This window comes from Pipra filicauda, unplaced genomic scaffold, assembly GCF_003945595.2.
Source record: "Pipra filicauda isolate LSUMZ 115617 unplaced genomic scaffold, ASM394559v2 scaffold23_size5868930_pilon, whole genome shotgun sequence".
In the NCBI taxonomy this organism is placed as follows: Eukaryota; Metazoa; Chordata; class Aves; order Passeriformes; family Pipridae; genus Pipra; species Pipra filicauda.
Window position 1 is genome coordinate 4,697,029 of NW_024104354.1, and position 54,408 is coordinate 4,751,436.

The 54,408-nt window shown below is 40.3% G+C and overlaps 2 protein-coding genes across 12 annotated transcripts; one reads left to right on the plus strand and one right to left on the minus strand.

The window, feature by feature from the left end:
• The first annotated feature begins 218 nt into the window (after positions 1–218).
• Positions 219–41,331, plus strand: ECHDC1 (ethylmalonyl-CoA decarboxylase 1). 6 transcript variants are annotated; one of them, XM_027751355.2, is made up of 7 exons: positions 314–705; positions 5,817–5,918; positions 7,410–7,631; positions 13,202–13,344; positions 17,737–17,789; positions 19,722–19,802; positions 37,648–41,331. In XM_027751355.2, the coding sequence occupies exons 3-7, from the start codon at positions 7,412–7,414 to the stop codon at positions 38,051–38,053; spliced, it is 903 nt and encodes a 300-aa protein (XP_027607156.2). In that variant the 5' UTR covers positions 314–705; positions 5,817–5,918; positions 7,410–7,411; the 3' UTR covers positions 38,054–41,331. The 6 variants fall into 6 exon arrangements, with proteins under 6 accessions (XP_027607147.2, XP_027607156.2, XP_027607176.2 ...); XM_027751346.2 differs by lacking the exons at positions 314–705; positions 5,817–5,918 and adding an exon at positions 219–300; XM_027751375.2 differs by lacking the exon at positions 5,817–5,918.
• A 1,638-nt stretch (positions 41,332–42,969) lies between these two features.
• Positions 42,970–54,071, minus strand: RNF146 (ring finger protein 146). 6 transcript variants are annotated; one of them, XM_039381781.1, is made up of 4 exons: positions 53,937–54,071; positions 48,372–48,528; positions 45,402–45,597; positions 42,970–44,737 (listed from the first exon to the last, which is right to left on the minus strand). In XM_039381781.1, exon 4 carries the CDS (start codon positions 44,734–44,736, stop codon positions 43,678–43,680), a length of 1,059 nt encoding a protein of 352 aa, XP_039237715.1. In that variant the 5' UTR covers position 44,737; positions 45,402–45,597; positions 48,372–48,528; positions 53,937–54,071; the 3' UTR covers positions 42,970–43,677. The 6 variants fall into 6 exon arrangements, with proteins under 6 accessions (XP_039237715.1, XP_027607069.1, XP_027607096.1 ...); XM_027751268.2 differs by lacking the exon at positions 45,402–45,597 and having other exon boundaries at positions 53,937–54,070; XM_027751295.2 differs by lacking the exons at positions 45,402–45,597; positions 53,937–54,071 and adding an exon at positions 53,755–53,825.
• Between the last annotated feature and the right edge of the window lie 337 nt (positions 54,072–54,408).

Sequence of the window (54,408 nt, forward strand, 5' to 3'; positions counted from 1 at the left end):
TTCTCGGCTTTCTGTAGACACAGTCTACAAACGTGGCATGGAAGAACGCAGACCCTGCCAACCCCAAACCTGCCTCCAACTCCCTGGGGCTCCATCGGTTCTTTAATCCCCTTTGCTGGCCCCGGGGGCAGCCCCGGCACTCGCCCCGCGGCATAGACGGGCGGCGGCGGGCCCGGCACAGAGGCCGCGGCGGCGGTGGTTCCCGGCCGGGCCGCTTTCCCGGCAGCACCGCCCGCCGTGCTCTGCTCCAGTGGCGCCGGGAGGGAGCGGCGGGGCCCGGTCAGTGCCTGGCCGAGCCAGGTCAGTGCCCGCCCGCGGGCTCCACTCTCCAGGCGGAAACAGAGGCTCCTGCGGGACGCCGGGGCAGCTCAGGGCCCCGGGCAGGGTCCGGCGGCGGGGCAGGCGCGGTGTGTCCCGGTCCCCGCGGGCCGCTGGGTGCCCGTGCTGGAGGGGGAGGCCGATGGTGCTTCTGCCTGGGAATGTCCTGTGCTGCGAGCCCCCACGGCCTCCGCCCAGACACCTCGGGTGGCACTTCGGCCCTGCTCAGCACTGAGCTCTTCCTTGACGGTTGATTTAAAATAACTGATTTTGTTTAAAAAAAAAAAAAAAAAGAAGAAGAAGAAAAAAGTAGGCCGCGTCTAGAAAGCTTTCCTCTGTCAGGACAAGTGCTACAGCGCACTGGTCAGGATTTTGGCATTGCACAAGGTCAGCAGCAAGAAACCTCTGCTGGGGAAGGAATTTCTACCCCTTGACCCCTCAAGCCTTCACATTCTTCCCGGGATGATACTATGCAGGGAAGGTGCCTTTGCTTTCCAAAATTTAGCACGTAGAGTCAAAGAAGCCAGTGACAGGCAGTCCTGGTGTGCTTCTGGTTCCCAGTGTTGCTACAGGAGGAGCATGAGAATCGTGCTGCATGGCCAGTTCACATGTCAGGATGTGGTTTTGGTGTTGCTGTTGGCAGGAGCATTTATGGATGGTGGTGGTAAGGAGAGCAAGAGTAAAGAACAGTGTACTTAGTGGAATTCTGAGCACTTCTTGACTGCAAAATTTCTTTACAGTTTTCAGGGCAAATTAATCATTGGGAAAGCATCAGTGTTTGTGATTACAGCTAAAATTGAGTTCATACTTTTATAGGTTAGGATTTGGTGACTGAAAGGCAAATGGTGAGTTGGTTGTGAATGTTTCCATTCCTGTGAAGATGTGCATCTGCTTGTCTTAAAGGGCTCTAAAACACACCTAGTGGGCAGTGAACTTTAAAGTGCTTTCTGTCACTGTTATAGAGGGCCCTGTCTTGACAGGGGTGAAGAGAACCTCTTCAGAGGTTCAAAACATTAAAAATTAAGATTTTTTAATTAAAAATATTAACAAAACATTAAAAAATAAATGGAAAGGCTCCCTTTTTCAGCTGTTTTGCATCCTTGAATGCCATAATTTTTCTGTGGGCTTTGGTATGTTTCTGTGTGATTTGTTGACTACTCTTAAAAATAATTAAAATGTGATTAAAAGAGAATGTAATTGTTTCAGACAGAGAGACAATTCACATCTAAACCCTACCCTGCAGGGATCATTAAAAAATACAAAACTAAGCAAAGAACAAATAATTTGGAAAACCAAATAGCTTGCTATCCCCAGAATTGAGCTGCTCAGAAATAATGAAAATAACAAGGGAAAAAAGAGACAAAAGCAGAAAAGAGTAAGCCAGCTTAAAACTGAAACCACAGACGAGGGGTTTTTACTTACAGTGTTAAAAGGTTTTTGTTCCTACTGTTTATTTCACATGTGCATTATTTGATGCCATTTCAGTTAGTTAATTTGGGCATCTTCTCACTTCTTGTTCTTTCAGCTTCTGGTTGGATAAACTTTGTTTCTAATGCTGTCATCTAGAAACTAGGAGGCCCAAACCTTTTGTTCTCTCAGCAGTAACACAGAGGATAAAAAGTCATCCTGTATAATACCAGCTATTTCTAAAGCCTGTTTTAAGTAACTTCTCACTGAACTGTAGGGACTGTTGATCCTATCCAGTTTGTCTACAGTGTGGGTACCAGAGACAATGTACTGAAAATTTGAACAAGGTTTAGCAAGTTTGAGACCCATGATCACTCCAGAAAGGCATGAGGGATCAGTCCCCTTCCCAGGGAGGAAGAATTTCCTCAGTTCCCCAGCTTTGCTTAGTTTCTGTATTTGTAAGTTATGTTTTGTCAGTAGGATTTCTGCTGATGATCCCTTGGCATACTTAAGATCTAGTCACTGCTTGCTTTCAGCAGTAGGAAAGCCAGCTGGAGAGGCGATTGCCCTCATCTTGCTTCATCTGGTAGTTATGAGAGTGGGGGAACCTGTTGGGTGAGTTGTTTAAGTTAACCTAACCTGTACATCATGGAAGGAAAGCAGTGAGATGCAGAAGTGGATGAGGCAGATGAAGGGCTTTGTGACCTTCAGGTGAGGGGTGGTGACAAGCAACTGGCAACAGAGGAACCCTGCATGAGACCTCCTTCCTACACCTTTTTTGTGTCTGAAGGCAGGGTACAGAGATTCCTCTTCATTATGAGACCTATGTTCTTGTCTTAATTTGCATCCAAGCTGACCCCCTTTGATCTTGCTGGTTTTGAATCTCTTTGTCCAACATTTGAATTTATTTTCTTTTTTTTTTTGTGCCATTATCATTCACTGTCCCAGGTTCCACTCATTCTTAATGACTTTCACTTATTTTTAACCTACTTTTTTTTTTTTTTTTTTTTGTACAAATGCCCTGTTTTCATGCTTTGGTTCTTCATCACTCTGTTTTTTCATCTGCTGTCATGTTGTAGGGTCAGTTGTGCCAGTCCTCAGCACTGGGTCACCACTTGCTTTCCATTCATTTGTCAGTCACTGCAGTGATGTGGTAAAGCATCTGACAGTCATGGTCACTATTACAGATTAATGCCTTCTAAAGTGACTGATAAGACGTGCACACTGGATTGAGTTGTAAATCATCATCATCTTCAGCTCACTTCTTCTGACCTTTCTTCCCTGTCTTCACACTTCTGTGCAGTGAAAATGCAGCTGCCTGAGGACTTCATCAAGTCAATTTGTCCTGTTCTTGACCTGTCAGCTGCCCTTGACACCTTTGGCAGTGTCACAAAAGTGCCTTTCTAGTTGTTTTTGTTATGCTTTTTGAATATTTTCTCCTCCCTGAGATGTCTTTTGTGGATTTTGTCTGTTGAATCCCTTTATTTCTGTTACACTTCATCCACACCCAGAAATTCAGTTGATATCTTATTTATTTCAGTAACTATATCTGCACATCACACCTGTCACGTCCTGCCTCACGTACAAGGGTGCACTTATTTCCCTGATGTATTGAAAACACATCCCTGCATATTTTCTCCCTCTTTTCTTTTTCCCTGACTTGTGTCAGTAATTCAGGCACCATTTTTGAGCTGGGATTTTCCCTGTTCATGTATCTTAACGTGCTGATTTGATTTGCTCTGTAGTGCAGTGTTTCGCGTTTGAGCAGGCAGCTCGAATGCTCGTTTGGTCTCCTGACATTCAGGTCTCTAGTTTGTCTTAGTTCTTCTACCCATCCAGGAAGTTGCTGCCTCCAGCAACTTACCCATTGCTCTGGCCAGCTATCTTTTTGCTCAGTGGCAGTTGCAACTGGCAACACTGCTGGAGGTGACTGTTTGATACAGCATGTTTTAAGAGAATAATTGGGGTTGCAAAAGAGTATTGGTAAATGGCAAGGGCAAATATGCTTGTTCAAGAGTTGGGGCTTACTAATTTCCCAAAGAATCTGCTCAGGTAATATTGATGTTGGTGTTATCCCTGTTAGTACTATTTTTTATTAACATTGTGAGGTCTGACTTTTAAGTAGGCAGTTACAAGACACTTTCGGAAGCACTCTGATACATATGCTTACACAAAAGTACATAGATTGTCTGTACATAGATACATGTATCACTCTTGCATAATGTGTGTCATTCCTTTGTATTGAAGTGCTGACATTCAATAGGTGCTCATATTAACCCACAGTCTGCTAGCCCACAGGCAAGGGTGTTATAAAATCATTTGAGTGCCAAATGGGGTTTAAACTGTTGTTTTATGTAAGAGGTACAGTAACTGTGGAATGAACAACTATTGATGTCAATACTATTGGCTTATATCTTAGTTGTCACCAGTGATACGTAAAGCTGTAGCACTCAAAACATTTGAAAGATGCTAACTAACCACTGTTATTGTCAGATTTTTTTTTTCACTGTAGAAACTGTGCATAAACTGTCTGTGCTAGAGATGTTAATGGGTATAGCGTGTCTGACTTTTTGAAATTAGACTAAGACTCCATTTCTAGAAGTGTATCTAAATGGATGGGATTATGTTAAACTGAAAATCTGAAAATTTTAGTGTTAATAAATGTCTCTTGGCTGGTCCTACAACACTGTAAGTGTTACTGTAACATCTGTCTCTCTCACTTCCTTTCACTTACAATACAAAAAAATTAATCTCAGTCATGCTGTGGATTGCAAGTGCTCTATACTGATTGAAAGCTTGGGTGTTGTTTGTCAGAGATTCAGCAGAGATCTTTTTAATCTGAGAGAGCTCTAGTTTAAATATCATGCTTTTCCTGAATGGTTAGCTCTCTCAACAGCTCTCTCTGAGCTGTTAAAATAATCTTATTTTTATTTAAAAAGGTATTGGGTACTGACCAGTACTGTAAGAGATGGTTTTAAAGAAAATAATTCAATGATAATACCTTGCATGAGTCATTAACCATGAGTCATGATCAGCTGGCAGTGGTGTCCAATTTGTTTTCTAATCCCGTACTTGCTGATGCTCTTTATTACCATAGTGATAATATTAAAGAGCTGTTAATGCATATAACCACGCAGCTGAAAATGACAGGCTCTTTTTTCACTGGAATAAAAGTTCCGTATCTTAAGTCTGTTTTGCTCTGTATATTTCTTGTCATGAGAAATCTAGTAATGTATAAAAGTCATCAAAAAAGTTTGTTGGCAAGAAGTTAGGTTAACAGAACAGCCTTCTCCCCCCCCTTCTTTGCTTTCAAGCCAATCATTGGGGCTTCCTAGAGAATTCCAGTTAGTCTGTTTCTTATGAGGATTGGGGATACTTTGTAGTCATTAAAAGTTGAGAGCAGATTGTTCAAGCTATGCTTTGCAAGGAAAGCCTGCACTATCCATGTATTTAATGTTTGCTCTCTCCTGAGCAAAAACCAGAAGCTGGATGGAAAGTTTTATTGCATCAATGTATGCTGAGGAATGACTACTGAGGTTTTAGAGAAAAGGGAAGGCTGTCTCCCTTCCCAGAGCCTGAATATAAAAAGAATCAATTAGTTGAGAAATGAGCTTTGGAAACCCATTTTCAATCTTTAAATAAAATTTTACTAAGAGAAGTGATTTTAAAAGCTCTGAAAGGTAGTGGCTGAACAGTTGCAGACTATATTAGAATATGCATAGATGGAGAGCGTTTGGGTGTCCAGCAGTTGGGGAACATTATTTATGAAGTAATGAATCTTGTATTCAATTAGATTTCAACTTGATTCAATTTTTGTTAGTTTTATTAGTTTTCACTTTAGAAAAGTTGATTGTTACAGATTAAAACCTTGTGTCTCAACAGATGCTAAAAAAACCATCCCTTAACCTATTCCAGTGTAGATGACCTTATAATGCATATATTTGTGTGGGCCTTTCTTGTTTCTTTGTGGTGAGCTTGTGAGATAGTGTTCTGTTAGTGGGTGCAATGTGGCAGGACAGGCATGAATCTACTGGCATAGATGACTCTTCAAAATTGCTTGGTATTCCTGCATATTCCTTCATATCCCACAGTGTGGTTGCTCTGCAAGCTCCTCCTCCATTTCAATGAGGACTATACCTGCACCAACGAAAGCTTTTTCGAGTTTAGTTTAGAATGGTACAGCCAACGACAAGGTAAGTGTTTACCTGACAGGACTGTTCACTTTTTTCATTAAAAAACACATGCAATTGGCTTATAATGTGCATCTGCTTGTTCATGATTATATAATAAATGTTTTCAAAAATTTGAGTCTGTAAGCTGTAAGATGCCCTGAACAGAGCATAAAATATAGCTGTCACCAAATTCTGTCTCAGTGAATGTGTTTGTGCTGTGGATTCACCTTAAAAAACTTCCCAAGAGCTGCATGCCAATTTTGAAAAAATCTCGTTTCTGCCAAATATAATTAAGAAACAAAGAAGGTCTCTTCCCAGTTATCAAAAAAGTGAGCATCTACCATGTCTTCTGAATGGCTGTGTATATTAAAAAGGGGAAAAGGTAGGACTACTCTAGCAAATTGCAAGATTTAAATACAACAAACCTTTTTCCATGTCCTGTGAGGGTTCTTTTGATTCCCACTCTGAGTGGCTTCTAAGGTGACTTTATTTTCAGAGCAGCTGTTTCCAGTTCAGGCTTTACCCTGTTTCTTTCAAATCACTTATAAACCACTTTGTCCAGTAGACCCTTTTCCAAAGTAAATAAAATAAGGCAGAGATGCTGATCAAGAATAATATAGCTCCTTTCTTATTATTGTCTGATATACAGTCATGCACTGTAGAGTGGAAACAGCAGAGGAATAAGCCATGGGTGTACTGGTACATAGAAATAGTTTACCAATATTATGTACCTGTGTAAAAGGCAAGTGTAATGCTCAATGCATAATACAGTTGTACACTTCTCATCCTTTGGAGTACTGCACAGGATCTGGTGCTCAAGTGAGATCAACTCAAAGTGCTACTGGAATGACTGGGAAAAGCACATAGCTATCAGAGGCTAGCAGACTAAGTAGTTTCAAGATGAAGTGTGATAACTCTGTTAATGGAATTAAGTGACAGGAAACAGACTTCAATATAGGAATGGTCTTCAGTTCTTAATTTTTATGTTCCTCAAGTATTTCTTTTGGGAAGGTCTTGCTGTAATAGTTGCTTACAGAAAAGCAGGAGATCCAGATCCTGAAAACTAGGGGATTTCATAGTATTTTTCCTCCATCGTAGGTGTGGTGTTTGGGGGTTTTGGTATTTCTGGGGGGGAAGGGTGAGGGAGGGATTGGAAGATTAATACAGAGTGAATTGGTCTAGTGGAATACATAAAAGTCTTACTATAGTTCTTGAGCCTCTTTCATGTTCTGTGCACAAATACTTTTTCAGTAATTTTTACAAGAAAACATTTAAAAAGATGCTAATTTCTGGCTTAACTACTAAAATCCATAAAACTCCTTCTGTTAACTTTGTGGGAGTAGATTCAAACTAAGAATTTTGCAAATACAGTCTGCAGTGATTTCTATAGACTTTTAGGATTTCATCACCTTTATATCAGTTTCTACTGTCCTACTTCCCTCTTTGTCAGAGGACTGAAGTGTATTTCAAAGGAAATTTCCTGATTTTTTCCCCCACCCCATGTATTTCCAGAGATGGCCCTTCCTCTGTGGAAGAACTTACTTCAGACTACAAAGGAAAGAATACTACAGCAGAGAAGGTTGTCACTGTATAATGGTGCTCATGGCTATGAGGAAGAATTGATAAAGAAGAAACTTCAACAGTTTGCTGGTGGATCCATCAACCTTTCCAAAGAAGACAATGGCATTGGAATACTTACCTTGAACAACCCGAAGTTAATGAATGCTTTTACAGGTATTAATTAGTTGATGGGATTGCTAGTTGGTTTTGGCTTTTCCCTTGTTCAGTTACCCATTTTAGCATTTTGCCTAAAGAAAGTGAAACACTATGTCTTACCATTTCTTAATTAAAAGAATAAGTGTTTAAGTTTTATTCAGATGTGCAGCAAATGTCCACTGTTCTGTGTAGTAACTTTGCTATAAATGTCATAAGAATCTTAAGAAATTCTTAATGACATTGGGGACTGTTTCACAGAATATGCCTCTCCCCCTTTTTTTAAATGTTAGCACAATTCTGCCACTGTGCTCTTTCTTGTATCTCCTTTCATTTTGTCATCACTGCTCTGGAAACATTGAGGGCATTTTTGTGGGGAGGAGAAGACACCATCTTTGTTATGTAGGTGGTGTGGAAAGACTGAGTTTACTTCTTTATTCTTTACTTATATATATATATATATATATATATATATATATATATATACACATACTTTATTTCCCTGTAACTTAAACTTCTGTAGTTTGGTCTTTTTCACTCACTCAAACTGGCTTCCATTTCTTCTTCGTTTGCCTTATGTCATAAATATTAATGACTGGTTAATTAAAGATCAGATGAGCTGGGTATTCTCAGCTGTTATGGGTCAGTGATCTATTTAATATACTTATCTATTAAAACCAATTGCCCTATTTTATTAATCTTGTATTGTGAGAGAGGTTTTTGTTCTCCAAGATAAATATATTTGCTGTCTCTCCTTAACTGTCTAGAATATTCCAATTTATGTCGTTCTCTTCAGACATGAGTGGCACAGGTTCAGGGTCTGAATCTGCTTTAGCTGGAGCTGTGCAGAAACCTCTTAATATTTTGAAATGGATAAATTTGTGTCATCTTGTTAATTTCTTTTTTGCTGTTCTGTTTTCCTTCCCAAGTCTCACAACTCCTTTGCTGCGAGCAAGTACATTTGCAACACTAACAAAGTGTAGAGCCGCTTGCCTTTCAACTAATGATTGTTAGCTGAAAGGAACCTAACAGAGCAACAGAATTGGTGGTTATGCCCCTAGATGTGTCTGCATTCTTTTGTTTCCCTTCGAAAGCTCATGTATAAAATCATTACCTAACTTGAGAACTTGTAGCTTAAAGATGTTAGCATAGGGATTGTCCTTCTGAATGCCTCCCTGTCAGCATTCATGCTGTTATACAATCATAATTACATTGTAGTTTCCTCTTTTACTGCAGATTGGTTTCTGGTTTTGACTCAAAACAGAACTGTGTAATCTGCACTTTGTAGACTGTGTTCTCTTAGCTTATTTGTTGTGGAAGTTGAAGGGGGCATGAGAAATGAGATGTAATAGCAAAAGGAGAAAAACAGATAAAGCCCAGTCTGCTATGGAGATCAGGTGTAATGAAAGTCAAATTGCTTAAACTAAACTTTAATAGAAACTTGCAACTGTTTTCTGTGTGCTTGGCAGAAGGGGCTCAGAATTGATATGTTGAAGTGCTGAGCAGGTGCAGCTGCCATTTAGGCAACTGATAGCTGTTCTTTGCCTACACAATGTTCTATATAATGTTAATGCACTGAAATCATATCACACATCTTGAGCACCCAAATTAGCAGATATTTTCTCTCTGGCTCAGTTAGTGGTCTGTAAAATAATCTCTTCTCTCCTTATAGACTGCTGTGAAAATAACGTATTAGTGTATGTGAATTAGATGCTGTAGTAGCAAAGAGGACCTACAAAAACTGCTGAGAAAATGAATAGTTTTGTCTTTGTCGCAGACCCTAATTAGCATATGACAAATGAGCCATGGGATCAGGCAGTTCTGGTTTACAGCAGTGTGTAGAGCCCCGTAGAGAGCAGTACTCCATTCTGCTAGATAGTAGCCACAAAGTTGCTCTGGAAAATCTTACTATGGCAGTTCAAGAGATACTGCTTCTTTCTGCTGTACACCTCTGCTAGAGACTTTCGTTGTAACAGGAGGGACAGCAGAAGCAAAATCAGGCTGGCCCCTTGGCCGCTGCAGTTAATGGTATGGCATCTTAATTTATCTTGCTCTTCATTTCGCTTTAACATTACTGTCTGTAAACTGTAGTTGCTGACGGACAACCAAGAACCTGATCCTGTTCCTTCTGTTGTCTATCAAATAATACTCTTCAAGGAGCAGAATGGGATGCTCAGCCCCTAAATTGCCCCAGCAGGACATGGTTGATTTCATCAGCCAGAACCTGTAGATCTGCTGACCCACCCTGCTCCGCACCGCAAATAAATTCTGTTGATTCTGTGTCTCCGAGCTTCTGAATAATGGTAGATGTGAATTTATGTATACATGTATGCTTCCTTTAGAAAGCCGCAAAATATTATTAAACTGTTGAGGGAGATTCTTTTTTCCAGGCATTTACTTTACACAGCAGTTTTTTATCTCGAAGGAATTATGTTTATTCTAAGCTTGAGCAACTCATGAAATCAAAACCAGAACAAAATTGTTGGCAAATTGCTAATGGGCAATATGGAGGTTGTTATGCCTTTTTTCTCTTCTTAATTGGAATCTGATAGCCACGTGTTTGAAATGGTCTCTTTGGAAACAAATGGTAATGTCAGTCTAAGCCTGGTGGAACCAATTTCAGCAGCCCAACCAATCACTGAACTAAACTTGAATGTAATTTAAAAGAGAAGAAAGCCAGCCTGTAGGAATTAGATAATAATGATGATAATGTTATTTTCTAGAATTTACTTTAAAACACTTATTCTCAGATTATAGTTAAGATGCAAACAAATTATTATTCCAAATAGATTTAGTTCTCTGAAGAGTATGAGCTTAGTGGTATCAAATACTGAAAGACAAGACTGGCTGAATGAGGATTTGCTTTAGTGTTGTGTCCTCATCATTATATCAAACATCATGGACTATATCTGTTGGTAAAATAATAGTTCAGTGTTGTCAGGAATGGAAGGAATTCTGTGCCAGGAGAATGGGACAGGCTCTGGCCAGTGTCTCTTGTTCTGAGCTATTGCACGTAAAGGGCTCATACAGTTCCTTCATTTTTTCAGTTAACTAAATTTTTGGCTTGGAATACTGTGTGGAAAGACTCTTCAATACCTCACTGCTTTGTCTATTAAAAGAACCACAAACAGTGTTTGTGCTGTATTTGACACTAGCAAAGCTTGGATGCCAGCCCAAATACCTTTCTAGTAAGAAGGCTTGTCAAATAAGCAATGAGTGAAAGCCACAGGGTTAATGCACGCATATTTGAACAGCATTTGCAGAAAAGTTGCTGAGTGCACCGTCAGTCTGGAAAAGCATTTCAAATGAAGACCCACAAAAATCTCATCTAGGCCTAATTCTGCTCAGTATTTTCATTCATGGCTCAGATGATAAAATAGAAGGTGAAGTCCTGAAATTTTCAGATGACCCCAAATTGGGAGAGCTTGCTGCTAAGATCTGTTATTAAAATTATTAGAGAGAGGCCTCTGCCCGAATTAAGGTGCAGATGACACCATATGCTGAAATCAATAGTCCAGGTTTATTTAACAGTAAATGTGAGATAGAGAGAAAGAGATAGAAAGAAATAGAAAAGAGAAAGACGGGGGGGGGAGAGAAAGAGACTGACAGAAAGACAGATTAAGTAGAAAATACCACCTGTCTGTGGGGGAGGTTTACAACTGAGCCAGTTTGTGCAAGGGAGGATGGGTTTTTACTCCCTCTGTCTTAAGCGGAGAGGTTTCGCCATCACAGATCCAAAAACTCTCCTCCCCCCCCCCGAGCTGATTTTCAACACAGCTGCTGAGTTTGGATTTACATTCTTCTCCCCACCCTTGTTTACTTCTTCTCAGACCTGGGATGATTTGGACCACCTTTATCTTACCTCAAGTTCCTATCAGGGGGAACAGTCCAATTCCCTGAAATCCAGGAGGCATATTCTGGCAGGAAGTGGGCTTCAATGGTCATCTTTGCAATTTGCTACAGTGGGCAAAAGTCCTTCTTAACAATGTTTAAGTCATTAGTCATAACGTTTTGGTCTCTCACACTTGCAAGATTATTCTTTGGAGCAGAGGTGTGGCATTCAAAGTGATCTTGCTACAAAGAGCTCAAGATAAACAAGGTTAAATTCATTGAAAGCAAATGTAATGTGCTGCACACAAAAAGCATTGCCAAATTATAAATACAGAAGGGAAAGGAACTGGCAAAACTGTAGGGATTTGTTAGAGGATCATAGTCTGGATTTGATGGTAGGTAAAAAACCCAGTGTCATTCTGGTATATAATATGTAATGTCCACTTAATTATTGACCTCCTCAGATACATTGTCAAAATGTACTATTTCAGTGGCTGAGACCAAGCCTAAGGGGGAAGTGCTTGACTAAGTGTTCACTCTTGATCTGGTGCTGGGAAGCTTACTTCATGAGGAAGTGCAAGAAAAACAAACAGGGAGGAAAATTAAATCTCCCATGGGTTGGCTGCTAACAGGCATTTTCAGAACAGAACGAGTCCTGTGCATGCAGGTGTAGAGTTAAAAAAGCAACACTGTTGGCAGAGGAGAGCTCTTGATAGTATTAATCAAAAGCACGTTTTTGTCTGAAGAAGGTAGGCCTGTCCATCTAAATTCTTGTCAAAGGAGTGTAAAGCTGAGTGTAATCAGCCTGTATGTAGCTTGCTTTCTGGAATTAGTTTCTGTAAATGTTTTCTCTTAAGAATATAATTGGACAGAGTCATAGGCATTTAGAGAGGAAGAGCTTTAAGTGAATGTAGGGTAAGCTCCATTGGTGTGGAAAATGCCACAGTCTAGGATGAGCTTTAGGAACAGGAGTTTGTAGAGTTCCCTGTCAGGAAGGGTACTTAAGTGAATATATGAGAATATGGTGTTTAAGCTAGAAATAAAAAGCTAGTACAATGACATACTTTGTAAAGGGAGGCTTTCTATAAAGGTTCCAGCTAGGGAATGAAAAACATTTTAGAAAGTTGGGGGTTTTTTAAATCTAAAAGGCACTTTGCTCCTATTTTCAAATATATCTTTATTTTCTTTTGGATGGATACTTCTAAATGTCTTTGGCCTCCAACACAGTTTGGCCTTTTTTAGGAATCTTTGTTAACATTAACTGGTTATACCTTGAGCCCACCTTGCACATGGTTCTTTTCTGTTCTCTGCCAATTCTTTGAGCAGGGTGAAATGGCAGTAACTTCAAAATAACTGATCTGTCCAGTGGGACAGATCTGGATGGAAAGAAATAAGTTCATGTGTCCGGAATGTATACAATTGCAAACAGGAATAAATCAATTAGAGAGGGGGTTTTTGTTTGCTTGTTTGTTTTGTTTTTGCTTTATTTTTTTGTTGGTTATTTTGTTTTGGGGTTTTTTTTGAGTGGAACACAAATATTGTTCATGCAGAACATCCTTCAGAATTTCAGGAAGTGCACCCTTGAAGAAAAAGTGTATGTTGGTGCTTGTGTGCAGGACTTAGGATGGTACTTTCCCATGTGGTTTTAAGCCTATCACTTATTAATTCTGATTTGGTTTTATTGGTGGAAAATGTAACACAAAAAATGATTGTGATAATAATTTCCTGTTAAAAATTTTGCTTCTCCCCACTTTTGACAGGTACCATGATGGTAGAACTCCAGGAGAGGATAACTGAACTGGAAAACTGGAAGGATGGCAAAGGCCTTATCGTCTATGGTGCAGGAAACACATTTTGCTCAGGATCAGATTTGAATGCTGTCAAAGAAATATCCAACTCCCAGGCAAGTATTAATACACATTACGGTTTTGGAGAAAAATGAGCTTTCTGAGATTCTTTTTAAACAGAGGAGTTGCACTACAATTCTGCTGCAATTTTACATGCCACAGAATGGAGCTTTTAATGCTTGAAAAAACGCTAGCAGCCCCTTTAAGGTGTGACTTAAATGTTATTGTAATTGATTCATAACTGTAAATTCCTACATATTCTTTTTAATCTTTTCTTTTAAAAATGTCATTTCAGTTTCTCAGAGCAGTATATCGTGAATTTACACATCAGATAAGCAGTGCTTCTGTAGTTTGATATTTCAAGTAATAATTTTTCATATACTCTAAAGTAAAAAAGCAAATTTAAGTGGCATGGCTGCTATTACAGAAAGGTTTCTGTTTTGTCAAAACTGTGCTTGGAACTGCATAAAATGGAAGGACAGATGCAATTCTTGTGCTGTACTAGAGTCAGGTAAGTTTTGTGTGTAACTATGGGGTTGAAGAGGTTAGGGGTTTGATGGCAATTTTTTGCTCATGTCACTTGTTTGGCAACTTTCACATGGCTTTAATAAAATATGGAACAGCATTTGCTGTCCTTTAGTCTTACAGAACTCTTCTGTCTAGATTGCTGCAGGTGAGAGAGTTTTTTGTGGTTTCAGGTTAAGTTTTCTGTCCACAGGCATCTCTAAGGAAAAAAAATAGTTAATAGCTTCATGCCTTGAACTGGTATATTTTTCTTTTTTTTTCTTTTTTTTTTTTTCTTTTTTTGCAAGGCTGCTTTAGCCTATAGCTTTTACTAATTGCAGAAAACACTTTTGTTCAACCAGTTGGTTGAGGGAAGATTGTATTTTTCATGATTTTAAATCCAGTTTGCTTTTCCTTGTGGTGCAGGATAGGCAGAATGATGGCCTAGAATGCTGAAGGATTTTCATGCCCCCTAGTGGCTCTTCATCCTCCTCTTCCTCTTTATTCTGTTCCTCTCTTTGTCCACCTTCTCGCATGTTCAGTTGTTTCTAACTGTGAAACAATACCTCAGGTCCCCTGCCTGTTCTTCTTTGCAGACTTGCTAACATTATGTAACCAAATCACAGAAGGCAAATGAGCAGTGGAATTAAAAGAAAAAAATATTTTTCTTTCTGTTTTCGTAAGCCTGGTTCCCAAGAGTGAGAACCTCATTCTGGAGTGAGACTTGAAAAGCTGGCTACCCGAAAAGCAGGAGTGGCTCTTGAAAGGACAGATGAGAGGAAGAAGGCACAAAGGAGAATTTTGCTTTCCTTGGTCCTAGTCTAGAAGCCCTAGGACAGAGGTTCCCAAGAAGTAAGCCGTGGAGGGAGGACTTTGGAGCAGTTGGAGATAATCTGGAAATACTGTTCCGTCTGTCACAAAAGTGGACTGTAAGCTCCTGCAGCAATAAGAGCCAGTGTTACAGTTTTCTACTTTATGAAGGTGACTTTCTTCTTCCCTGTCTCCCCTAGCCCCACCGCAAGCTATTAATCCTTTTCTTCCATATGTAGTGCATACTGTATTTTACCTCCCTTTCTGCGTATTAGATTTCTTCTTACTTCAAGGACAGTATTAGAACTGAAAATGTAATTATTCCGGTAGACTGCAACAAATATCTCTTTAAGTATTTTATCTGAATAGTAGCCTTATTTTTCTTATCAGTGTATTGGGTTGACCCTGGCCAGATACCAGGTACCCACTAAAGCCGCTCTCTCACTCTCCCTCTGCAACTGGACAGAGGAGAGAGAAAAAAAACAGCTAAGATTTCATGAGTAGAGATAAGAGCTGGGAGAGCTCACTTACTGATTACCTTCACGGGCAAAACGAGACTCAAAGTGGGGATAGTACTTATATTTATTACTAACAGGATAAGAGCCAAAGAGTGAGAAATAAAACAATCTTAAAAAACACCTTCCCCTCACCCCTTCTTCCTTCCATGTTCTCCCTCCTCCACCCAGTGGTGCCAGGGGACAGGGAATGGGGATTATGGTCAGTTGTTGTTTCTGCTGCTGCTGCTGAGAGAGAGGAGTCCTTCCCCTGCTCCCCTGAGGTCCCTCCCATGGGAGACAGTCCTTGATGGACTTCTTTAGCCTGAGTCCATCCCTCGGGCAGCAGTTCTTCCCAAACTGCTGTCCTGTGGGTCACTCCTCCATGGGGTGCAGTGCTTCATGAAATAACTGTACTGACGCGGGTTCCCCACAGGGGCCACAAGTCCTACCCAGAAAAAACCTGCTGCAGCGTGGGCTTCCCTCTCCACGGGCCGCAGGTCTCTGGCAGGACCCGACTCTATCCTGGGCCTCCCACGGGGTCACAGCCTCCTTCATGCATCCACTTACTCCATGGGCTGCAGGTGGGTCTCTGCACCCCGATGGTTTTCCATGGGCTGCAGGGGGACAACCTGCTTCAGCATGGTCTGCACCACGGGCTGCAGGGACCACAGCTCCAGTGCCTGGAGCACCACCTCCTTCTCCTTTTGCACTGACCTTGATGTCTACATTGTTATTCCAATGTTCTCACTCCGCTCTTCCCTGGCTGGAATTTCTTCTGCGCAACAATCTTTTGTTCCTAAATGCGTTATCACAGAGGTGTTACTGTTACTTCTAATTGGCTCGGCCTTGGCCAGCGGCAGGAAGTCTGCCCTGGAGCTGGCTGGCATTGGCTCCACGGGACAGGGGAAGCTTCTAGCAACTTCTAACAGAAGCCACCCCTGTAGCCCCCCTGCTACCAAAACCCAGCCACAGAAACCCAGTCAGGAAGTCTTGAAGGGTTTATTGGCCAGGACTCAAGCAATTGATTTATTTTTTTTCAGAGTGTTTTCTGTGTGGGCGTTTTTTCTATGGGTTACACAGTAATCTCTACCACCTGAGAGTATGAAGACCTTTTGTCTGCTCAGTCATAATTGCATTTATTAAGCTGGTCTGTTCTGGAATTAATCTTTAATCACCATTTTGGATTTCAACATGAGTTGAGAGGGCCAGTTTCAATGCAAGGACTCTACTGTGATGAAGTGAGTTATAGTATGGGACAGTTATAGTATGGGAATGGTGCAAGTCTGTGTCTGAGAACTGATACCTTGTATGTTTGTGTGGGTTTTGAACTTAGCTATTAAAATAGCTGTCATGAAGGATTTGAATGTTCTTTAATTTAGAATGGAGATATTGCTACTGTTCTTAATGGGTGTAGGAGATGACTAGAGTCATAACTAAAAGCCTCTTTGTAGATCAACATGTACTGAAATTTTCAAGCAGACCTTTAGTGTAATAAAACTGAATTCACTAGTTCTTGTATAGCGATTGTTGTGGCAGCTTATATCTGCCAGACATCTGTGCCTAAACACCATAATGCTGGTTGGCGTTGGGCAGAATAGCACCTGAAATTGGCCTACTATTATTTCAAGGTCCTCTTCTAAAGATGTACTGGAGACTTACTGGGTATCTTTTGTTTTCCTGGAGCATGAGTCAGAAGCTTTTAATTCTTTAACTTGCCAAACCCTGTTGTTTTAGAAATTATTAAATTCCAATAAAGAAATGTTTATTGGTTTTGGTTTGTTTGGATTTTTTTATTTTTAATTATGATTTAAAAGACATGCTGAAATTGTTACCTACTGGGTTTTTTATTTCTACAGTGTCCAAACGTAATTTTTTTTTTTTAATTTGTGGTAAATGGTATGTGTAGTTCAATTCAGTATGTATATGAACACGGTGATACTGAGTCATTTAACCTAGTTATTTGTCAAGTTCCTGGTTAATAATAGATGTCTGAGAAAGAGTGTAATAACAGGGAGGGCAGATAGATAATGATTTAGCTTTAAAAAATTCTTTTAGTCCCCAGCAACTTGTGACTAAGACTTCTAGAGCTAGAGGTGTTACCTTCTATGTAATAACCTTTTGCCGCTTTTTCTGTCGTGAGTTTATCTAGTTGTTCTCAAATTCATGTAGAGGATGTAATGCCCTGCTGCCAAGTTTTCCACATTTTAATTACATGTTGTAGGAAGAAATATTTGATTTGAACGTAGCAGCAACTTACTTTATTTGGAGCCCTTTAGTTCTTGTGTGGATTAGATGGGAACAATTGTACCTTATTGACTATTGGTTACAAGGTGAACTAAAACATAAAGGATGAAATAAGAAGAGTCTTTCTTTTGCAATTACTTTAATGGTGGCTTAATTATAACTGAAGTTTATATAAGTTGATTGAGGTCTGATTTTATTTTTTTGACCTGATTTATACTGAGTTTTTTATTTGCGCGTAGAAGGGTTAGACTGGAATTTGAGCAAGATGAACCAAAGAGAAAAAACCCAGCTAAAGTAAATATAAAGAATACTTACTCCTGTCTTCTCCATCTGTGTGTTTAATTGCTTCATATTAAGATCACTTAATGTTTTTTAATTTCCTGTTCTTTGTAGGATGGGATGGATATGTGCATGTTTATGCAAAACACCTTAACCAGACTTATGAGGTAATATATTTTATTTACCCTTCTTTATGAAGTAATTATAAGTATTGGAATGTATTTTAGCTAACTCTTTAATGAGATGTTTAAAGTTTAATACATAGTTTTAAGTATGTAATTTTGAATCCCAGACCTTGCATTGACACATGTTAATCAGGTAGGTATTTATGGATTAAAATTAGACCTTGAAATTTTGCAACTATTAGACTTTCCAAAGATCAGAACAGGAAAAACCGACCTAGGCTTACATGTGTAGAGCTAGGAGATACCTAGAGTTAAGGAAATCTAGGCCTTCAAATTTTCAGAAACTGACTTCTATAACTCTGTGAAAGTTGGTAGCTCTTAAATAACAAGCAGAGACAGCTTATGCAGCCTACACAGGTAACGTTTGTTTGATATATCTGTTTAATCTTCCCACTTCATAAGAGGAATGTATTCAGTTCTACCATCTGGCACTTCTGAAAACCACTTTTTCCGTTCCTTCAAATTTAGATTCCCTTAATCTATTAAATCCATTAGTGCTAAAGTCTGTGTTTTTTCTGCTCAGCACTCTTTGAAGATAAATACTCTTTGTTTTGAAATATTCTTTCTTTTCAAATAATCTATATGAGAAAGTGTTGTGAATTAACGTTTTTTTCTGTAAAATTGCCCAGGAGACTTATAGTAGTAGTACTGTAAGGAATCCTCAGAATTGGAATCCATTTGAGTCTCCATATAATCAAAATGGATGGGGCAAAGCAGAGGAGGAAGATGTGTGAAGATTAACCCCCCCACACCTCAGGTGTGTTGACTTAGCAGACATTGAAGCAGTGTTTCAGGGGGAGCAGTGAGCTGCTGTCTGGGGACATCTGTTGTAGATGGGGTTAGTCTCCCTCAGAAAGAGCTGATGCTGACTGTGATCCTGAAAGAGGTGCCTTGAATGGATCAAAGTGTGGATGTAGGGGTCTTGGACCCATGTCTTCTGGTTTCTCATAAACCACAGGAAAAATGAGGCTGCCCTCTTCCAGTGGGTTCACGTGCCATGTATTGTATGAAGTGTGCTGCAGCTTGTAAGTGAACTTGGGCCAAAAGAAAGTGTTGGTGCTTCTGTTAAAGTAGAACTAAAACCAAACATGTGGTCATGATTGGGAAGCTGACTTTTGAATGTGGTTTGAAAACTACTCAATAAGTTAAATGTTTCTTCGTAATAAAAGATGAAACAGCTGTATCAGCATGCAAATTCTGTGACTAACCAGCTGTCTTCATTTCTTAGGGAAGGTGGCTTATCCAATGTCACTGTTCATTAGTATTCATTTCACAATGGCAGTAGGGAAACATACTCTTCCTTCCCTCTGTTCTTTGAATTACCTTGAACATGATTAAATACCTTGAGCATGATTAAATACAACACCAACAAAGGTAACAGATTGCTGCTTTCCTTAAATGGTTTTGTTCTCAAAAAAAAAAAAAAAGAAAAAAGGTTTTGTTGATAACTGAGATAGTAGCACTCTGAAGAAGTTGCTGAGGCTGTCATGGTAAATCTCATTATTTTTAGATAATGCAGCCCTTCAGTCCTTTGTATCCCTTTCTGCTGCTTTCTGTAGTGTACTGGCATAAAGTAGAATCTTGTGTTGCTGTCCTGTCGCTCCTCCTTGCAGATAGTCTTTTTAGGTATAATCTATAGCAGGTATGTTTCATAACGTGTTTTTTCAGTACGTGATCCTTGTTTTGATTCCATTTGATATCTCTGTCTTGCTGTTTAATTTTGGGATTCCATATCAATTATGCAATAGTAATTTTGAAATAAGCGGAATTGGTATTGTGCTGCTTACCCACAAAGATGTTGTTATTTGAATGAATTGGAACAATATATTTTTCTAAACTTTTACTATAGAGATGGTTTGGTTGACTTGCTTTCTAATTTTTAAAAGACTAAAAACTTGAATTTTTCTTGTGTAGGTTACCTTTGATCAGTGTTGCACTAGTCCAAGGAAAAGCTTTTGGAGGAGGAGCAGAACTTACCACAGCATGTGATTTCAGGTAAGACTAACAATTTGAGTAGCTGTTACATTGGGTCAGTGATTTAATGACTGTCCATGTGAAATGTGGAAAGCTTGAGGTACTGCTTTTACCAAGAGTCATGTCCCTGGGTTCCAAGGCATTGGAACTAGACTTTGTCAGCAGGCTTCACAGGAAAGTGCATGTCCTGATAGTACAGAGGAAAGATTATTTACTGCCAGGTTATACAGTTTGAATCACTATGTAAAACAAGAGCAGTAAGCAATTTTAGTAACCAGCTGTGTTATACAGCAAGTAGGTCCAACTCACCCCAGAGTGACAGGTAGGAGGGCGGCAAAATTATGTATCTCCCTGTGTCTCTTTATGTGAATGTCGTAAGTCAAAAATAAATAAATAAATCTCTTAATTAATCTGATATTTTGTGTTCTGGGTTTATTATTTGTAATGTAACTATGTGCTCTACAGTTCTTGAAACAAGAGTTTGAGATACAGGGGAAAGCAAAAACATCCCTGGTTTTTTTCCATGCAGGTGCAGGGATTTGCCAGCATGAAACAACTAGTGAAAAACAAAGGGTTTTAGTTAAAGAGGCAGAATGGGAATGGGAAGAAACTAAAATAATAAAATGTTGCTTTATATAAACCATTGCTAATGTGCAAATAGCCTAGAGATGTAACAGGATAAGCACTGTGGGCAGCCTCTCTGAAAATGAGGAGCTTTTAGTGAAGTTTTTATATAAGAGAAGGAAATGTGCTCTTTAAGAGGGCCTTAGTGCCTGAAGTGGGAAAGGAATTATCCAGAACAAGCTGAAAGTAGGTACATTCAAAAGCAATACTAAGCAAAGTAAACTAGAATATTACAGTGCTGTGCCAGATATCAGGAACAGTCTTTGAATAGAGGAGATGGTATCTGCACTGTCTGAGCCACTCGGAAGCAATCTTCCTTTGCTTTGAAAGTAGATGTGGCTGGATCTTTCTTCTTATCTACTCAGCACATGGTGAGCTGAAACCCCAGCTCTGACTGTGAGTACAGGCTGTATTACAAATGCCTGGGAAACATGCAGAGAGGCTCTGTGTTTGACAGCTGCAGCACTGACAGGAGAATGCACCTGGGAGACTCAGTAGACCTTTCTGTATTTGTGAGCCCGTTGACAGAATGTGTGTCTTGTTATCCCTAAATAGGAGTTTAGGGAACGTGAACATAATGAAATGCAAATCTTTTGGCTTTCTAAAATATGTAGTCTCTACTTCTCTACTTATACTCCAGCTATGCTGTTTTGACATACTGTGTAATTATAGGCATTGTCAAGTAGCTCTTATTTGCATGAATTGAGCAGCTGCAATTCCTCTCATGTACTGCCATAATTTTCATAATAACTACAGCTGTTGATCCATCTTCCATTACTTTCTAACACACCCATCTAGTGCAACTAAATAACAGCAATTCAGGAACAGTAAGTGGGACTTAATTAATAACAGCAACAAGATAGAGAAACATACTCTGTGCTGTTATTGCTCCTGAATTTGAGAATTTTAATACTGGGGGGAAAAATTCCTGGGGTTTTTTTTGAGAACCATAAGTAGATATTAGTGGAACAGGTGTTTTATCCTGAGTCACTAAATGCCAAAAGAGGAACTTGAGACAGAAATCAGAGAGGTTCGTTTTCTTCCTTGAATGAGCTGTTTGGACATTTTATTTTTTAAGAACAAAATGAGTTTGTTGTGGCTGCTTTTAATTCTAAATTTTTAAATACAGTTCTATTTTCCACAGTTACTGTGTAAGCTACCAAACTGCTTGGTTTTGGCCTGAAATATTTTCGGATTTTTAATGTCTGCCCCTTTGTACTACATTAACTATACTGATACTGTTGAAGCAACTTGAACCAAAATGACCTCTGTATCTCCTCTGAAAAGTGCTCTGGCAGCACGATGCACATCTCTACTAAAGTAGAGGTGTGGACAAACCCAATTTTAAAATAGCTGAGGTAGTTTAAGATATTACTGATACATTCTTCCTGTAGCAGTTCTTGTGGCTAATTGTCTCACTGTGATTTAAGCCGGCTCATTTTAAATTGGATTAGGGAGGGCTTGTGTGAACTTTGGCACATTTATTGCTGACATAAGGACAATAATGAAAAGTGAAAGCAGCTTAGATCAGTCCACTTTGGATCTGGAGGAAGAGGTCTTTTCAAAACATCTTCTTCAGTCTTAGATGCTTTATGGATTGTTGCATCATGACTCTTCAGAAGAGCGGCATCCTCATAAAGATCATAAACATGTTATTGGGGGAAAAAGAAATCAGATAAGCGCAGACGAGCAAGGTAATTAAAGTCCTTTCAAAAATTTTTTTGAAAGATAAGGCTTCTGACACTATAGTTATTTATTTCGATTATTACTGTAAAACTGAGCAATGCAGAACTTGTTCGGACAACTGAGCTTTTTAGTACTGCTTCAAGAAATATTGACTTTTTTCAGTGTACCACAGTTGAGCCTGTGAAGGTGGTTTGTGAGTTCTGCTGCCTAATGTTAATGTATCTTGTGGTTCTGCATAACACTGCAGCCATTTCAGGTGCACAAATTAATCTGATACTGGATTCAGTGATGCGATTTTACAAATAATTGAAGCACCTGCATGGTTTCCCTATATGCAGAAACTTGAAGTACTGTACTTACATAGTGTGCGAAGGTAAGGAGAACTGATTTGGCAGGGTTAGTTGAGAAATTTGGACAGGAAAACAGGAATGATAGTGGACTGTTGGGCAATAAGCTACAGATATGGGGAAGAGACAGTCGGTAAAGAATCCATTCGTGCAATTAGTAGATCGCAATAATCTCTGAGCACAGTAGCTGCAGTGCACTATCAACCAGTAGCCAGAATAACTGACTTTGAATTCTGAGCTATCTTGTCTTTATGTCACATTAGTGCCTTTGAGAAATCTTGCTCAGGCAAGAGCAAGACTTGTGTAAGTCTTTTAGACACATCAACAACTTTGACAAGTTTGTCCTATGTCACTTGGCAAATGGACTTCCATTGTACCTGAGTGCTTCTGAAACATATAGTCTCTTTCCCCCTACCCCCTCTTTCCTCCCTAACGCTGCAGCAAAGTAGAGGTGTGTTACCGCCGTGTCAATCAAATTTAAAAGGTGGTGTCTCAAGGCAGAGGATGAGATTGCAATGATAGAAAGCTGCCCATTTCTCTCACCACTGACTTCATAATGGGCTCGTAGGTAGAGACAGCAGTATTTGCCTTTTCTTCTTTAGAAAATAAATTAACGAACTGTAATTTCTTCAGCTGTAGTTGATTTTGCACAATTAAATTGCAAAGGGCCAGTTTTATTACTCTGGAACTGCTGAGTTAATTATTAGCTTATGCTAATAACACTGTTTATATAAAATTGGCCTTCCTGCATTTTAGTTGTGTGTTTTCTATATTCTTGGGAAATATGTAGGCATGATTATTATTACATTTTAAGGTGTTAGGCATGTTCCATGAAACACCTAGAAGAGATACATGAAACAATAGCTTTGGTGTGTGTCTTCCTGTGATAACATGTTTATTTACTTTTACAAATATGTGTTTAGTGCATTAAATGCCATTTTTAGGAAATGAAAGGAGCAGAAGTTAATATAACTGCTGCATAGATGTAGGCTCACTATGACCAACTTTTCAGTTGTTTCACCTTTCAAGAAGGAGGAATGGGGGAAACTAAAGATTTTAGTATTCTATATTTCGCTCTGTGCAAGGATTTGGGCTTTTAGTTTTATCAGGATGAGCATTTAGGTGCACAATATGCTGCTGCTTGAAATAAGAGCACCTCAGTACACAGTAGCATTTTTCACTGGGCAGAGCATGATATGAGTGTAATGGGATGGGGTTCACATATTCGTTAAGTTCTTGCAAAGTTCAGGCTCACAAAGCACTTTTCATTCATGTGACTCTGTAATGTTGCTACACATCATCACGAGAAGAATCAGTAGCCAAATCTGAGAGTGAGTTCCCTATAGAAGCCTGAAAGATAAGCGGGCTAATGTGTACGTCTCAAACACTGATAGCTGGATAGCCATGGAGCCAACAAAGGATTGTTGGTAATAACAGCAATGGATTGTTGGTAATAATACACTGTGAGAAAGAACAGGACGTGGCTGGAGAAGGGGGACATATGGAGGTAGGGGAGCACTTTTCTGGGACAAACATCTTTGTTCGAGCTTCTGGAGCTCAGCGCAACACAGTACAGTGCAAGCACAGGAATGAGGTTGAGCAGTGGGCATGCACTGTGGGGAGGGAACAAGACCACCAAAGACCTCCCAAAGCCCTCCAACCCATTTCCAGAAAGGTCTAGAAGAGTGGAATGAGCATGGTAACTAATTGGCATAAAAAGCAAGAAGCTTATCTCCAGGATGGGGGAAAACTTATCTATATAAAGGTACCACCACAAAGCCTGGGTGCATGTGCGCTCCAGGACCCTGGACACCCCTGCTGGATCAATGCTGGAGCCAGGACCTGTGATCTCTCTTTTTCTCTCTTTCTTCCTTTATTTCTCTCTATTCCTCTTTAATTCAGCTCTCTCTCTCTTCCCTTTCACTCTACCCTTTTATCCAAAACCCACTGCTGTGTGCTTATACTAGAAGGTTAGGGACTAACATACCAATTTCCATGCCAAGCATGTAATTTACTGATAAAACTCTGTAAACTTTTGCAGACCCTCTGAATTTTGCCGTTCCTTTTGACCATGAGCATCAAAGAATCTTGGGTGTTCCCTTCTCCTTAAGGGTGGAACACCATATTCTCACAGCTTCAGGTGCTTGCTATATGGCATAGATCACTTTTTTAAACTATATAAAATTTTTGTGTGTGTATGTGTATATATATATATACATATATATAAAACATGTGTGTGTGTATGTAAAATCTCCTGGGCATCAGTTGACAATTTTAGAATTCCAATGCAGTCATACATCACTTTGCATTTTTAGAGCCCTGGGAGGTTTGTTAGTACAAGTTTCTGATGAATTTTCAGAGAGATGGATTATGGTTTTAAAAGTCTCACATTGCCTTCCTTTAAGAAGGCTGTTCTTATTTTTTACCTGGTACGTTTGACATCTGGTTAAGTAATCACAGCACTGCTAGAAATGGACTCCAGAGCTTATGTTATTTGGCTTGTATTTATGGACTGGTATTGGTTTTTGTTTTCATTTGGATTTGAATTTCATGTGTTTACAGTCTTCCAGGTAGAGGATTTTTAGATGTAGTGTACAATTCAAATGTACCATTGTTTGATTGTAGTGAAAATGTAAATAACAGCAACAAAGCATGAATTTGAGTTGATGTTTTCTTTCCAAACTTGTCTTTTTGTAAGGGTTTACTTCATTCCAAGTTGGCTTTTTATTTCTTTAGGAGGCTAAACCATCTTATCCTGGGTAAATGAAATTTTTCTTATCAGCCTGCATCTACATTTTAAAGCGCTTGTATTATGCAATCTTACATCCTTTCTGTTGAACAGTCCTGTCTGCAGCTGATAAAATGTGCTGCATGATAATAATAAACAGAGAGAGTTCAGATAATGGAAAACTTAGATAAGACAGATTTTAGAGAATGCATATCTGGACCCATGCTGATACTTGCTGATACACTGGGCTGTTGGTCCACTGTAGGGAAGCATTCAAGATTCAAAAAGAATTAGTCTAGGGAGAGTACACTGAAATTGTCCATTATGCTTGCATCTGTGAAGTGACTAATTCCCAGTTTAGTTAAACTGCCTGCAGGTATTTGAGTTTGACGCATCATCACTGATCTGCACTATTATTTTTTTAAAATATATATATAATCAGCTCCACAAGTTGGATAATATGAAGTCCGAGAAGCACTTATGTTTTTCAGTCTGCTGATTTTGAGTTGGGGTTATACTGAGCTGTGGCCTCAGGATAGACTGCCTGAATAGCTTAGCTGGATGTGGGAGGAGGGTATCCCTGTTGAATATTCCCAGCTCACTGTTTACCTCTGGTTTGCCAAGCCCCAGTGAAGATGCCTGTATGAGTCAATTATCTCACTAAAAAGCAACAGAAAGACTAAGTTTTTCCTTTTCTTATGGTGAGTTAAAGTGGCTTGTAACGGGATATAGTATTAGCTAGAGCCTGTGTAAAGGAGGAACAAAATCTCTAAGAGATGGGAAAGAACAGGAGGGGGTAAGAATACAGTCTTCTTTGTTTGGGTCAAGGGAGCAGTTAGATAGCCTCTCTTTTCCCTGAAGCCACAACTTTCAGCTGCCTAACTTTGCAATGGATCAGCTTCCAGAGGATGTCTTCCTGAGTCCCTGTTAGCTATCTAATTTTTCAGTCCTGTAATGTGTGAAGGACTATGAAAAGAAGAACTCTTCCTCTCTTTATCACTCCAAGTATCAATATAGTTAATGTTGCAGATCTCTGAAGGGTGATCACCCACATCAGAGTTACTGTTAATTGAAATGACCAGATGTTCCCCAAATGACTTGCATAGTTTTTGCAAGTGTAAGCAGGCGTTGTGTGGATCTCAACCTACTTTCATTGTAAATATTGCCGTCAAAATTGCAACTTACAGTCTTCCTCTTCACCCTCATTTCTTTTTTTTGTCTCTGATCCAGAGCAACACGATATCTTAGTGAAGATTTGGAGCCCAACAGGCTGGACCTCTGTGTTCCTCTTACTCCAGATTTATTGAAAACTGTGTGAAAAAAGACTGCAAACTCTTTGAACCTGTTAACCTTGGTGGCTTTAACTTCTTACTTCCTGGATTCTGTAGTTAATAAGAAATTAATTATTACTGCTGTAACTCAGCAGTCACAGTAACAATAAATGAAAGTGTAAATTCTTAAATTAAACAGATTCCTCTTGTGCTTAAACTGTTGTATCTGCAAGAACTTCTGCTGTATCCATGGTCTATTACTAGGTGTTATCCTCCAGTCCGGTTTTGTGTGCTGATGATTCATATTCATAAACAAAAAGCAAATATACAGACTGAGGAAAACCCAATAATTTAAATTAATATGGATTTCTCTGTGTGTGAAAGAGAGAAAGATTGTAAATAAAAAGATAGTAGGGGAAATTATACTTTTGGTCATAATTGGTCACACTCTTAGGCATATTTATGGATGATCTGTTGCAGTTTGCTGAAAATGTGCCGGCTTCTTGTCCAGGCAGTTAGTGATCTGAAGCTGGCTTGAGATCCCCATCAATATAACTAGTATGCAATATTAAAAAGTAAAGAGGAGAAGTAGCAGGTTACTGCTTTAATGTAGAATTTTAATGTTAAATTATCTATCTCATTTATGCCTATTTGAGTTATGTCATTATGCTCTCCCCCCGCCCCCAAAAAATCTCTGAAATCACATATCATATCTGGAAAACTTAAAACTTAGGTCACAGCCACTGTGATAATTTTTAAAAAAACCCACAACCATCAGCATTTTTTGTTTGAAATTAACATGGTATCCTGACAAAATGGAAACGTTTCATTATAATTTACCAGTGATTTCAGCTAAGCGTATGACCTCTCTTTGCTTTAGTCAGAAATTGTTGTGTAGGATGTGCAAATGCAGCATCAGTAGCACCACATGCAGAGACAGCTGAATTTCAAAGTGTGTCTTGTTACCCTATGCCTTGTGAAGGGTTGTTAGTGTGATGTTAAATTGTATTTTAAATCCTTTAATGCTGTGAGTTGCAGAAATCTGATATATCAAATCCATCATAAAGTATTAAGGCAGCTCGAACCTTGCATCTCTTAGGGCTGATGCCAAAAAATGTTGTTCCTTTGCAGTCAGCTGAGTTCAGGTGAATGAGGTGATCTTGCCTTTTTGACATTTTAGATGCTAAACTCTGAGACAGTGTTGGGAAGCTCCTACTCCCCTTTCTGTATCAGCAGCAGAGATGAGCAGAGAATGTGACTGAAATGTTCCTGCTTTAAGAGACTCTTGAATTTGGTCCGGTAGAATTTTGTTCTGTTTTCTTTGGTCTTGATAAACATATATGATGGAAATAAAGATGTGAGATATATTGTTTATAACCGAAGTTACAAACATAGTTGCATATACTGCATGAAAGTGTGCACATAATTAAAAAAATACAGTATTTTCTCTGTGAAAACAAGCTCCACTGTACTTTTTTATTTCTAGATGAATACTGGCACTCACATTTGACTAAAAATTGAAATTATCAAACACCTAAGATCCAGATGGTCTTTTTCATCAAAGAATCTGTTAAAATATCACTGGATCTTTTCTGATGGAAATTTTTGCTTTAGTCTAAAAGACATATCTGTTGTTGAAAATGTTTGCTTGAGTGGAATCCAAATAGCTCTAGTTCCTTTTTGGGAAGGAAAGATTCATGTACCATTTCAGATTTCCAGCATGAGTAATTTTTCTGTGAGCATTATTTTGGCATTCACTCACTTGTCTATTGAGGCAACCTGTAAAGAACTAAAACCTGCTTCATGGGTAAGACCCAAGTGCTGTGTCAAGGTGAGAACTACTCTGAAGACAATCATATGGTAACTGAGGTGCCTGGGATCCACTGACACCAGGGTAATACAAATGAAGTCATAGCTGGGAATTAGAAGAGGAGAGTGCCAGTAACACATCCATCATTAGCAGAGGAGAAGAATTGGGGTGGTAGACCATGGATTGTTGTTGTATGATTGTGGGGAGTAAGGATGATCCAGGCACTGCCTCTTGAACGACGGGGCTTCAGTCCCACTTTATGGCTCTGGGTGATTTGTGCCATTTTCAGAGCTTTTACTACACACGTCAGGGGAATTAGAGCTCCCCAGTGTAACTGTCTGCTTTATTCTCTTGGTTCTGTGTGTTCTTAAATTGTGCTCTAAGCCTTGTGTGTCTTCAATAAGCCTTTGTAAAGCCATGCTGCTCCTCCCCAGTGTGCACATGAGGGTGTTGTCAAACAGGTCCAAGGCAGCACCCATGGGACAGGGAACTCTTTTACTGCTATCTATATAACTGTAAAAAGTTTGTCTCTCTTAGTTGGGAAAGGCCTTTTAAGTTACTTTTGCTATGTTTTCTGGAACTATTCAGCTCACTTGAATGCTTAGGCACAAGTTGGGATGAGGGAATGTTGTGTGCTCACACAGCCTTTACATCGCATCACAGCTTGCAGAGGGGCCACCCGATGTGTGTGTGCAGCACACACCAACTTGCGAGGTGGTGGTGAAAGATTGAGGGTTGCACGAGCCCCCTGGCCAGCTCTCTCCCCATCTCCAAAGCTCACCCACCAGCACACACAGCCCATCACAGCAGGGACAGTACCTTGGGCTGCAGGAACCCCCTGAGAGCATTGCATGCAGACCTAAAGAAATATCCTGGGAAATGGGGCAGATTTGCTTTGCAGTTTGTCCCAATAATTTTCTTTCCTGACAGTTTATTGAAAAATGACTGTGAAGAGGAAAAAAAAAAAGGCTCATCTTACTTCTTTTAATACTGCTTGTGGAGTTTTAATCAGTCATGCTTTTTTGGGTCCCTATTTCTTGCCCTGTGATCTGCTGTCTAATTCAATTTTTCATTTCTGCTACAAAAAATGTCTTTCTGCAATTTCTAATATTCAGCTTCATTTATCCCTTTTAGAAGAAATGTAGCTTTTTATAGCATGCTTTTTTCTCTCTGGCTTCTGTGAAGCCACGGGTGAGAAAGTGTCAAGCCTGAGGTAAAAAACTAGCTTTAAAACCCCTAATCTAGGTCTGCTGGTGAGCCTCCATCTGTGCCTGACTCTGGGAGATTCTGGACCAGAATGAGGTTGGAAGTCTGTGTGGATGGCAGCCAGTATCATCACCTGCAGGAGACTTTTGAGGGGCCTTACCTACGTTGTCTTTTGTTTGAGGCTGCCCTACTCGCTTGCAGGGTATTAGCACCAGCTTCTTTCCCCATGTCTCTTGCCTTCTGTAATTGCTCTCTCAAACTAACAATCTTTCTGGCCCTCTTTTAGCCCCTCTCATTTGATCAGGTAAATGCTTAAGAAATAAAACCTTTTTCACTTCTCTGGTTGTTCTTAACACAGCCATGTCTAGACCAGTTTTATTCTGGGTCTTGCCAAATCCTAGAGAGTGTGCTCTGCTGCTTTACTGAACTGCTTTGTGCTGCTGATAGGCCTTTTCCTAATTTTTCCCAGTGCAGACCTTTTACGGATGAGATGCTTTTTTCTTTTTTTTAGGACATGAAATTTTCTGTATCTGCCTATTATTATTTAACTCCCGTTATCCAAGGGATCTTCTTCTAGTAACAATATTATTTTTGTGGATTTTCCCTGGAATGGCTTTCTTTGGAACTGGTAATCTTGCACCCTTTTTGACTTGAGTCTGTTGCTTTTGGAAGCTCATCTTCTATTGAATATTGCAATATTTGGCAGTAGATGTTGGAGTTATCCATACCTTGAGTTTTTGTTTAATCTTGGAGACCATATTCTTCCTAAAATGGCTTATGTCTGTTTAGCAGTTTCTGCTCTGATATCTCTGTGTTCCAGCTCTGCCTCTAACTCTTCTTGTTACTACATCTTCCATTTTTTAGATCCAGGACTCCATTTTGCAGAATTTTACCATCAACCAAACGTTTTGTGTCTTGGGATGAAAGTATGACTTTATAATTTTTCCTTCTGCATTTCATTTGACTCTGGGTGATGTGAGAAAGTATGATGGAGTGGCATTATAAATAGCTAGTTTAAGTTCTCCTCTGAAGAACGCATCTTTCATTGTTTAGGTCCCTCTGTTCCCCTCTGGGAAGTGCCCTGGGGTTTCCCAGCCAACTCAGAAGAATGTTAACTCTTGTTCAAAAAAAGACATCTGTAATTAGGAGTCTGTTTATTTGATCTGATTTTGACCCTGATCCTTAGGGTTCCATAAAATGCAGTGCAAAATCTGACTAGAGGTCAGCAAAGGTAGGGGCTAAAGGCAACATGTGCTAGGGAGACGAGATATTTTTCTAGGCTGCTTTATGTAAAGTTTGATTCTTAGCTTTTGTGGCAAGTGGGGGGAAAATTGATGCACTAAGAGTGTTACAAAATAATTCAGTAACTATAAATAAATGTCCATATAATCTGTAAGACAATTTGAAAAGAGCTGTGAGAAAAGCAAGCTCTTGTTTTGGTGAAATTTCTTAGGCTGGCATCAAGCCTACTTCTTCAACACTGAGTTTTAGAGCATGCCTAGAACACTCTGTACTTGGGAGGCTTGGTAGGATTTTTTTTATTTTGGTTCTTGGGTTTCATCTTAATTTATTTAAACTTCAAGTAAAAAAGGTATATTGTTTTGTGAATTGAATTGTTGGTTTGTTTTTTTTTTAATCACTGAAAGGATTTGAGAGGGGTGACTTTCTGATTATTAAAATAGTATCAGGACCTACTTCTTTCCATTGCATTCCTGTAGAAAAAGGTTACAGAGTAAAGCAGATAAACAGAAAAGATCATGAATGTGCACAGTCTTCTCTTAGCCTATGGAAATTTGGGATTGCAGAGCAGCTTTGAGCAAATGTATCTAAGATAAGCACAACACACAGTTTCCCCAAACTAAACCATTTTGTCTTCATTTTTATATTCTTTATGTTCTTTAGTAGTTACCATTCTGTCATCTGTCAAGTGAATATCTGTGACTAAAGGATTTTCAGAAGGAGTGAAGATTTGGGGAGGTTTGCTTTTATGATGCCAGTCTGCAGGCTATGACCACAAGCATGTAGCACAAATCCCTAGTTTTATCAGTTTTACAGTATTTTCAATTTGGAAGTCTCACTTTTGTGTTTTCACACCTCTGAAGCAGCAATTGCTGCAATATCCAATTGCCTTATTATTTCTCTGCATAGGGCAGAAACATGAGAAGCTCACAATGAGAGAGAAGATATGGGAGAGGTGCAGGGAGAATTAATACTAGCAAGCTGTGCTGCGAAAGCATGGAAAAATTGTGGCTTGCCAATATTCACTGCATTACTCCAGTTCAAAAGTCTGCTAAACAGAATTAGCAACAAGTTATTGATTAAATATTTAATTGGGGCTTTTTGGTCCTTTAAAAAAGCCTATCCAATTAATCAAGTGAGATTGAGAGAAAAGTGAAATTATGACTAACTTTTCTCAGGATGAATCCGCTTGTCAATAGTTTCAGAGAACTAGGGTGTGTTTTTTGGTGATAGAGGGTGTAGTAAGCTGAATTTCAGAAAAATCTTTAGCTATTTTGTCTAGATAATCCCTTTACAGAGTATCTAGATAATTATTTGATACTGCAGTGATAAAGACACTGCTGAGACACTGCACTGGATAGGCAGAGATGGATTAATTAGTCCCAGGTTGCCTTTTGGAGGGGACTGTCTTATTCTTGGGGGTCTAATTCTAAAAGCATATGTCACGAAAATTGAAGTAAGGACTGGAAGCTGCTAATCAGCAACTTTGCTGACTAGCTAAATTATTTTTAGTGTAGTACTGCATATTTCTTCTGCAGAATATTCTTCCACAGTACCTTGCTGTTCAAAATTCATTGTTATTGCAAAAATGACTGGTTCATGCAGGTGTTGCTTTAAGGTGAGTTTCTGTAATAACTATGAAAGGCATACTGAACAAGGCTTACACAGGACAAGTTATCAGTACTAGAACACAATGTTGTCATGTAATTAACTATCAGTAGTTAGGTTTCCAGGTTAGGTCTCTGCAGGCACAAACTGCAGCATTAACTTTACTGAGTACTCTTCATTTCAGGCTCTCTGTGGCTTTGTGAAAATGTCAAGGCGGTGGTTCATATTCAGGTTGTGTTCTCAAGACTATACTTAGGAATTACTTTTGTCGTTAAAAGATTCTGGAGAAGATAGAGATGAGTTTTGCAGCAACTTGCCAAGGCCTCAAGAATTTGTATGTTAATGCTAAGGAAGTTCTGTAGTTTCTTATATGTGCTTTAACATCTGTCCATCCATGGTGGGGAGAATAGGGTTTAGATGTATTAAATGGGAAAGTACATGATATCTGGTATATCTTTCTGACTCTAAGATTTGGAACTCAGATATCAGAGGTGGATTGAGTGCTAGGTACAAGTTAAACTTCGTTAGGTCCACACGTCATGCTAAAGAAAACAGGGAGAAGGCAGCAAGCCAGGAGGATTCCAAACCCCTCAGTATAACCATAGCTGAGAACCAGGTGCTGCAGCACTGCACGATGCCAGCTGCCTCCCTCTGTGGTGTGCCAGTCTCATGCCAGCTAAAAGGAGATTGGAAGTCAGGAGCTGTGTCCTTATGTGACACTGGGAGTCAAACAGGGAATGGGAACAAAATCCAGGTTGCTGACAGCACATTAATGTTTTAGGCATCTTTTTTTCTATCGTGGGTTTCAACAGCATAGTTGTAGGAGCTTTTAAAATGCCTAAAATAGAGGGTGGTATTTGTCCCTCCTTAGTAAACTTGATTAGTGCCTTTGCCTTGTCAGAAAGAATATAACTCAAAGTCCTGGAAATGATAAGGTAAGGGCCAGCACAGGTATTAATATAATCTTAATTCTGCCCAAGGAACTGATTATACCTATTGGAACAGCTCAGTAACATGAGTGTTTATAAAAAGCAAAGGAAAGCACAGCTGTTAGGTCACAGCAAGCACTGCCTTTGGAGAAGCAAGTGTACCTTTATAAGGATGGGATTTGTTAGGTTGCCTTGTTAATGACAAGGTTTTCTTCTCGCACATTGTCAGTGATGTGATGAGATGTGTCATGACAGTTGGTAGTTTGTGGGTACAATGAGATGTCACAGAATGAAGGAATCCTCAGATCAAAGGGGGAGGATTTATAACATTTAGTGCAGCTGAGAACATTTTAAAATGTACAGGAGGAACATTTGCTGTAGCTCATTTGCTTTAGATGACTAACACAAAATTGGATGTGGCCCATGGTGGCTGTGCTTTCTTCCTAGGGGGGTTATAGTGCTTGTAACATGGAATAAAATGTTCTAAAAGAAGGTTTTAGCTGCACTTTGGTGCTTATGTTACCTTAACCTCTTTTTTCCAAATTAAGTTGTGAGAATTTTGCTACCCATCACATTTCTGGAGGATGTGCTTGTAAGGCCTTCAGTCACTTTGACATTAATTACATTGAATAAATATTTTTTCAGTACTGTCATGCAACAGATTTTCTTTATTAGGGCAACGAAGACATGTGTCCAGGAGTCTAGCGATATGACTTTCCCCTGCAATACAGGAGACACAGATTTTAATTCCTTTGACCTGGAAGACAAGAACAGATATACTGAGTCAATTCAGGGTTAATTTTGTTTTCATCTACTGTTCTGTCTCAAGCAGGGCCAATAATAGGTGAATAAGGTATAAACAGCTCAGGAATAGCACTTTGGTCTTTCCAGCTTTTTGATGTCTGCCTCTTTATGTTTAGTAATGCTTGATGTGTTTTTTTTACATAAATTCTTTTAATGGGAGATCAGATCTGTCATGTCTCAGAAGGTAGATTCAATTCCTCTCATACAGTAAAAAGGGAAATATTTATGCAAGGCTGCAGCTGGTGATGTTCAGAGGCTGATCCCAGGCTGGCTTGGCAACTGCATACACCTCTTCAGACATGAGCTCAGGTCTCCACTGCTTCCTGCATGGGGACTGGAAGTGAGTGGATTATGGCTAGGCTTTGCAAATGAAGATTTGGGAAGGACTCTACCCACATTTGCTACAAGCGCGCTGGTGGCTAAAGAGGCCAATGCGAGATAGACAAGTTCAGTTGCAAAAGGCACAGCAGAAAGACTCCTTGGATGGTATCGGCAAGACACGATTCTTTCTGCGTTGTCTTTTCTCCTCAAGAGTGATCCTGCGTGCTTTCTCAAAGGAAGCAGCAGTGTTATAGATGGTGTGTCTCCAGAGCTCCCGATTGGAGGCCAGAGTAGACCAGTTCTGTTGATCAATATGGCCAAGGCTGAGATGTTGTTTCAGGGAGTCCTTGTATCTCCTCTTTGGGGCTCCTCTCTTGCAGCAGCCAGTGGCAAGTTCACCATAAAGCAGGATCTTAGGGAGGCGGTGGTCCTTCATCCTGGAGACGTGTCCTGCCCAGCGCAGCTGTGTTCTCAGCAACATGGCCTCAATACTTGTGACTGCTGCTTGTTCTAGAACAGACGTATTGGTCACATAATCTGACCAGTGGATGTTTAGGATTGTACAGCGTTGATGGAAGCGTTCTAGGAGACGCAGGTGGTGGCGGTAAAAAGTGAGTAGTATACTAAGTATACTAACAGAGAGTGTGATGGGTGGTTTCTGTAAGAAATGGTGTGACTTCAGGAGAGGATTCGTAGTTGAAGAGTCTGAAAAACCACAGATACCTTTCTTAAGCCTGAAGGCAGTCCAAGACTACAGTTACACCTTCCACTGACCACCACTTATCTCAGTATTTTCTGTGGAGCATGTTCAGAGGAACATTGTAGGGAGAGGTGAATCCCAACGAGATCCTAGAAGCTGTTGCCTTGCAGTCTCTCTGTGGATTAAGCTGTCAGTCATTTATTTTCCTCGCATTGTGTTTGGTTCCATTTTCTTAGAGGGAAGTAAAGACTCTGCAGGGCAACAGACCTTTCCCACATACTAAATGTTTTCAACTCTTTTCTTATTGGTGCTGATGGATTGGCTGTGCTTCTAATGTAAAATTTGATTTTCCATGCCAACTTCAGAGGACGTTGACCTGACTCCCCAGATGAGTCCTTACACTGCCCTCAGGATGTTCACAGAATTGCCTGTCCTTAAGGCCTGAACCCAAGTGTCTGGGACAGTCTCAGATTCAACATACAAGCGCAACATTGCCTCACTGACCTGCAGTGGCTGTCCCATGAGACTGCCTACAGGTTGTCTAGCATCAGATGCCCAGCTGCTTATGACCACTTCTTTTTTAATGCCTTGCATCACTCGGCATTTTCTTATTAGGGAACTCTAATGCAGGGCAACAGACCTTCCCCACATACTGGGTGTCAGCAAATTTCAACTCTTTTCTTAAGCTGAGTGCTGATGGATTGGCTGTGCTTCTAATGTAAAATTTGATTTTCCATGCCAACTTCAGAGGACGTTGACCTGACTCCCCAGATGAGTCCTTACACTGCCCTCAGGATGTTCACAGAATTGCCTGTCCTTAAGGCCTGAACCCAAGTGTCTGGGACAGTCTCAGATTCAACATACAAGCGCAACATTGCCTCACTGACCTGCAGTGGCTGTCCCATGAGACTGCCTACAGGTTGTCTAGCATCAGATGCCCAGCTGCTTATGACCACTTCTTTTTTAATGCCTTGCATCACTCGGCACAGCTAGAATTAAACTCTTAATAATGTTTTCACTATTGTTTTCCCAGTGGGACACTGGGTGTCAGCAAATTAAAGAGTAAGCTGAGCCAGTAAAGGAGTTTTGGAATACTTGCAGAATTTTCTTTTTGGAGAGGAGAGACCCGAGCTCTCTGGGATTTGCTGGGTTAGCTGGGAAGCACTTGATAATGTTAGCTAAAAGCCTTCCCCCCCAACCCCCCCCTTCCCCCCCGCAATACTCTACTCTCTTCCTTTTGTCACACAACCTTCCTCTGCTGTCTCTACAAAAAGGCTTTCATGCAATCTGGCTGGTCAGCTGTTGCCTTTGTGCATTGTGCTGCATCTGGGATAAAGCGTAAGCTCTTCAGTTCTGATGCTGTACAGTGTGGCATGAATGCTGATGGTGCTCTGGTTAAGAAAAAAGCAACCAAGCAAACTTACAATTAACAATAACTAAGCAGATTTGAGAACAGCGAGTTCCTAGAAGTAGTTGCATTTTTAAAGGTTTTCCTTTTCTTTACCCTTTCAAAGCTATTCCTGTTGGTATTTTCACTATGGAAAACTGCATTGTCAGGAAACAGACTTGTGTGTAGATCTCAGTATTACAAGATTTGTCTTCAGAAAGCCAATTAGTGCTTGAAGTAGAAGCTAATCGACTTCACAAGTGTGATTTCTGTCCTTTGTCTTACGAACATCAGCAAGCAATCACACTGCAGAACATCACCTCGAGAGAGAGCAAGTACTAGTCTGTTTCTGTACATCTTTTCTGTATGTTTCTATTTCTAGAGGTTTTTTCCACTAATCTAACATGTGTCAGTGTGACCACTATGTGAAGACAGAACAATCTGCTGCAGCAGAGCTCCTCAGGGTTATAGCTTAATCAGCCCTAGGGTGAGTTCTTAAGTAAAGGAGGTGAGAAGCTGTAGAAAAGAAGCAAAGATGTGAAATCTTTGAAAGGAAGAATGTGACTTACTTTGTAGAGGGGAGCAATTTAATTACACATTGCAAGCATAAATAGAAAGCAATTCTATTATAAATTGTGACCCATAAGATGAGCATCCATCCCGATTTCCCTTGGTGTAGTGAGCAGTTAGAAATCAAACTCACATTGATCCTCAAAAATATGGAACAAAAAAGTCCCACCTGTGCTGTAATCAAGCACCAGGTTGCAGACAGACCCCTCCCCAGTGCACATCAGTATTAAGATCAAAATTCATCCTCTTGAGAAATGTTTTGTACATTAGTTTGATTAGTTTTTACCCTGTTGTTTTAGGCATGAATTAGCAAGGAGTTTTGGCACTGTGTATAAATGTCTGCAGTTCTGTTTTCAACACTTTTTAGAACTGACTACAGGTATCAGTGTGGGCACTAAGCACCTTTACTTGTACTAGCCTATGTATCTAATTCTGAGAAGGGCCAAATGCTGCAGTTAAGGCACTATGTGATGTAAAAATGAAGATACTCCAGCTCTGGCTGTAATCTGCAGGCTATCAAGTTGTATCAGCCTTTGGAAGCAGAGGAGAGGAGAAAATAGAAAGTTAAGTGCTGTCGAGCTGCAAACGAATGTCAATGCATGGATTGACCTCTGTGTATTTGTTCTTCATTGGCAGGTTGATGACACCTGGAAGTGAAATTCGGTTTGTCCACAAGCACATGGGTCTGGTGCCAGGCTGGGGAGGAGCTGCCCGGCTGGTGCAGATCGTGGGCAGTGGGGCAGCCCTGCAGCTGCTGAGCGGGACTGCCCGGGTGGACCCCGAGAAAGCTTTGCGCCTGGGATTCTCAGAGCAGACCCTGTCATCTTCAGATGAAACCAGGGCCTTAGAAGAAGCCCGAGCCTGGCTGAGTCAGTACACAGAGGGTCCAGTCAGCGTGATACGGGCTATGAAAAAGGTGGTGACAGCAGGAAGAGAGCTCCCACTGGAAGATGCCCTAAGGACAGAAAAGGACATTTTCGGAACTGTATGGGGTGGGCCTGCCAATTTAGAGGCATTGGTTAGAAGACCAAAACATAAATGATGGTCAGTGTATAAGAAATGTTCTTGACCTTTTTGCAAACAAAGCTTTCACTAAAGCAGGCATTGAACTTGCATCATTTAAGGACTTGCCCATTTAAAACTGGTATTAACATTCCTGCCATTCACTTCAGTCATATTTGGTGTGCAACCACAGAGAAATCCCTGGCAGATTCTTTACTGTCCTAATCACCCACTGAATGGAGATTAGTGAAATTAGTATGTAAAGGTAAATATTATGCTGAGAATAGAACTATAATTCTTTTGGAATGAAGCTGAAGATTATTTTCTTTGGAGCTAATTTTTTCTAACTGCTATGGAAAGTAATTACTTGAAAGTTATAATGTTTATTTATTTGCGGAACAGGTGCATCTAAAGTTGCAAAATATGAGTTCCCCAACATGAGACCAGTGTCTTTAAGCAGCTTGGAAAGGATAATAACCAGTGAGAGGATAGTTTTTATTTTTTCATCTCTACTCAGTTCTTCGCTATCCAAGGATACTTCAATTTTAATGGTGTTTTTACAGAAGAAGCTTTAACTTACTGAGACCTTCTAGCCCTCATTCACTGACACTGATTCAGGTTTTTAAATGCATTTAGGAGTATTCTCACTGCTCAAGGAATCAACTACCTACACATGCATCTGCACATGCCCATATCCTGGACCTGTGCAAAGCTGCTGACCTGGTTCTTTACATAGAATCTAGTTGAAATCTTGGAAGGACATGATGAATCATACTCCCAAATGGGATGTCCTTAACTGACTGGGTGTCAGAGTACTTCAGCATCCTGGTAAGACTTGTGTGTGGATATGTCTATATCTTTCTTTAGACCATTTTTTCTGGTAGGGCATATTTGGGCTGATCAGAAGATTTGGAACTGGGTTTCCACTTCATGCCGGTGACTATTCAAGTAATTAGATAACTCATTGGGGAAGGTTTTATCTTTAAAAATAGAAACTGACAGAGTCCCTGCTTTGGCAGATGATTCTTAAAATTAAACATCTATGAGAGCAAAACCATACAGACATATCTATGAGTGAGTTTCATGTACTGTCAGTTAGGATACTCTTGTCTCTAAATCCAGCAGAGACTGAGATCTGAGCCCAGAACCCAAGCACTCCGTGGGAGCATGTTAACGAGGAAAGTTTGGGCTCTGTGTTTGGCCTGACCAGGTGTAACTAGCTCCAGATGATGGAACAAGCTCCCCTAGGAAAGGCAATTTCGTGGATGGAAATCCATGTTACAATTTCCACAGTGTGGCACGATTCCTGAGTTTTAGACAGTGAGGTAACTACGTGTTTGAGGATTTGGGGACAAATCAATGATGGGAATTTGGCTTGGATTGCCTGTTAAGATTCTGCAGGTTTTGAGCAGATGCTGTGATCTGCTAGGGATGTTTCACTATATGGTTTTCACAGCAAGGAGCCTGAAGCAATGAAGAGAAATGCTGAAGAAAGGGATGTGTTTTGAGTTGGCACCTCAGGGAAAATAAGGAACTTGCTCCACCCTGTAGATCCTGCATCTTTGCCTTAATATCTCAAGCACTGATGGAGAATGATTTCAAATGTCTCTTCCCCAAAAACAAAGTTCAATTTTTACTTTCAGGTTAGAGAAGAGACAGGAATGAGAACATGGGGAGACAGTGTTCTGGTTTGTGCCTCTTTCTCCCCCTGCCCCTTTTTATTCAGTAGCTCAGTTGTTAGTCCCCTGTGTAGCTGGATTCTTTCCTGTGCCTTAAAGGACTTCTAACCCGTTACTTCACAGGTATGAATGTTTTAATATAGTCCGGCTGCACTTGACTGTTTAGTAATGAAACTGTTCTGCTTTTCATGGAGTTCCTCAAGACTCATGAGAGACTCCAGACTGCCAGCATCACTGAACCTTCAAAGCATGCTCCAGTCCATACTCATCCAGCTTTTTGTAGCAATAGCACATCACGTTGATGTGAGTCAAAATAAATGTGCTTTAAAGGGCAACTGGTTATGACTTTGCTAGTAGCAAGAACAGATTTGCAAATACTAATACCCTAATGACATTTTTTAAATGGGTGTGAAAATTGCTTAGAACCTGAGCAAGACTCTTGAATTTTTTTTTCTTTAGTGCATTAGGCTCATGAATGTATTGTGTACTGGGTGATACAAATTTGAAAAGGAGGAAATTGTAGCAAAAAAGCAGAATTTGGTTTCCTTCACACTTTGAACTAGATCTGTGCTGCCAGTAAGTGAAACTCAGTATGTACACCTACCGGGGATCTCTTTCCACTTTGATTTGTAGACAATGAGCTTATTTCTCATTTCAGCAAATGCATTTCCCCAGCCACCCTCTCTGACTTATATCAAAGGTCAACATTTGCTTCTAAGAAAACAGGGCAAATATTTAACTAGCACAGAGCAAGTCACACTCAGACAGAAAGGGAAACTCATGGAAACTCATTTTGTTGATATCATAAATATACCAAACATAGGTACGGGACATTCTGAAGATCATTACAGGTCTTGATCAAGGATTTTGTGAGTACTCTAATACCATATTCTCTGGTCTATTTTCTATTTGAAAAGGTATTTTAGAGCCCTTCACGTGAAAACCAGCCAAGTAAACTACCATGAGTGCTAGGATGAGAGCTCCAGATGGAGATGAAATGGAATCCTGTTTTCCCCCTTTGAAAGCTAAATGCTTTATTTCATACTTGCTTATCATCTTAAAGTGACAAATACCTGTAACCAGCAGCTGATAAGCATTTGCATTTTCTTTATTAAAAGACTATGAGCTTCCTCTCAGATTTTTTCCCCTTCTGCAAGTGCTTAAAACCAAACAAGCTCTAAATGCACAAAATAAATTAGAAACATCAAAATTGATAGTCCCAGTCTCCTAATTAAATAGCATGCTAGCTTTTGTACTTCCTAGGGACTAGTTTGCCAGCTCCCTCCTCAGCAAACTAAGTTTCCTATTACATTGTGAAATGCCCATCTTGTTCTTTCCTCTGTGTAGTGGATCACGCTGAGGGCTTAATGGGGGTGTGGATTCTGCACCAAGCATTTAAGGGTTGGGTACTGGAGATCACCTTTAGCAATATAAATACTTCTATCTTATTTGCTGCTGATAGAAGTATACTAAGCAAGTGGTCAATCTAGATAAGCAAGGTGTTCTTGCAGAATGCTTGGTTCAATATGATCTTTTTTTTAACCATGACATAGGATTCCTGTATCTGTAGTTATCTGTTCTCCTGGAAATGAAAACTTGCTGTAGATTACATAGTATTTAAATTTCCTTTTTCCTTCTGCTCCACTGTGCATTTTTCTGGCTGTGCTGTACAAGTTGAAAATCACTTAATGCATAGGATTACAGAAAACCACAAAATGCAATGTGGCTGTGGCTTTGCAAAAATAGACAGAGAACATGTCTCCTACTGAAGGTAATGGTTTAAATATACGATGGGAATTACCAGTTACTACTTTTTCCTAGCTTGATCTGGGGAGTGCATTTACCACTCTGATGATTGGCTATTAATCTCTCACTAGCCATACTTTATTTTAGTACTTCACAGCTGCAGTCAGCCAGCAGGAGCCAAAAGCAGCATCATGGGTGGGGGGCTAAACAGAGGTCTGCCTCTTTGCTTTGGTCAAAAAACCCAAGGATAATCACTGATGAAATTTATTTGTAGACTGTTTGGGCTGAAAATCCTGAAATTAAGTATATAGTGAGTCAAGTTCTTGTATTTAGCTCCTTGCTTTCTTCAACACATATCCCTCACATAAAGTAAAATGTGTGCACATAGCAGAAGTGTTCTTACTGAAGGCCTTTGCGGCACAAAGTCAGATTTTGATTAGAGCCACTGTGTGCTAACTCAAAACAGAGAAATAAAACAGCTAGCAACTAACAGAGAAAAAAAGACTCCATCCTGTTTCCTTCTGAAGTCCATGTTACTGGCTTATTTTCTTATGGAACTGGAAGATGGTGGTAAAAATCTGTGATCAAGAGCATCTATTCCTAGCTGAGAAAGAAGGAAATCTTCCTTATTTCATCCTCGTCTCCTCTGCACTTTCCTGGCCCACTGATCTCACCTGTAGGCAGAGGAAACAAACTAGAGGGCTGGCACAACTTTGTCCAAGATTAGACACGTCAGCCATCATTACGGGAAGGAGAACATTTTAGAAGTTTAAGTCTAGCATCTTTAAAAATCATCCCTTTTAATTCCACTCAAATGGCTGTTTGTCTAAAGCAACTTTTGTTTTAAGATCTGTAGTAGCTACCTATCAGCTACTGTCCCTTTCTGTTCAGGGACACATACACTAAGAATTGGAGTTTAATTAGCTTGATTATAAAGGTTGAATCCAGAATCAACTAATGCTGTTTCTCAATTTGGAAAAAATGTAAAACAACTGCCACAGACAGAAAAGACAAGCTGTGCTTTTCAAGATCTGGCTTCTAACATTCTGTGATACACAGCAGTCCATTTGTAGAAATGCAGCTCCTAGATTGCTAGTACATGCACAAACTACCCCTTCTGTGCTGCCACTAGTTTTGCTATGAACAGATAAACAGCAATACAGTCCTTAATATCCATGTCCTTTGTTACAGGGTCAACTTTGATAACTTATGCTCTTTCATTTCAATATTTCTGCTGTTAAGGTTGTGTGTGATACTTCTGCCCACCATGAACAATGAAGTGAGTTAATCAGCTCTTCAGATGAGAAATGAGTGTTGTCTGTGTGAGCAATAAGCCTGCAACTCATGATTTTTCAGTAGAAAAGATGATACTCCTACAGCATTGTGTTTGAGAAAAAGCCAGTCAGGGATGCAAGAACTTCAGGATGCCACTCAGAGCCAGTCCTCTCTTCTGGCAAAAACAGGAAGTTGTTTTATGATAATTTTCTTTCAAATTCCTCCAGTGAAGTTCAGTTAAACTGGAAACATATCAGAGATTGTTACTGATAAAATGTAGTTTTATTAAATTATAAATTCTGTAACAAAAACAAGACAGATCAAGAAAGACCTCAAAAACAAAACTACAAGGACTAGATGGCAAAGCCAGTGAAAAAGCCATGGAGAGCGTGTAGGATTTGCAACACAAGTTAACAGCATTTTTACATTTCCATTGAAAGAAGGTAAATGATTGCTCTTGTCTAGCAAAAACACATTTTAACTCCAAACTCACATCTATTTTCTCACATTAAATTAAGCATCCTGCTTCACACCCAACACCTTGCCTGATTCCACATTGCTTTAGTGTTCTTTTCATACATCAATCCATGCAGAAAGTAGTAAGACACTTAATGCAACAGTCAGGTAATGAAGACAATTCAAGTTGTACAGTAGATATACATTGGCTAAAGAGGGATAGAGTATCTCCAGGGGAAAATGCTACAAAATAAACACAAGACATTCTCAAGAAAACTGGGCATTGCTAAGTAGCTTTCAAACCATTAACAGGACAACCCAGTTTCCTACAGTTAAGAATCTTCCAGCTGAGACATGTTAAGAGACTTAAGTTAAAACAGGCCAAATCTGTTTCTCCCCTTCACCCCACCCTCCCACCAAACACACTGCTAGGTTTGAGTGCGATGCCAATGTGGACAGAAAATTTACAGAAAATTACAAGCGAGTTTTTTTTCGCATGGCTCTAGATTTAAACTTCAGTGACTGTGCACTGTCCATCTGGCCTTCTAGATCTCACACTTGTGTTTACCACCCCACCCCCTGCCACTGGTCTATCTGCTCCTGACTGGCTTGCACTGGCGTTCAAATGTCTCTGCTGGACAGAGGATGGGCGTTCCTGAATGTGGGCAGACACATCTTCGCTATCGCTGCTGGCATCCGATTCGGTCTCCTCAACAGAGGTGTCAGGGACTGGCACCCTACCAGAAGATGATGATTCATGGTCTTCTTCTCCCTCTCCCCTATGATTCCTTTCAGCCATACTGTCTCCATTTATTTGCAAGTGAGCAAAAGAGTTCTCTAGAGAATTGCTTGTATCAGGTGATGGCGTTGAAGGACTGAACAGCTGACCATCCAGTGATGGCAGCGGCCTCACAGAAATGGGTGCTAGAGGCTGCACAGCCGCAGCCCCCGGAGTCAGTGTGCTGTCTGCACCATCAGCAGAGCTCTCTCTTGCCAGGTTGACAGTGTTAGTGTCACAGTCCAGCCTCAGCCCAGCCACTCCCTTCTTTGGTATATCTATTATGTCCCGTTTTATTTTTCTGCGACGTCCATGCTCATTTCTCCTATACTGTACCATATTTTCAAGATCTGCTACATATAAAAAACCAGCAATGAGCATTTCAGTGCTCTTTTTACCCTTGGCAAAGGCATCTTCCAGCTCTCTGCTGGTACGTTCATCATACTGCCACCAACCATTTCTACCTTCATAGTACCAAGCATATTCTCCATTGCCTCTGCTCGCTGCTTTGAGTTCTTCAGGTGACAGTAAGGTTGGCTTGTCAAGAAAATCCTCAGGAATCTCCTGCCGGCAGAGTGCACATCGTTTCCCAAGCCAAGAAGCTCCCTTCACACACAGATAGCAGAAAACATGTTTACAAGGCAGACTTACAGGATGGACACATGTTTGCAGACAGATAGCACATTCAGGGACTGGCAGGGAAGGTGCTGCATTAGTACACGACTCATTTGTCTTCCTGTTTGTGGGAAGCATGTTGATCGAATGATCTATTTCACCACAGCCAGCCATCCTGCAGAGGATCAAAGAGATTTAAATCAGTTTATTGTGTCAACTTAAACTGGCACCTTGCATCACATTTTACCTCAATATCCACAGAACGAGACACCTACCTTAATTTAAGGTAAGTTACCATTTATGAAGCTCAACTCAAAAAATATTGATAGGTTTACATTCAGTTTTCTGAAGTGACAAACTAAATCAAGTACTGGGAGAATTTCTTTTGCTGATCACCAGTCTTGTATCTGTTTAATTTTCACCATGTTAACATACCAAGTTAGAAAACAAATTTTGGAATTTCCTCTATTCATTTGCTGAAGCAGTGTTGACTAATAAACCTTCAGCCAACCAGTTATTTTGGTGCCTCCTCAGGAAATTTAAAGAAACTGATTCTTTCCTCAAGAGGTGACCTAGCTGCAAACATTGAACTTAAAACAATCTCTCTTTAGACTACTGGTGATCACTAATTTGATTAAAGGATTGCCTGAACAGTACCTCAGACTAGGTATATACAGTAGAAAATATGCCTGGCAGCAGCACCCAGCTGAAGTATTCCCCCACTATGTTTCTTAGTTCCCATCCACCATGGTACGCTATCCCTCAAACTGGGCTCAGAACCACCACAGGGCTGCAGAAAGAACCAGACTGGAAAACTGAGGCGGTCTTTTCAAAAATACCTTGGATTCCTTCTTCCTAAACATCAAGAGAACTCCCTGATATATCTGAGTGCCTCTTGAAAGGCATCACTGCAGACCAGCAGAAGCAGCAGTATATTCCAGCAGACACACAGCTGTGACTTGACTGGCTTGGGAAGTCATTGCCTTTACTTTCTCTGGCCATATCTTATTTCTGTCATTAAATATGATTTTGTTACTGTAAGAGAACGGGTAATGCAAAACTGTGTCACTTTGGCATTGTGTAGGATTTAAGTAGTTGAAAAATTCTAGCCTAAATATGCAAATGCCTTCTCAACTACATTTTTGCCATGGCAATCTTTCACAGTCTGTTTCATGGTAATTTTCCTTTTACTTATTAACAGTGAAAACCAAACACCAGATATCAAACGAGGGAGAAGAATGGGCTTTGCGGAACAGGGCCTAAAACGGTGCCTTTTTTCATTTAAATTCCTAAGGAACTTTGAGACTGATATTCAACAAAACAGCCTTTCAGTGAAAGTAGTCTTTGTTGTACAGGCAGCTAGGAATAGTTAATGCAAAACTACCACAGGCATGTGGGTCAAAAGGGACCTTTAGAGGTCATGTAGTCCAGTCTCCTGCCCCACACGGCACCAACACTAGTACTATATTAGATCAGCCGTGGCTTTGTCTAGCTGAGTTTTTTTGAAAAGGGCAAGGATGGAGATACCATGGCCTCCCTGGACAGTCTGTTCTAATGTTACACACATTTCTAGCAGAATGTGTTACCTCAAGAGAAAGTGCCTAGCTGTAAAAGCCTCCACTGCTTTAAAAATCTTATAAATACATGCTAAGATTAAAAAAAAAAGCTTCAGTATCTGTATTTATCTTTACAATAATGTATTATATGCCGTTTACTTAAAAATATATTTCTGTATGCTGTCTGTTCCCTTCTATCACTACAATTCCCTCTTGAAAGATCAATGCCTCTTTAATCCTTTTTTATCAAATAATTCTTTCAAAAGCTCTACGGCTCAAATACTTTTTCCAGAAGTAGCACATAATTGTATCCACCTATGTTTCAGTTTTGTATCTGAATTTCTTTCTCTGAGATTAATGACAGATCTGCATAGTAGTTCTTAAATCAGCAAGCCAGATGCAGACACAGCATTACCTACCAGCTGGTAACTATGTTTTCACTCCACAGTACACATCTCTATGTGAGATCCATGCTAACAATGTTGTGAACAAGTTGCTTTTTGGAAGCCTCACACTTTTGAGGTTATATTTTTATAATAAACAGATTTTTTTACAGCAAAACTAGGGGTTTATAATGAGAAACTTACTAGAAAAGGGGGAGAAGAAAATCTACTGAGATTTCAGAATACCCATGAACACAACCCAACCAGTATTTCACAACAGAAGAGCTGACAGAAATCCATCTATTGATTAATTTGCACTAACCATGGCTAAGGTAAAGGATCTGTATTTTCAAGTGCCCCCATAATGAGATACTACTGTGCGAAAAGGCACAGCAGCAGAGATTTTTAGTTCCGTGCTACAGTTTTACAAAAGGCTGCTTCTCTCTGAATATCCTTTATAAGGTTATCCGTTTCAGACACAAAGAAAAGATTAGAACAACCTGTAGGTAAGTAACTTCTATAAAAGTCACATATCATAATTAAGATTTTGGAGGTGATTTAAATGCAATGCAGGGGTTAAAAAGGCCATGCACTTTGACAAACAAAATTCTGATGGTGTGAGCTAAACTAAAGGTAATCTAAAAGAAGAGTTAAAAGTTTTCACCTTTTCACTGAAAGCAAAAAATTATAACTCTTGAACTGTGCTCAATCAGTCACCCATTAATTTTAGGGATCTGTGATTCCTTACTAGATCAAGACAGTAATGCAGGATATGAAAATGAATAAATGCCTTATCTTGAAATTCCTACATTATTTTTAATGACTCTAAGGAAAATGTTAATATAAAATGAATAGAGCTGGAGGAGCAAACCCTTATCTCTAAAAAAATGCTACCCAGGAACATAAAACTCTTAAAAGATAAGCACAACTGCAGTTGCATGTGCTCAGAATGCAGGACAATTACGCACTTGAAGATTCCTATCAACTAAACTGATGCTGTCTCACTTCTTGTTTTTAAAGGAAGATCCTAATTAATCCTTTTTTGTTTACCTTTTTAAGTATTTAATCTAGGTCACAGAGTTTGTTTATAAGCTAGTATGAGAATGTACATGTACATAGATTTTTACTGAAGAAGTAATCCTTCAGAACAAAGGAAAAAACCATCTAGGACTGCTATTCTGCTACATTATGCCTGTGGAAGCACTTTCATTGCAACTATAGGGTATTAAAACAAAACTGACTAAACAATATTTTTCCTGAAATTAAGAGCAGTATTTTATAACAAGGTTCAATCAAAATAGGCTTCATATCAGAACTCTTATCAAACAGGAAAGCTTTGTTTTTTGGAGGACTGGGTTCCCTTAAGACATTCCTGGCAACACAGAAAATCACATTATTGATCAGTGAGGCTAAAAATTAATTAAACACAAGGAAAAATTCTAAAAATAATTGTATTTGAAGGATCCTCAATTCAGGTATAAATAAGGGAACAATAAGCACCTGAGCTCTGCATTTTAACATAATACAGCCTAAAAAGCAACTGAGGAGGAATTAGTCCACAATCTTGCCAGATCCAACCCACCTCTTTATTATTCTTTTGTGAGTTTTTATTTTTAGTACTAAAACATACATTTAATTTCGAAGCTATGGGGCCTTCATCGACACAGAAAGTATGGAAGAGGTGATGTATAACAACTACATGAAAATACCCCAGGCCTTCTTGGACTCTAATGGAAGGAAAGGTAAGTTCACACAAAACCACCTCAAAACTGAGTATGTTTTCATTTCATTCCAGGCAAATTCTAACTGCAACTAAACAGTCCATCAAGGAGCTGACATGTATAAGTCCATCAACAAAACAACAGCTTACTTTTTCTGAACAATTTCTACTGAAGCATGCCACAAGACTAAAATGTCCTCTCTTCAGACGTCTCCAGCTAGGATGGCAGGTCCTCCTTCCCAAGGCTGGTTCATTCCTGACTTGTCCTGCCCAGTGGTACACTACAGTGTTTCAGCTTCTCTGCAAACTAATGGAAAGCAAATAATACCACCATTACAATGTTGTCCAGAGGTATAAGCAAGCAAAATACAATGCCATGGTTCTGTTACAGAAAAGAAATTACTATGCCTTTATTTACTTGATGCAGGCTATTTTCAATAAGAATATCATCAGAATTCTATTTTATTTTTTGAAATAATCAATTTTGGCCCACAGTTTTTGTTCTGATGTCTGGGTTAAGCAAATTATCTTTTTTTAAAGTATTATAAAAGGAAATTATTTTTTATTATAGTAAGTTAATTGCTTATTTCCATGCAGTGACCATGTACACAAAAGGAGAAACAAGACCAAAGTTAGGAGTATGTTATGTTTATGCAAATTTAACCTCTGATAAATGACCCCTTATATTCAGGCAATTTAAAAAGTCATAATGGTTTCCTAAAGCTGTTTATAAAACTATCGATATCATATCATTCTAAAGGACCGCCTAGACTTGTGTGTTGTCTCTTAACAGGGACTACTATCAGATGCTTAAGGAAAAAACAGCGCATGCGAACAGCTGATTTCCCCTGGGTCGTCTCCATATTTCAAGGCTCAGAGCCTTGCATCCTTGTCCTCTTTTACAGAGATCACACACATTCATTTAATGAATGAACATCAGAACCGTTCAGCACTTTTTTCTTTATAAATTTACATATGTATGTCCTCAGACCAGCCTATGAACAAACTCTATGACCTAGATTTGATACTTAAACAAACAACAACAAAAATTAATTAGAACCTTCCTTTATTTCTTTAAAACGTGCTGAAGGGCTCTGAGGTTCATCAATGGAAAGGCATGGGATCTCTGAAAAAGAGGACAAGGATGCAACTCAGTCACCACACCTCTGAGGTGATATACCCCTCTTCAGGGGAGCAGATAAAGTCAGTCACATACATTTGGCGTACATCACCAACTAGAGCCAAGTCGTTTCACAAATATATAATAATCACTGGAAACCAGTAGGGAAGGGAGACCATCAAGATTTCAATCTTGCATTCTCACACCCTAAACGGGAACGTCTCAATCTAAAAGACCCATTTTCAGGGAATCCTCTGTAAAAAGCCTGATGAGTCACAGAGTTGCATCCTCCTTCTGGACTGTAGCTTTCTGGATGATTCTTAAATTTTGAACTACAATTTCCAGTTGCTGCAAAACATTACATACAGGAATGATTTGAAGCAGACCTAAGAATGTCATATCTTCGATTTCAATTTTTTCAAGTAAAGAATCATTTCAGCATAAATACAGTGCAGATCAGATATGTAAGAGTTGAGTAAAGTCAAGAAGTGGTAAGTCCCTGAAAGAACATGGAGCATTATAGTTTTCTATGCTGTAGTCCTTCAGCAAATGATTGAACATTTATCACTAACAACATAAGAGTGAAGCGGTCAGATGCCTTCAGTGTAAGAAACATTACTCAAATATGTTACTTCTAAAGTAAATACGTTATTTACTTTATAGCTGAGCTCCATGTAATGTTCTGTCCAGATATTTTTAGAAAGAGCTCCTAAGGAAAAATGCAAAAATTAACAAGCCTATCCACACCTTTTCTCCCCTCATCTTCTAGCAGCTTTCCTTTCTTCACACGTCAATCTGAAATCAAGAGCTGCAATCGCATTAAAATGATGGCTCTACTAATCCACTCAGACAAGATACTATGTTTTCTACGATCAAAGACACAGTTGCAACAAGCTTGATGCTGTGGGTGTGGTGTTCAGTCCTTCATCTTGGAAGCTGGCTTTCTGTTACTTCGGTAGGTATCACCTGAAGCCTTTTATCTGCTACCTCTCACAATCCACTAGAAGAGGTAGCACAACATAAAACCAAATGTTATGTGGAGATGGCAGAAAAAGGTTGGGTCAGTTCTGGGAGATTTCTCAGGAAATAAAAATGCATGCAAGGTACGTAATTATCCCTAGAAGAATCCAATTAAAGTAGAATTACAGGATTGTGGTAGAGCAACTTTCCAATTGCTGCACAGCTCTTGAAAAGAACTAGTTCACACACTGGCATCACGTAACCTATGTTTCATGACATGGTTATTTATTTAATAAGCCAGTCTTGAAAATTCTACTAAACAGACTGACAAACACCTGTGGTTACACACATGTGCCCCTTCCTGCATGATGACTCCTCCTTTGAAGTCAAGTGGGTAAGAGCTGTGCTCTATACTTAGTGCCTAATTTTCTCTTTTTTCCTGTTAACAATCTCTGCAGCAACCTGCAAGTATCCCTTCCTAAAGCCCTGCAGCCTATCACCCGTTCTGGAATATCACCTACTTTGAAACTTTAAAGATGCAACAGATGAAGGAACATGATCAGGAGAAAGAATTCAAATTGGGCAACATCCCTTCCCAAACTGAAGCTCAGCCAGCATGTAATTGCTCTCTTTGTCCCCTTGAATGCAATTTTAAGATCTTGAAGTGCTGGACTTCCCACCACACCTATCTCCCAAAATGACTTCAGGTTCTCCTTAAGAACAATGTCAAGCTTTTACTAGGCCAAGATGGAATGAAACTATTTCTCATCGGTTCAGTCAACTGCGCCTATCAAATTAACATGCCCAGTAAGTTATCAGGCCCAGCACAATTTTTCAACTTTTCTATTTAAAACAGCAAAAATTTAAAAAAAGAACAACAAAACCAGAAACATACATATTTAACAAGCTGGCTCCTAAATGTTGATGGTGAGTTACCTACAGTCTTAAACCTCCTCTGTAAGTAAAATCTTAGCGTTTTAAAAACAAACAAGCACAAACCATTGGTAAATTCAGCTAACATCAGCTTTTAACCAAACCAAACAAAAACTATTACTTGAGTCCTACTTCGAATGACAGCTAATCACTCAAATTCAGCAACTCCATACAGATTACTCTAAAACATCTATCACAAATTCACCATTTCCTCACTTGAAAACTCAGCAACTACAGTATTACTTTGTAAGAGTAAATTCTCTTCTGTAATAAAATACTTGGATTTTTTTTCCATCAAGCTCCCTAATTTGTAACTCAATTACGGGAGGGTAGGAGGGGGAAAAAGATCCCTAGAATTCTGCCCTTCCCCCCAGGTCACCGGGAGCCAAACAGTGGGGGAAGAAAGAAGGTGGCTGGTTTATTTAGCAGGAAAAATTACTCTCCTGTCTGAAGGTCTGCTACTGTCAATATAGTATCAGCTGAAGGTACTGAGTCTTATCAGGTACTTTTAAAACTGTCCCTGGTACTGGACAGCACAACAGATAAATAACTTGTTTCCCGTTCTTGCCTACTTTTCTGTATCCATTTCTTAAACAGAGTATTTTCAGGAATTGTTGATTGTGATAAGTTGCCTGTCATTCCTTATTCCTTATTCCTTATTACACATTAATAACCCCCCAACATTTATTTGTACATTTGGAACTGAATCACAAAGGAATAGTCAAGTGCAGAAGAGTCAATCATTTCGGTATTAAAATGCTACATATGTATTGATAATGAGGTTGTTCTCCTATGCTACAATCAGAGCACTAATACTGAATTTTGAGCATATTTAATATTTTTATCTATTTAACAAAGAAAAATGTTTGTTTCTCAAATAAAATCAGTGTGCAAAAAGTGAAGCAGAGACTGGTTCATCCTAAATTATCAGTGCTTCAGAAATTGAAGTAAGTACATTTCTTCCTATACATAGACTTGATTAACATGCACAGAAGATGGGGGGAAAAAAAATCAATTTCAACATAAAGACTTTACCAGGAGACCACTATTCAATAGGCTATAAAAATACTGCAGTTGCAGCTCTCTAAATAAACGACAATTCAATTACATCTAAATTGATGCAATATATTTTCAAGGAAACAAGAACAGAACTTTTTCTTTCACTCAGTACAGATTTTGCATTATAGCAATTTAAACAACCGGCACTCTGATACACTTGTAAAGAAACCACAGTTTTAACTACACAAAACCATAAAGAAAGTTCTTGCAAAAACAATCAATATTTAAGATTTACTCAAGATGACCAAATGAAGATTAAGATTTCACTGTGCCTTCAATACCATTACAAAGTGTAATTTTTAGTAGTGTGTTTTTAGAGATGCTTCAGAATCTATTTTTGAGTAGTCCACTGTCCAGAGGCAGCAGTTAACAAAGGAAGCAAGACAGGATTTTTAGTACTACAAACCTGACAAAACTAAAACGTTTTAAAGCTCTTCTCCCTACTCCTTGAAATCTTTTAATACGTACTTGCATACCACACACCCGTAACAAAACCTACAGTATTTCTCAGTCATAACACAGAAAAGTTGTACTAAAATTAACCCCCCCTCAGTTTTAGTTGGTTTTAACTATTTCACCATTCCGATTGACTCGTTCCTACGAAAAACTGCCATCTACTTCATATTTTGCAACGATTTTTCAGCAGCCGCAACACGTATCAACGCCAAAAGCGGGACGCATTGTCACGTTCCATTTTAACATTCCGAAAGGGATGCAAATCCAAACACTTGAGCAGTGACCGTCAAGCACAAAAAAACAAAAGCACTTCCATTAAGAACACTCAGTTACTTGTCTCTGGGTGCTCCGCGCTGCGCTCCCGCGACTGTCCGTGTGTCCCTGCGGCTCCGCTCAGCCGCCGCCGGCAGGGCTCGAAGCCGGCCGGACACAGCGGTGGCACCCGGAGGGACGGAGCTACACTAAAGCGCTGCACATCGCTCCGGGAATTAAGAGCCGCGCCGGCTCGGCCAGGGGATTCCGCCACGCGTGACGCTGCCACGACTAATGCTCGTGACCTATTTTACTGCCCAACATAGCGAAACCCCCAAGTCACAGAATCAAGCAGGTTGGAAAACACCTCCGAGACTATCGCGCCCAGCCCAAGTCAGGGCGCGCAGCTCGCCCCGCAACGGCGCCGGGGCGCCGCCTCCCACAAGGACACGGCTCCGCGGGAGGGACCCAGCTAGGCAGGAAGGACCGGGAAGGTTCTGCCTGCGGTCCCGGCTCTCCCTCCCGGCCCCTCCGGGGGGGTTCGGGGAAGGTGTATGGGGAAGGGCTCCTGAGAAAAGCTCCGCCGCCGCAGCTCCGACAGCCGGCACGTGACCCCGCGGGCGGGGCGGCGGTGGGTGACACCCCCCAGCCTCCCCACCGCCAAAACAATACCGGGCAGGGCTCTGCCCACCGAGCGGTCGTCCCTCACCCCGCTCAGCGCAGCTCCGCTGGCCTTTTGTTCGGGGCACCCACCCGCGCGGGAAGGCCGCGCCGCCCGTTCCGGCTCGGCCGCTTCCCGCCGGCGGCAGGGGGGGGCGCAGAGAGGCAGCGCCGGCCCGGCCCCGGGCGGCAGTGCAGGGGGCGCTGTCGGAGCGGCCGTTGCTGGCCGCAGCCGCCACCTCCCCCCGCCCGCTCCACCGAGCGCGGGGACTCACCCGCCGGGCCGCCGGCCGGCCCGCGCCGCTCGGCTCGGCTCGGCTGGGCTGGGCTGGGTTGGGCTCCGCTCGGCTCCGCCGCCACCTGCCGCTCCCTCTGGCCCCTGCCGGGACAGCGGGACGCGCCAACGTCACGCGCGGGACGGCGCAGCCGAACGCGCCACTGTGACGCGCGGGGGCGGGGCTGCGAGCGTGAAGCGTCACGCGCGCAGCCCTGCCCCGCCCCGCCCCGCCCCACCTGTGTCATGGCGGCCTCGGTCGGCGCAGGCCTGCGGTGTAGAACTTCGCCTCTTTTGGGGGCTGGCTCTGGCTGACGCCAGCTGCCTTCCAAAGCCGCTCTGTCACTGCCCTCCTCAACTGGGCAGGGGAGAGGGAACACAGTGAAAGGCTCCTGGGTCGAGATCAGGACAGGGACAGATCAGTCACGAGTTGCCGTCACGGCAAAACAGACTCGACGTGGGGAAAGTAATTT

Excerpts from the sequence above, each read along its gene's own strand:
- ECHDC1 (XM_027751315.2), top strand. The coding sequence starts at position 5,765 with ATGACTCTTCAAAATTGCTTGGTATTCCTGCATATTCCTTCATATCCC. Across the intron at positions 5,919-7,409 it reads ATGGTACAGCCAACGACAAG|AGATGGCCCTTCCTCTGTGG; the intron begins GTAAGTGTTTAC and ends ATGTATTTCCAG. Across the intron at positions 13,345-17,736 it reads AAGAAATATCCAACTCCCAG|GATGGGATGGATATGTGCAT; the intron begins GCAAGTATTAAT and ends TGTTCTTTGTAG.
- RNF146 (XM_027751304.2), bottom strand. The coding sequence starts at position 44,736 with ATGGCTGGCTGTGGTGAAATAGATCATTCGATCAACATGCTTCCCACA.